The sequence below is a fragment of the Oncorhynchus masou genome, chromosome 17, assembly GCF_036934945.1.
Source record: "Oncorhynchus masou masou isolate Uvic2021 chromosome 17, UVic_Omas_1.1, whole genome shotgun sequence".
In the NCBI taxonomy this organism is placed as follows: domain Eukaryota; kingdom Metazoa; phylum Chordata; class Actinopteri; order Salmoniformes; family Salmonidae; genus Oncorhynchus; species Oncorhynchus masou.
This window is the reverse complement of record NC_088228.1, coordinates 26874740-26946828: the sequence shown is the minus strand read 5'-3', so window position 1 is coordinate 26946828 and position 72089 is coordinate 26874740. Positions and strand designations below refer to the sequence as shown.

Below are 72089 nucleotides of genomic sequence, written 5' to 3'. Positions count from 1 at the left end.
ATGAACTTGAGTGAAGACCCAAAAGCGGTTTTAACAGAAAACAGAGTTCTTTAATGAAAATACAGGAATGGCATAAATCCTCTTCCAACGTTGTCAGCGGAACAAAAAGAACGTTAGTATAGTGCAGGATGCTCCTGCCAGGCAGACTCCGACAGGACAGGACAAGGTGGAAGCAAACGAGACGACAGCTTGCTTCTGGCATCAAAAAACACAAACAAGAATCAGACACTGAAAGTAGCAGGAACAGAGAGAGAAATAGAGACCTAATCAGAGGGGGAAGAGAGAACAGGTGGGGAAGAGTGAAAGAGCTAGTTAGGGCAGATGTAGAACAGCTGAGGAATGAGAGACAGAGAAGGTAACCTAAAAAGACCAGCAGAGAGAGAGAATGAAGAGAAAGGACAGGAACAGACATAACAAGACATGACAGTACCCCCCCCACTCACCGAGCGCCTCCTGGCGCACTCGAGGAGGAAACCTGGCGGCAACGGAGGAAATCATCGATCAGCGAACGGTCCAGCACGTCCCGAGAGGGAACCCAACTCCTCTCCTCAGGACCGTACCCCTCCCAATCCACTAGGTACTGATGACCACGGCCCCGAGGGCGCATGTCCAAAATCTTACGAACCCTGTAGATGGGTGCGCCCTCGACAAGGATGGGGGGGGAGGGACGAGCGGGGGCGCGAAGAACGGGCTTAACACAGGAGACATGGAAGACCGGGTGAACGCGACGAAGATAGCGCGGGAGAAGAAGTCGCACTGCGACAGGATTAATGACCTGGGAAATACGGAACGGACCAATGAACCGCGGGGCCAACTTGCGAGAAGCTGTCTTAAGGGGAAGGTTCTGAGTGGAGAGCCATACTCTCTGACCGCAACAATATCTAGGACTCTTGGTCCTACGCTTATTAGCGGCCCTCACAGTCTGCGCCCTATTACGGCAAAGTGCCGACCTGACCCCCTTCCAGGTGCGCTCGCAACGCTGGACAAAAGCCTGAGCGGAGGGAACGCAGGACTCGGCGAGCTGAGATGAGAACAGCGGAGGCTGGTACCCGAGGCTACACTGAAAAGGGGATAGACCGGTAGCAGACGAGGGAAGCGAGTTGTGGGCGTACTCTGCCCAGGGGAGCTGTTCTGACCAAGACGCAGGGTTACGAAAAGAAAGACTGCGTAAAATGCGACCAACAGTCTGATTGGCCCGTTCGGCTTGACCGTTAGACTGGGGATGAAAGCCGGACGAGAGACTGACGGAAGCCCCAATCAAACGGCAAAACTCCCTCCAAAATTGAGACGTGAACTGCGGGCCTCTGTCGGAAACGACGTCAGACGGAAGGCCATGAATTCGGAAAACATTCTCGATAATGATCTGAGCCGTCTCCTTAGCAGAAGGGAGCTTATCGAGAGGAATGAAATGAGCCGCCTTAGAGAATCTATCGACAACCGTAAGAATAACTGTCTTCCCCGCTGATGAAGGCAGTCCGGTGATAAAATCTAAAGCGATGTGAGACCACGGTCGAGAGGGAATGGGAAGCGGTCTGAGACGGCCGGCAGGAGGAGAGTTCCCAGATTTAGTCTGCGCGCAGACCGAACAAGCGGCGACAAATCGACGCGCGTCACGTTCCCACCAGAAACGCTGGCGAATGGAAGCGAGCGTACCCCGAACGCCGGGGTGGCCGGCTAACTTGGCAGAGTGGGCCCACTGAAGAACGGCCGGACGAGTAGAAACGGGAACGAACAGAAGGTTCCTAGGACAAGCTCGCGGCGACGGAGTGTGAGCGAGTGCTTGCTTTACCTGCCTCTCAATTCCCCAGACAGTCAACCCGACAACACGCCCGTCAGGGAGAATCCCCTCGGGGTCGGTGGAGACCTCAGAAGAACTGAAGAGACGAGATAAAGCATCAGGCTTGGTGTTTTTTGAGCCCGGACGATAAGAAATAACAAACTCGAAACGAGCGAAAAACAGAGCCCAACGAGCCTGACGCGCATTAAGTCGTTTGGCTGAACGGATGTACTCAAGGTTCCTATGGTCAGTCCAAACGACAAAAGGAACGGTCGCCCCCTCCAACCACTGTCGCCATTCGCCTAGGGCTAAGCGGATGGCGAGCAGTTCGCGATTACCAACATCATAGTTACGTTCTGACGGCGATAAGCGATGAGAGAAAACGCGCAAGGATGGACCTTGCCGTCAGAGAGAGCGCTGAGAAAGAATGGCTCCCACGCCCACCTCTGACGCGTCAACCTCAACAACAAACTGGCTAGAGATGTCAGGTGTAACAAGAATAGGAGCGGATGTAAAACGATTCTTAAGAAGATCAAAAGCTCCCTGGGCGGAAACGGACCACTTAAAGCACGTCTTAACAGAAGTAAGGGCTGTGAGGGGAGCTGCCACCTGACCGAAATTACGGATGAAACGACGATAGAAATTAGCGAAGCCCAGAAAGCGCTGCAGCTCGACGCGTGACTTAGGAACGGGCCAATCAATGACAGCCTGGACCTTAGCGGGATCCATCTTAATGCCCTCAGCGGAAATAACGGAACCGAGAAAAGGGACAGAGGCGGCATGAAAAATGCACTTCTCAGCCTTCACATAAAGACAGTTCTCCAAAAGGCGCTGGAGGACGCGTCGCACGTGCTGAACATGAATCGAGAGAGACGGAGAAAAAATCAGGATATCGTCCATGTAAACGAAAACAAAAATGTTCAGCATGTCTCTCAGGACGTCGTTAACTAGTGCCTGAAAGACAGCTGGAGCGTTAACGAGGCCGAAAGGAAGAACCCGGTATTCAAAGTGCCCTAATGGAGTGTTAAACGCCGTCTTCCACTCGTCCCCCTCCCTGATGCGCACGAGATGGTAGGCGTTACGAAGGTCCAACTTGGTGAAAAACCTGGCTCCCTGCAGGATCTCGAAGGCTGAAGACATAAGAGGAAGCGGATAACGATTCTTAACTGTTATGTCATTCAGCCCTCGATAATCCACGCATGGGCGCAGGGACCCGTCCTTCTTCTGAACAAAAAAAAACCCCGCTCCGGCGGGGGAGGAGGAGGAGACTATGGTACCGGCGTTGAGCGAAACCGACAAATAATCCTCGAGAGCCTTACGTTCGGGAGCCGACAGAGAGTATAATCTACCCCGGGGGAGTAGTTCCCGGAAGGAGATCAATACTACAGTCATACGACCGGTGTGGAGGGAGAGAAGTGGCCTTGGAACGACTGAACACCGTGCGCAGATCGTGATACTCCTCCGGCACCCCTGTCAAATCGCCAGGCTCCTCCTGTGAAGAAGAGACAGAGGAAACAGGAGGGATAGCAGACATTAAACAGGTTACATGACAAGAAACATTCCAGGATAGGATAGTATTACTAGACCAATTAATAGAAGGGTTATGGCGCACTAGCCAGGGATGACCCAAAACAACAGGTGTAAAAGGTGAACGAAAAATTAAAAAATAAATGGTTTCGCTATGATTACCAGAGACAGTGAGGGTTAAAGGCAGCGTCTCACGCTGAATCTTGGGGAGAGAACTACCATCTAAAGCGAACAAGGCCCTGGGCTCCCCTAACTGTCTGAGAGGAATGTCATGTTCCCGAGCCCAGGTCTCGTCCATAAAACAGCCCTCCGCCCCAGAGTCTATCAAGGCACTGCAGGAAGCAGATGAACCGGGCCAGCGGAGATGGACCGGAAAGGTAGTGCGTGATCCAGAAGGAGAGGCCTGAGTAGTTGCGCTCACCAGTAGCCCTCCTCTTACTGATGAGCTCTGGCTTTTACTGGACATGAGGTGACAAAATGACCAGCGGAGCCGCAGTAGAGACAGAGGCGATTGGTGATTCTCCGTTCCCTCTCCTTGGCTGAGATGCGAATACCCCCCAGCTGCATAGGCTCAGCATCCGAGCCGGCGGAGGAGGGTGGCAGTGATGCGGCAGGTGGCAGTGATGTGGAGAGGGGAGCAACGGAGAACGTGAGCTCCTTTCCACGAGCTCGGTGACGAAGATCAAACCGTCGCTCTATGCGAATAGCGAGAGCTATTAAGGAGTCCAGACTGGAAGGAACCTCCCGGGAGAGGATCTCATCCTTAACCTCGACGTGGAGACCCTCCAGAAAACGAGCGAGCAAAGCCGGCTCGTTCCAGTAACTAGAGGCAGCGAGAGTGCGAAACTCAATAGAATAATCCGTTATGGATCTATTCCCCTGACATAGGGAAGACAGGGCCCTGGAAGCCTCCTCGCCAAAAACAGAACGGTCAAAAACCCGTATCATCTCCTCCTTAAAGTCCTGATACTGGTTAATACACTCAGCCCTCGCCTCCCAGACTGCCGTGCCCCACTCACGCGCCCGTCCGGTAAGGAGAGAAATGACGTAGGCGATGCGGGCTGCGCTCCTGGAGTAAGTGTTGGGCTGGAGAGAGAACACCACATCACACTGAGTGAGGAATGAGCGGCACTCAGTGGGCTCCCCAGAGTAACACGGCGGGTTGTTGATCCTGGGCTCCGGAGACTCGGAAACCCTGGAAGTGGGCGGTGGATCGAGGTGGAGTTGGTGAACCCGTCTTGTGAGGTTGGAGACTTGGACGGCCAGGGTCTCAACGGCATGTTGAGCAGCAGACAATTCCTCCTCGTGTCTGCCTAGCATCGCTCCCTGGATCTCGACGGCGGAGTGAAAAGGGTCCGGAGCCGCTGGGTCCATTCTTGGTCTGATTCTTCTGTTATGAACTTGAGTGAAGACCCAAAAGCGGTTTTAACAGAAAACAGAGTTCTTTAATGAAAATACAGGAATGGCATAAATCCTCTTCCAACGTTGTCAGCGGAACAAAAAGAACGTTAGTATAGTGCAGGATGCTCCTGCCAGGCAGACTCCGACAGGACAGGACAAGGTGGAAGCAAACGAGACGACAGCTTGCTTCTGGCATCAAAAAACACAAACAAGAATCAGACACTGAAAGTAGCAGGAACAGAGAGAGAAATAGAGACCTAATCAGAGGGGGAAGAGAGAACAGGTGGGGAAGAGTGAAAGAGCTAGTTAGGGCAGATGTAGAACAGCTGAGGAATGAGAGACAGAGAAGGTAACCTAAAAAGACCAGCAGAGAGAGAGAATGAAGAGAAAGGACAGGAACAGACATAACAAGACATGACAGATAAACCACTTCTCCAACCTTTTTGGCCCTATAACAAAGAACAAACAGCAAAAACATTTACATGATCAATTACACATCTTAAAATCAGCTATTAAAGACTACCAGAACCCACTGGATTCTCCAATTACATTGAATTAACTACAGGACAAAATGCAAACCCTCCAACCCAAACATGCCTGTGGTGTTGATGGTATTCTACATGAAATTATAAAATATACAGACCACAAATTTCAATTGGTTATACTTAAAGTCTTTAACATCATCCTCAGCTCTGGAATCTTCCCCAATATTTGGAACCAAGAACTGATCGCCCCAATTGACGCAAGTTGAGATAAATTCGGGCCCCAATAACTATATGCTTCAACAGCAACTTCTGGAAAATCCTCTCCATTATCACTAACAGCAGACTCCTGCACTTCCTCAGTGAAAACAATGTCCTGAACAAATGTCAAATGGTCTTTTTCCCAAATTACCACACTATGGACCACGTATGCACCCTGTACATCCTAAATGGCAAACTAACAAAACAAAAGCAAAGTCTTCTCATGCCTTGTTGATTTAAAAAAAAGAAGCTTTTGACTCTATTAGGCATGATCGTCTGCTTTATAAACTGATGGAAAGCAGTATTGGGGGAAAAATGCAATATTTTAAAATACATGTACACAAACAACAAGTATATGGATAATATATATCTATTTTTTAAACACACATTTCTTTCCTCAGGGTCGAGGGGTCAGACAGGGATGCAGCTTGAACCCCACCTTCTTCTACATACAGTACCAGTGAAAAGTTTGGACAGGCCTACTCATTCAAGGGTTTTTCTTTATTTTTACTATTTTCTAAATTGTTGAATAATAATGAAGCACTGAGACTGCACTTGTGAAGGTGGTAAATTACATTTTAATGGCGTCAGACCGAGGCTCTGCATCTGTCCTCGTGCTCCTAGACCTTAGTGCTGCTTTTGACACCATCAATCACCACATTCTTTTGGAGAGATTGGAAACCCAAATTGGTCTACAGGGACAAGTTCTGGCCTGGTTTAGATCTTATCTGTCGGAAAGATATCAGTTTGTCTCTGTGAATGGTTTGTCCTCTGACAAATCAACTGTAAATTTCGGTGTTCCTCAAGGTTCCGTTTTAGGACCACTATTGTTTTCACTATATATTTTACCTCTTGGGGATGTTATTCGAAAACATAATGTTAACTTTCACTGCTATGCGGATGAGACACAGCTGTACATTTCAATGAAACATGGTGAAGCGCCAAAATTGCCCTTGCTAGAAGCATGTGTTTCAGACATAAGGAAGTGGATGGCTGCAAACGTTCTACTTTTAAATTCGGACAAAACAGAGAGGCTTGTTCTAGGTCCCAAAAAACAAAGAGATCTTCTGTTGAATCTGACAATTAATCTTAATGGTTGTACAGTCGTCTCAAATAAAACTGTGAAGGAACTCGGCGTTACTCTGGACCCTGATCTCTCTTTTGAAGAACATATCAAGACCATTTCAAGGACAGCTTTTTTCCATCTACGTAACATTGCAAAAATCAGAAACCTTCTGTCCAAAAATTATGCAGAAAAATTAATCCATGCTTTTGTCACTTCTAGGTTAGACTACTGCAATGCTCTACTTTCCGGCTACCCGGATAAAGCACTAAATAAACTTCAGTTAGTGCTAAATACGGCTGCTAGAATCCTGACTAGAACCAAAAAATGTGATCATATTACTCCAGTGATAGCCTCCCTACACTGGCTTCCTGTCAAAGAAAGGGCTGATTTCAAGGTGTTACTGCTAACCTACAAAGCATTACATGGGCTTGCTCCTACCTATCTCTCTGATTTGGTCCTGCCGTACATACCTACACGTACGCTATGGTCACAAGACGCAGGCCTCCTAATTGTCCCTAGAATTTCTAAGCAAACAGCTGGAGGCAGGGCTTTCTCCTATAGAGCTCCATTTTTATGGAACGGTCTGCCTACCCATGTCAGAGACGCAAACTCGGTCTCAACCTTTAAGTCTTTACTGAAGACTCATCTCTTCAGTGGGTCATATGATTGAGTGTAGTCTGGCCCAGGAGTGGGAAGGTGAACGGAAAGGCTTTGGAGCAACGAACCGCCCTTGCTGTCTCTGCCTGGCCGGTTCCCCTCTTTCCACTGGGATTCTCTGCCTCTAACCCTATTACAGGGGCTGAGTCACTGGCTTATTGGGGCTCTCTCATGCTGTCCCTGGAAGGGGTGCGTCACCTGAGTGGGTTGATTCACTGATGTGGTCATCCTGTCTGGGTTGGCGCCCCCACTTGGGTTGTGCCATGGCGGAGATCTTTGTGGGCTATACTCAGCCTTGTCTCAGGATGGTAGGTTGGTGGTTGAAGATATCCCTCTAGTGGTGTGGGGGCTGTGCTTTGGCAAAGTGGGTTGGGTTATATCCTTCCTGTTTGGCCCTGTCCGGGGGTGTCCTTGGATGGGTCCACAGTGTCTCCTGACCCCTCCTGTCTCAGCCTCCAGTATTATGCTGCAGTAGTTTATGTGTCGGGGGGCTAGGGTCAGTTTGTTATATCTGGAGTACTTCTCCTGTCCTATTCGGTGTCCTGTGTGAATCTAAATGTGCGTTCTCCAATTCTCTCCTTCTCTCTTTCTTTCTCTCTCTCGGAGGACCTGAGCCCTAGGAACATGCCCCAGGACTACCTGACATGATGACTCCTTGCTGTCCCCAGTCCACCTGGCCATGCTGCTGCTCCAGTTTCAACTGTTCTGTCTTATTATTATTCGACCATGCTGGTCATTTATGAACATTTGAACATCTTGGCCATGTTCTGTTATAATCTCCACCCGGCACAGCCAGAAGAGGACGGGCCACCCCACATAGCCTGGTTCCTCTCTTGGTTTCTTCCTAGGTTTTGGCCTTTCTAGGGAGTTTTTCCTTGCCACCGTGCTTCTACACCTGCATTTGCTTGCTGTTTGAGGTTTTAGGCTGGGTTTCTGTACAGCACTTTGTGATATCAGCTGATGTACGAAGGGCTATATAAATACATTTGATTTGATTTGATTTGAAGACACTTTACTATGAAATAACCCCCAAAAATATCCTAAATAAAGTGGTGATCCTGACTGACTTAAGACAGGAAATTTTTACTAGGATTAAATGTCAGGAATTGTGAAAAACTGAGTTTAAATGTATTTGGCTAAGGTGTATGTGATCTTCCGACTTCAACTGTATTGAGTAACATTTTGACACCCGCTCTTTTGAAGTCGGAATGTTGTAGCCATTTCCCACATGTTCTGCCAAGCCTTATTTGTAATAAAGATGGAAATCCCATTATGTCACATGTTGGAATTGGTTGACTTCCACTGGCTCAGGGCCTGTATTCATTCGTTTCTATATGCTCTACTCAAAATGAACTTAGCATATGAGTTTGAACCGCAATGAGCAGAAAAGTGGTTTGATCTTAAAAAAGGGTTACAATAAATATTTGCAAGAACATCACATAATTTGCAAGAACAGTGAGGGTTGTCTTGCATCATTCACTTACACAAACGTAGTCTCGTGCTGCCAGACCTCACACACTGCGATTCTCGTTTCTGCAAAAACCATCTGCAAAGATCAACTAAAAACATGCTCCCACATTCAAACATCTAAAAAATAGTTTGTTTCTAGCTTCTTCATTGCTAGTTTATAGGAGCCAGATATAGTAACAGCAAACAGATGCATATAAAAAAACTCATTAAGGCCATTAGTGAAATAGTGATATGTACTTCCTGTTCCCTCAACACAATGTGGATAGGGAACTAGGCAAATTCATTAGGCACCAAATGGAAGAAAACTGACAGAAACAGGGAGGAACTACCCAAACAACACTTTGTTACGTTTTACTGCAGTGTACCTTTGTGAATACAACCCTGAATGGAGTAAGATGCATCCAATAAGGCAGATTCCTATTGGTCAGTGTCAGGGCCAAGGCAGACATAGAATCTCCCTGAGATGTGTCTCTCTCTCTCTATGCTCTCCCACACCGCTTTACCTGTGAGAGGCCCAGTGAAATCCATTACGCACTTTAGAGTCGACTCATGAATGGAATAATTAGCACAGTGTGGTCTCCGCTCAGTTGGAAGTCAGTCCCGATAATGAAGAAAGGGAAGGAAATTAGCTTTTGTCTCATAAAGTCACAACTTCAAAGATCCCCGGCATTGCATTAATACAGTCATAGCCCCCAGCAGCACGAGAGAGAATAAAGTAACCACTCTCCTCTCACTGAGACCCCATTCCACACAAGGTCTTTCTGCAGGACAAATACGAGTGCTAGCATTACACACAAACGCATGCACATACACAGGTTACACACTAACACAGCACAGGTCAATCCAACAATAACTAAATAACTACATGCATGGACAGGCCTACCATACTTTTCTCTGTGTTGTATTTTGTGCACCTCATCTTAAAGAGAGAATATGGGTTGCATTACCTGAGCCCCCTATCAAGGTATTACTCTTCCGTACATTATCCATCCATTTAGCTGCATGTGTAGCTACTCAATCATGACAGGTCGACAGGCCGCATGGCCTGGGGTCCTGAGGAGCCCCAGCTGTGGCCTACTGTACCCTACCCTGGGCTGGGCTGGTTGACCCACCAGGGCTGAGGGTCATCCATCTCCCCCCTAACTGCTGTTCCACTCTGCTGCCCTGGGAGCATGGAGCAGGGGCCTGACTGGGTGGCTCAGCCTAGTATTCCTCCTCCTCACTGGTACAAAACATCATACGGTACAAACCTAAACAAACACAAGTTTGTGGTCCATTTGATTTGATTGATTGTACACACTAAAGCGGTGTTGTAGTACGACAACATATTGAGTGTTCTCGGTAGTGTCTGGTGTCAGATGCATTTGTAGTCGGTCTGACAGTGAGGACTCACCAGCTAAGACCAGGTCAGCTTCCATTCACTCAGTGCATAACGCTGCTTCGTCAGGCCACATATATACACTCCTTTCTGGAAAAATGCATATCTTAACAGCCTGGTATATATATTATAGACATGTTTGCTCATGATTCTGAAAGGACAGCAACTGTAATACCAGCGCACTCATGTAGAAGAGTACACTTTTTGTAAAACACAAAGGTGTAACTGATGGTATGCAGGTAAGCAAAATACACATTTTTTTATCAGTGGGCATTGCTTTTATTCACTTTTAAATCCCTACTGATGCGTATTAAAGCAGTGAAGCAGTGTAATGCAGGTATACGACTTATGAATTATGTAGTACAATATAGAAATCATGCACAAAGTAGCCTACACAATCACAAAGCACGTAGCCGAATATCATCTGCAGGCAGAAAGAGTTTGCAGCTCTGAGCTGGTTCTGGCATGGAGAACCTCACAGAAGAATGACATCGTTCAAACTTATGACATCTACCAGCAAATGCTAACTAAGGCACCAATGGGTATGCAAACCAGGTATTGAAAAAGCTTTGTCCGAAGTGTTGGTTATTAGGCTCTTTGTGACACTCAAAGGGGCCCACCCACTCAGACTGATGTGGTGTAAGTATTGTTGTGGACGTAGACCATCACATAAAATCAAATAAATGTCATTAAGAAAAGGGTGATTGTGAGAGAGAACATCTGAAAAATCTATAGGAAAACACATTTTTCACACAGGGTGCCTTTCCTTCATTGGGCGGGCAGTTTGGGAACTCTTCAGCAAAATTAGTGTATGCCCACATATCCAGGCACCGCTACACTACTGCATAGGACCGATGGAAAGACAGCAGTCACACACAGCATTATGTTATAGGATAAGCAGTCCATAAACTCTGACATAATAAGCCAGTAGGTCCCAATCCTACTTGATTCCAACCTCTCTTTTAGAAGGAGGTAAAAAAAGGTAACTCAAATAACCAAATTCAAGTTAGCTAAGAAAAATGTATTTCAAATCTGATATTCCCCCACTTAACATACTGCTTGACTAGTTGGGCACAAGCTTGCTGTACAACATTAAAACCCATTCAGTCTGTCTACCAATAGGCTCTCAAAGTGCTTGATAGGAAGCCCAATAGCCATCATCACTGTTACATCCTCAGAAAGTATGAGCTCTTGAGTTGGAAAAATCTTGTGCAATACACCGACACATTTAAAAAATACAATTATTTCACCTTTATTTAACCTGGTAGGCTAGTTGAGAACAAGTTCTCATTTGCAACTGCGACCTGGCCAAGATGAAGCATAGAAATTCGACACATACAACAACACAGAGTTACACATGGAATAAACAAAACATACAGTCAATAATACAGTAGAACAAAAGAAAACAAAAAGTCTATATACAGTGAGTGCAAATGAGGTAAGATAAGGGAGTTAAGGCAATAAATAGGCCATGGTGGCGAAGTAATTACAATATAGCAATTAAATACTGGAATGGTAGATGTGCAGAAGATGAATGTGCAAGTAGAGATCCTGGGGTGCAAAGGAGCAAGATAAATAAATAAACACAATATGGGGATGAGGTAGGTAGATAGATGGGCTGTTTACAGATGGGCTATGTACAGGTGCAGTGATCTGTGAGCTGCTCTGACAGCTGGTGCTTAAAGCTAGTGAGGGAGATACGAGTCTACAGCTTCAAAGATTTTTGCAGTTCGTTCCAGTCATTGACAGCAGAGAACTGGAAGGAAAGACAACCAAAGGAGGAATTGGCTTTGGGGGTGACCAGTGAGATATACCTGCTGGAGTGCGTGCTACGAGTGGGTGCTGCTATGTTGACCAGTGAGCTGAGATAAGGCGGGGTTTTACCTAGCAGAGACTTGTAGATAACCTGTAGCCAGTGGGTTTGGCGACGAGTATGAAGCATGGGCCAGCCAACGAGAGCATACAGGTAGCAGTGGTGGGTAGTGTATGGGGCTTTGGTGACAAAACAGATGGCAGTGTGATAGACTGCATCCAATTTGTTGAGTAGAGTGTTGGAGGCTATTTTATAGATGACATCACCGAAGTTGAGGATCGGTAGGATGGTCAGTTTTACGAGGGTATGTTTGGCAGCATGAGTGAAGGATGCTTTGTTGCGATATAGAAAGCCGATTCTAGATTTAATTTTGGATTGGAGATGCTTAATGCGAGTCTGGAAGGAGAGTTGACAGTCTAACCAGACACCTAGGTATTTGCAGTTGTCCACGTATTCTATGTCAGAGCCGTCCAGAGTAGTGATGCTGGACGGGCAAGCAGGTGCGGTCAGTGATCGATTGAATAGCATGCATTTAGTTTTACTTGCGTTTAAGAGCAGTTGGAGGCCACGGAAGGAGAGTTGTATGGCCTTGAGGCTCGTCTGGAGGTTAGTTAACACAGTGTCCAAAGAGAGGCCAGAAGTATACAGGATGGTGTCGTATGCATAGAGGTGGATCAGAGAATCACCAGCAGCAAGAGCGACATCATTGATGTATACAGAGAAGAGAGTCGGCCCGAGAATTGAACCCTGTGGCACCCGCATGGAGACTGCAAGTAGTGCGGACAACAGGCCCTCCAATTTGACACACTGAACTCTGTCAGAGAAGTAGTTGGTAAACCAGGCGAGGCAATAATTTGAGAAACCAAGGCTGTCGAGTCTGCCAATAAGAATGTGGTGATTAACAGAGTCGAAAGCCTTGGCCAGGTCGATGAATACGGCTGCACAGTAATGTCTCTTATCGTTGGCAGTTATGATGTCGTTTAGGACCTGGAGCATGGCTGAGGTGCACCCATGACCAGCTCTGAAACCAGATTGCATAGCGGAGAAGGTACGGTGGGATTCAAAATGGTCAATAATCTGTTTGTTAACTTGGCTTTCGAAGACCTTAGAAAGACAGGGTAGGATAGATATAGGTCTGTAGCAGTTTGGGTCTAGAGTGTAACCCCCTTTGAAGCGGAGATGACCGCGGCATCTTTCCAATCTTTGGGAATTTCAAACGATACGAAAGAGAGGTTGAACAGACTAGTAATAAGGGTTGCAACAATTTCGGCAGAAAGAGAGGGTCCAGATTGTCTAGCCCGGCTGATTTGTAGGGGTCCAGATTTTGGAGCTCTTTCAGAACATCAGCTATCAGGATTTGGGTGAAGGAGAAATGGTGGGGGCTTTGGCAGGTTGCTGTGGAGGGTGCCGGGCAGTTGACCGCGGTAGGGGTAGCCAGGTGGAAAGCATGGCCAGCCGTAGAGAAATGCTTCTTGAAATTCTCAATTATAGTGGATTTATCGGTGGTAACAATGTTTCCTAGCCTCAGAGCAGTGGGCAGCTGAGAGGGGGTGGTCTTACTCTCCATGGACTTTACAGTGTCCCAGAACATTTTTGAGTTAGTACTACAGATTGCAAATTTCTGTTTGAAAAAGCTAGCCTTAGCTTTCCTATCTGCCTGTGTATATTTGTTCCTAACTTCCCTGAAAAGTTGCATATCATGGGGGCTATTCGATGCTAATGCAGAACGCCACAGGATGGTTTTGTTGGTTGAGGGCAGACAGGTCTGGAGTGAACCAAGGACTATATCTATTCCTAGTTCTAAATTTTTTGAATGGGGCATGCTTATTTAAGATGGTGAGGAAGGCACTTTTAAAGAATAGCCAGGCATCATCTACTGATGGGATGAGCATGAGGTCAATGTCATTCCAGGATACCCCGGCCAGGTCGATTAGAAAGGCCTGCTCGCAGAAGTGTTTTAGGGAGCGTTTGACAGTGATGAGGGTTGGCTGTTTGGTCGCAGACCCATTATGGATGCAGGCAATGAGGCTGTGATCGCTGAGATCTTGATTGAAAACAGCAGAGGTGTATTTGCAGGGTGAGTTCGTTAGGATGATATCTATGAGGGTGCCTGTGTTTACGGATTTGGGGTTGTACCTGGTAGGTTCATTGATAATTTGTGAGAGATTGAGGGCATCAAGCTTAGATTGTAGGATGGCCGGGATGTTAAGGCATATTGAGCAGGGCTAGAGGCTCTACAGTGAAATAAGACAGTAATCACTAACTAGGACAGTACTAGACGAGACATATTGATATTAGAGAGAGGCATACATAGCCAAGTGAACATATGGTTCCAGTGAGTGGCTGGGCTGACTGGGGACATGGCGATTCAGACAGTTAGCAGGCCGATGCTAACAAGCTAACAGTTAGTAGGCTGGGGCTGAACAAGCTAGCAGTTAGCAGCTAGCAGTTAGCAGACCGAGGCTAGCAAGCTAGCAGTTAGCAGACTGGGTTAGCAAGCAAGCAGTTAGCAGACCGGGACAAACAAGCTAGCAGTTAAAAGACCGGGGCAACAAGCTAGCAGTTAGCAGACCCGGGCTAGCAAGTTAGCAGAAGGGCCTTTGGAGGACGTTGCGATGGGGGTAAGTCTGCTTTTGCCTCTTCGTGCGGTGACATCGATAGACCAGTCGTGGATTAGTAGTTAGGGTTCCAAGTAGCTCTAGTAAGTTCCAAGTAGCTCTAATACATGTCTTGTATTCAAGATCCTGAATGGCATGCCTCCCCCCTCTCTGTGAGAGCGTCCAATGCCTAGAACACACTGCTATCAGACACATACAACTGCACCACCTATCACACCTTCACAAAAAACATGAACACATGAACACATGGCTAAAGGCCAATCAGACTTGTGAACATAATCCCTAGCTGTGTGGCTAGGGATGAGGCTGTGATCGCTGAGATCTTGATTGAAAACAGCAGAGGTGTATTTGCAGGGTGAGTTCGTTAGGATGATATCTATGAGGGTGCCTGTGTTTACGGATTTGGGGTTGTACCTGGTAGGTTCATTGATAATTTGTGAGAGATTGAGGGCATCAAGCTTAGATTGTAGGATGGCCGGGATGTTAAGGCATATTGAGCAGGGCTAGAGGCTCTACAGTGAAATAAGACAGTAATCACTAACTAGGACAGTACTAGACGAGACATATTGATATTAGAGAGAGGCATACATAGCCAAGTGAACATATGGTTCCAGTGAGTGGCTGGGCTGACTGGGGACATGGCGATTCAGACAGTTAGCAGGCCGATGCTAACAAGCTAACAGTTAGTAGGCTGGGGCTGAACAAGCTAGCAGTTAGCAGCTAGCAGTTAGCAGACCGAGGCTAGCAAGCTAGCAGTTAGCAGACTGGGTTAGCAAGCAAGCAGTTAGCAGACCGGGACAAACAAGCTAGCAGTTAAAAGACCGGGGCAACAAGCTAGCAGTTAGCAGACCCGGGCTAGCAAGTTAGCAGAAGGGCCTTTGGAGGACGTTGCGATGGGGGTAAGTCTGCTTTTGCCTCTTCGTGCGGTGACATCGATAGACCAGTCGTGGATTAGTAGTTAGGGTTCCAAGTAGCTCTAGTAAGTTCCAAGTAGCTCTAATACATGTCTTGTATTCAAGATCCTGAATGGCATGCCTCCCCCCTCTCTGTGAGAGCGTCCAATGCCTAGAACACACTGCTATCAGACACATACAACTGCACCACCTATCACACCTTCACAAAAAACATGAACACATGAACACATGGCTAAAGGCCAATCAGACTTGTGAACATAATCCCTAGCTGTGTGGCTAGGGATGAGGCTGTGATCGCTGAGATCTTGATTGAAAACAGCAGAGGTGTATTTGCAGGGTGAGTTCGTTAGGATGATATCTATGAGGGTGCCTGTGTTTACGGATTTGGGGTTGTACCTGGTAGGTTCATTGATAATTTGTGAGAGATTGAGGGCATCAAGCTTAGATTGTAGGATGGCCGGGATGTTAAGGCATATTGAGCAGGGCTAGAGGCTCTACAGTGAAATAAGACAGTAATCACTAACTAGGACAGTACTAGACGAGACATATTGATATTAGAGAGAGGCATACATAGCCAAGTGAACATATGGTTCCAGTGAGTGGCTGGGCTGACTGGGGACATGGCGATTCAGACAGTTAGCAGGCCGATGCTAACAAGCTAACAGTTAGTAGGCTGGGGCTGAACAAGCTAGCAGTTAGCAGCTAGCAGTTAGCAGACCGAGGCTAGCAAGCTAGCAGTTAGCAGACTGGGTTAGCAAGCAAGCAGTTAGCAGACCGGGACAAACAAGCTAGCAGTTAAAAGACCGGGGCAACAAGCTAGCAGTTAGCAGACCCGGGCTAGCAAGTTAGCAGAAGGGCCTTTGGAGGACGTTGCGATGGGGGTAAGTCTGCTTTTGCCTCTTCGTGCGGTGACATCGATAGACCAGTCGTGGATTAGTAGTTAGGGTTCCAAGTAGCTCTAGTAAGTTCCAAGTAGCTCTAATACATGTCTTGTATTCAAGATCCTGAATGGCATGCCTCCCCCCTCTCTGTGAGAGTGTCCAATGCCTAGAACACACTGCTATCAGACACATACAACTGCACCACCTATCACACCTTCACAAAAAACATGAACACATGAACACATGGCTAAAGGCCAATCAGACTTGTGAACATAATCCCTAGCTGTGTATTGCCACTTTACATGTTTTCTGTAGCTTGTGAGGTGTGGAAACACTTCATTACTTTTATGTATTTTGTTGTGTTGCTTTTTGTGCTATTGCTCTGTCTGCATGCTACATGTTGCTAGTCCTATGTTGCTCTGCATGTGCTCACTGCTCATTGTTTGTCTGTATTGTTGTTGGAATTTGTTTTTAATAACCTGCCCAGGGACTGTGGTTGAATATTAGCCGGCTGGCTAAAACCAGCACTTTTACTGAAACGTTGATTCATTTGCACTGTCCCTGTAAAAATAAAAAAATAACTCAAACTCAAATCATTAAGCATTTCCCAATCAAAATGTACAACTATTACTTCCCATTGTGTGCTAAACATCAACGGTTTCTTTTTCAAAGTAACTAGTGACCTAAAGTTTAAAGTGGAACTGACAGCATTTTAACTACTTAGCAGATATGAAACAAACAGACAATCATAATATCAGTAAAAAATATAAAATTCCCAGTTTATGCTGCAAAACCAATTTTATAATTGGTTTTAAAAAGAGTTTTTTTAACTTAAGATTCCATAACGTACACTAAGGCATTAATTCACCAATACATGTCTTGGTTGTCCAAAATATATTGCTATCAGGTTGTAAATCACAGCTGGCCTGGTACATTGTTTGCTGCCTCCATTCGGGGTGCACTGTTTCAGTTTCAATGACTCAATATTCAGGACAAAAAATGCACAAATGTAACTAAGGCTTGGAATGTCAATACAATCGAACTAGCAAGGGCAATGATCACAAGTCAGTCATAACGTGGTTAATAGGCTAGTGTAGCCATTTATGTAGCAAGCTAAAAACACAGAGCCTAACGTTAGCTAGATAGCTAGCTAGCTAGCTGCAAGGAGGATGTCATTAGAGGAGTGAGTGAGTAATGACTTTTTCCCCTCATATCGTTGGCTATACACAGCTAGAGATGCAGGTGTCATTTGGTTAGCTAGCAAGAACTTGAAAGACAGTTATACAGTTAGCATATATCTTGCATTAGCAAATTTACTCTGGCTAACTACTGATTTCAGAGCACTCTCGTCTGAGCATGCCAGAGTGCAGAACAACTGATGAATTGACAAATACGCAACGCCTACTGGTGTTGACCGGTGTCAGTAAACGTAGGCAAAAAAAAGTAATAGTAAGTAAAGAACTAGATAACAGCCTAACAACCAGCTCTGCTACGGCGAGTAAAATGGTCAGAGTGAGATGTTCTTTCTTTTGTGTCTGGAAGTAGCTAGCTAGCAATCTAGCCAACTTTAGCCAGTTAGCTTGGGTGCTTGATTGGGACAAGCATGCTCTGCAGCTTGCCTGCCAATGCGACAAGGAAGCTACAATTCCCCATTGTTTATCAGTCCTATTTGGACAGCCAACCAACTGAAAACGTTAGAGAGTTTATCTAATGTTCCTTCGTTAGATTTTAGCTCATCATGCTCTGGCTAGCATTAGTTGTTGATCTTGTTGATGTGCATAACTAAGGGAAAGCCATTCAGGTGTATTTTGTGGCTTATGGCGAATGCGTTCTAACGACCTAAAATTGAGCTGTTGCAACTGCCTATAAACACACAGTTCAGTTTAAAGTGAATGATGGTAGGCCCTTGTGGCAAATGGCTTGTTTGTATAAAGGTCTACTGTAGCTCTGATTGGCTATAGCACACCGGTCTCTGTAGACTCCGGTCCTGAATAAGACAGATGGTTTTATTCGATTTTATATATGGCCGTGTCTATTAATTGTCCAAATGCACTGCCACTTTCCCACTCTATATTGCTATAGAATTTTCACAAATGCCTCAGTATAAGTAATTCCCAAACATTCTAAGAGTTGATGAAAACGTTAAAATGACCATATCTAAATGGTCTCTTGTCATATTTTTTTTAAGTGTCATATTCTTCCTGGGTGTGTACATGAACAGATTTGAATAACACTTCATGTTGCTAAAATGCTGTCAGTTCCACTTTAAACACAACAATGTTTCACACAGCTCCAGTGTTGAGGATCAGCGTGGCAGATGTGTTGCTACCTACCCTCACCACCTGGGGGCGGCCTGTCAGGAAGTCCAGGATCCAGTTGCAGAGGGAGGTGTTTGGTCCCAGCTTCCTTAGCTTGGTGATGAGCTTTGAGGGTACCATGGTGTTGAACGCTGAGCTGTAGTCAATGAACAGTATTCTCACATACTGTAGGTGTTCCTTTTGTCCAGGTGTGAAAGGGCAGTGTGGAGTGCAATAGAGATTGCGTCATCTGTGGATCTGTTTGGGCGGTATGCAAATTGGAGTGGGTCTAGTGTTTCTGGGATAATGGTGTTGATGTGAGCCATTACCAGCCTTTCAAAGCACTTTATGGCTACGGACGTGATTGCTACGGGTCTGTAGTAATTTAGGCAGGTTGCCTTTGTGTTCTTGGGCACAGGGACTATGGTGGTCTGCTTGAAGCATGTTGGTATTACAGACTCAATCAGGGACATGTTGAAAATGTCAGTGAAGACACCTGACAGTTGGTCAGCACATGCCCGGAGCACACGTCTGGCCCCGCAGCATTGTGTATGTTGACCTGTTTAAAGGTCTTACTCACGTGATCACACAGTCGTCCGGAACAGCTGATGCTTTCGTGAATGCCTCAGTGTTGCTTGCCTCGACGCGAGCATAGAAGTGATTTAGCTCGTCTGGGTGGCTCGTGTCACTGGGCAGCTCACGGCTGTGATTCCCTTTGTAGTCTGTAATAGTTTGCAAGCCCTGCCACATCCAGACTAGTGTCGGAGCCGGTGTAGTATGATTCAATCTTAGCCCTGTATTTACGCGTTGCCTGTTTGATGGTTCGTCGCAGGGCATAGCGAGATTTCTTGTAAGCTTCCGGGTTAGAGTCCCGCACCTTGAAAGCGGCAGCTCTATCCTTTAGCTCAGTGCGAATGTTGCCTGTAATCCATGGCTTCTGGTTGGGGTATGTACGTACAGTCAATGTGGGGACGACGTCCTCAATGCACTTATTGATAAAGCCAGTGACTGATGTGGTGTATTCCTCAATGTCATCGGAAGAATCCCGGAACATGTTCCAGTCTGTGATAGCAAAGCAGTCCTGTAGTTTAGTATCTGCTTCATCTGACCATTTTTTATAGACTGAGTCACTGGTGCTTCCTGCTTTAATTTTTTGCTTGTAAGCAGGAATCAGGAGGATAGAGTTGTGGTCGGATTTACCAAATGGAGGGCGAGGGAGAGCTTTGTACGCGTCTCTGTGTGTGGAGTACAGGTGATCTCAAATTGTTTTCCCTCTGGTTGCACATTTAACATGTTGATAGAGATTTGGTAGAACTAATTTAAGTTTCCGTGCATTAAAGTCTCCGGCCACTAGGAGCGCCGCCTTTGGGTGAGTGGTTTCCTGTTTTCTTATTTCCTTATACAGCTGACTGAGTGCGGTCTTAGTGCCAGCATCTGTCTGTGGTGGTAAATAAACAGCCACGAAAAGTATAGCTTAGTAGTTTGGCTTGCAGTTTATCACAATATTCTCAACTTCAGGCGAGCAAAATCTAGAGACTTCCTTAGATTTCATGCACCAGCTGTTGTTTACAAATATGCACAGACCGCCCCCCCTCGTCTTACTGTGCTGTTCTATCCTGCCGGTGCAGCATGTATCCTGCTAGCTGAATATCCATGTCGTCATTCATCCACAATTCTGTGAAGCATAGGATATTACAGTTTTTGATGTCCCGTTGGTAGGATATTCGTGATCGTACCTCGTCTAGTTTGTTGTCCAATGATTGCACGTTGGCGAGTAGTATTGACGGTAAGGGCAGCTTTCCTAGTTGCCATCTGCGGGTCCGGACGAGGCATCCAGCTCTTCGTCCACTGCGTCGTTTCCTTTTGCGAATAATTGGGATGTCTGCCTTGTGGGGTGTTTGGAGAATATCGTGTGAGTCCTGCTTGCTGCTGCTGTTGTTGTTGTTGTTGTTGAATAAATGTTTGTCTAATCCGAGGTGAGTGATCGCTGTCCTGATATCTAGAAGCTCGTTTCTGCCGTAAGATACGGTTGCAGAAACATTATGTACAAAATAATTTACAAATATTGCGAAAAAACCCCACATAATAGCACAATTGGTTAGGAGATCGTAAAACGGCCGCCATCTCCTCCGGCGCCATCTTGACTGTGGACTGGAGGCAGTGCATGAAAGGGATAACGAATCCAGTTGTTTGTCTCATCCGTTTTGGGAAAGTACCTGCGTAATTGCACACCCAGCTCACTCAGGTGATTCGCTATATCACATTTGACATTATCCGTAAGTTTGAGTTCATTTGCACACACGAAAAATCATACAATGATGGAAAAGACGTGTGTTTTCCTTGTTAATGCAGACAGAGAAGAGCTTCAACTTCATAATCATAGCCTTTTTCCCGCATATTGAATATAGTTGCAGAGTCCCTGTAATCCTAGATTCAGATCATTCAGGCAAGAAAAAACATCACCCAGATAGGCCAGTCGTGTGATAAACTCATCACCATGCAAATCGGTCAGACAAGTGAAAATTATGGTCAGTAAAGAAAACTTTAAGGTTGTCTCTCAATTTTAAAAAACATGTCAATACTTTGCCCCTTGATAACCAGCACATTTCTGTATGTTGTAAAAGCGTTACATGGTCGCTGCCCATGTCATTGCATACTGCAGAAAATACACAAGAGTTCAGGGACCTTGCTTTAACAAAGTTAACCATTTTCACTGTAGTGTCCAAAACGTCTGTCAAGCTGTCAGGCATTACCTTGGCAGCAAGAGCCTCTCGGTGGATGCTGCAGTGTACCCAAGAGCCTCTCGGTTGATGCTGCAGTGTACCCAAAAGCCTCTCGGTGGATGCTGCAGTGTACCCAAGTGGCGTCTGGAGCAACTGCTTGCACGAGCGTTACCACTCCACTATGTCTCCCTGTCATAGCTTTTGTGCCATCAGTACAGATACCAACACATCTTGACCTCCAAAGTCCATTTGATGTCACAAAGCTGTCCAGTACTTAAAAAATATAATCTCCTGTTGTCCTGGTTTCTAGTGGTTTGCAGAAGAGGATGTCTTCCTTAATTAATCCCCTATAAACGTAACGGACTTAAACCAGGAGTTGTTGACTCATCCAGCTGAAACGCATAAAATTCATTGGCTTGTATGAGAAGCAGTAATTGTTTCAAAACATCTCCTGCCATGTCACTGATGCTTCGTAAAACAGTGTTGTTTAATGAAGACATTGTCTGTATAGTTTTTGTTGGCCTTTTCCCCCAGCATTGTCCCAGCCATATCCGTGGCAGCAGGAAGAATGAAGTCCTCCACAATAGTATGGGGCTTGCCTGTCCTAGCCACTCGGTAGCTCATCATATACGACGCTTCTAGCCCCTTCTTATTAATGGTATCTGTTGATTTTAAACATGTCTAACTAGCCAAAAGTCATCTTAATTCTCGCTCAAAAAACTCCCGTGGCTTATTTTTCAAATTAGCTTGTTTCATTTCTAAATGTCTGCGCAAGAGTGAAGGTTCCATCGAGTTCTGAGATAGTACGTTTGCACATATAACACTCTGTGGCTGAGGAAAGTCACTACTTCCAATATAAGTGAACCCCAAATCAATGTAGTTCTCATCATATTTGCGCCTCTTCGATGGTTCAACGTCCTTGTCTGTTGTTCTGTGCTTTCCCGGTTAAGGGGGCAGTAGCTCTTCGGCTGCATCAGATTCACAACTGTCAGTGTCTATGCTAGCAACAAATGTAGATTTACTGATGCGGGCATTGAATGTGCTCATGGAAGCAGAACAACTTGTGTCATCGACAGGTGCAGGTGTAGTACTGCTGGTAGTCGTACTACCAGTAGAGCTGGTATGTGTGTCTATGGACGCGGGCCTTCATTTTTAAAACAATTTATCAATTTTCAAGCAAACGGAATGAGCAGCAGCTACATTTGGCTACATACGGACCGTTAGTGGAATTCCCACGAGAGAGTAACAGTTAATGTGATTGGATGTTAATTATTTGACTAGGTTACCTGTATTTGACATTGTGTTGTTATTTCGCTGAACACTAGATGGTTTGATTTTATTTTTGGAAAGAGAAAAACACCCACATTTATAGCCCCGTTGGAAAATCTAAATGGACTGTTTGAAAATTCGAATCACATTTTTTGGGGCATAACCGCCCACGGCATTGTGTGTACCCTGGGGGTACGCGTACCCCAGTTTGGGAATAGCTGTGTTAGATGATACTTCAGAGCATATTTGAAAGACAAAGTTGCAATACTTGCTATTTACATGTGTATCATTATTATTACTAGCATCAGTAGTGTTATTACCAGGGGCAGTCATAGCACCGTTGAAGACACACAGAAGGCAGAGGAGGTTGCCTTTTAGCTGAGTCATCACTTCCTCTCCTCCTATCTCCTTCTTTATCTACCAGGATCAGTTCTTAGCCCTGCCAGTTTCTCCTCCTGCCTGCCTGTGTCTTCTGGAGAGAGGTGGCTCTCAGCTGGGGAGAGGCGCCAGGGGCTACGCACTTTTCTCCATTGTGTGGAGAGACACATGTAGGACATGGGAGACTAGATCTGTGCTGGTGGAGAGAGAGAGCGAGAGAGAGAGAGAGAGAGAGAGAGAGAGAGAGAGAGAGAGAGAGAGAGAGAGAGAGAGAGAGAGAGAGAGAGAGAGAGAGAGAGAGAGAGAGAGAGAGAGAGAGAGCATCTGGGTGTTATTCTTTCTTTTATTTACTTTTTTTGTCTGTCGGACCTTTGCTCAACATGATTACAGATTTGATCTCATTTGATAGGTGAAAGCATCACGATGAAAATCTAATTTCAACCCTATCCAAATCTGTTAGATCACTGAAATCAAGTGGAACAATACTGAATTAAAATGTAAAGTGTTGATCCCATGTTTCATGAGCTGAAATAAAAGATCCCAGAACTGTTCCATACACACAAAAATCTTATTTCTATTATTTTGTGTACAAATCTGTATACATCCCTGTTAGTGAACATTTCTCCTTTTCCAACATAATCCATCCAACTGACAGGTGTACATCTCAAGAAGCTGATTAAACAGCATGATGATTAAACCGGTGCACCTTTTGCTGGGGACAATAAAGTGCCAATCTAAAATGTGCAGTTTTGTCACACAATATAATGCCACAGATGTCTCAAGTATTGAGGGAGCGCGCATTTGGCATGCTGACTGCACGAATGTCCACCAGAGCTGTTGCCAGAGAATGTAATATTCATTTCTCTACCATAACCCACCTCCAACGTTGTTTTAGGGAATTTGGCAGTACGTCCAACCGGCCTCACAACTGCAGACCACGTGTAGCCAAGCCACCCCAGGACCTCCACATCCGGCTTCTTCACCTGCGGGATTGTCTGAGACCAGCCACCCGGACAGCTGATGAAACTGAGTTGTAATTCCTGCAATAAAGCCTTTTTATGGGGAAAAACTACTTTTGATTGTCTGGGCAGGGGCACAGCCATGGGTGGGCCTGGGAGGGCATAGGCCCACCCCCTGGGGAGCCAGGCCCACCCATGGCTGCGCCCCTGCCCAGTCATGTGTAATCCATAGATTAGGGCCTAATGAATTTTTTAAAATTCAAACTGATTTCCTTATATGAACTGTAACTCAGTAAAATCATTGAAATTGTCGCATGTTGAGTTTATATTTTTGTTCAGTATATATGTACGTGGACATGAATAAGTAGACAAAAACCGTATCAAAAAGTCTGTCTTACCTACTACTAAAAGTAGATACTGTGTACTAATCGTACGGCATAATATTTAGAAGGCACTTTTTAGTAAAATCGAATGCAGTAAGCAACAAATATCTACATACAAGGCTCGTCCATACTGACAATGTATCATCAAATGCAGAATTGCTTTTATTCCAGCCATTCATAATTTTGGAACAGTAGGTCGGTCACCTTATGTCATTATTAACTGTTGTCAAACACATGTGGGTCTCGAAAGACGATTCTCTTCCTCAACAGCGTGCAACGAATTGCACTAGACGAAAAGCCGCAATGAGTACGACATCCTGGAATTTAAAGCGTACTGTCACCTATCCTCACTCTCCGGCCTCTAGGTCATCAGGCTGCTGATTATCCCGCACACCTGTCACCATTGTCAAGTGCACCAGCACCTCCTGACACTCACCTGGACTCCATCACATCCTTGATTATCTTCCCTATATCTGTCACTCCCCTTGGTTCTCTCTTCAGGTGTTATTGACTCTGTTTTATGTCGGTGTGTGTTTTGTGTTTCTTGTTACGTTGCTTTATTGACACACACTCCCTGTACTTGATTCCCCACTCGTTATAACATTGCTAAATGTCAGATACTATAAAATGTCCATTATTTAGAACCCAAGTATGGGTATTCAGCCACGGTCAGTGTTGTTCAAAATTATTATGGACGCTGAATGAACAAGATCATACAATTAGCTATTTTTGTTTGACATTAATACGGATACTGAAGGCAATCAGATTCCTGTGACAACATTGCTGAAGACAGGAGAAATGCTCATTCTACTTGTGAGGCCATATTTGTATCTTTCTGCTTCATTGGCAGGATACATCGTCCCACACCCTCACAGGTGTGAGTTGAGGGGTTGTGACTGAGGCAAGCTAATGATCTTACCTCAGACTCTCAGGTCTCTCCTGTGAAAGTGATGCTTTCAGTGACTGTTTGTTTGAAAGCTGACAGGCTACAAGAGTCTCAGTGACACTGCCTATTCATCTCACAGAGTGTCAGAGAGAGGGAGAGAAAGGTGAGAAAGAGATGCCATAGCTGAGATTGTTCATTGAAATCCATTCTAGGGGCATTGCCACAATCTATTCAATAGTTCAAGCTTATATCTTTGGCTTTGAATCATATATAGAAGGTCCCAGTTGTAATTGAAGAATTCACTCAGTCAGATAATGAATGGATGCTGATGTTTTCATCACAGCACAGCAGTATAACCCTGATGTGAATTATACATCTCACTCAGCAGATTCTTTCCCTCCATTCGGCTAATTTAGATTGAGATCCTTCCAGGCTTCCCCCCCCCCATCTTTCATTCCCTCCCTCCTTTCCTCCCTACCCTCTCCTCTCTGCCTCCCATTAGCCCTCTCTCTTTGTGAGAAAAAAAGGAGGAAGCCGAAGAAAAAAAACAACTAATGTCTGTGACTTTCTTGCCCTCCAGCACATGAAGCCCTCTTTTATTTTGATCATCGCAGCACAATGGATTCATGCCATTCTGGCAACTTTATTCAGTATCAGCCTAAATTTACATACTGCTTAACAAGTTGCTGTGGATGCCTCTGATCAAAGTGCTTTTGGAAATCTTTCTCTCATCACATTTTCTTTTCTGATTGCATACTGAAGACAGGCATGTTTGACTTCGGGGGGCATAAAGGTAACCTCAGCGCTGCACAAGCCCAAATGTCATCCAGCAAGGAGGGTGCATGTCCAGAGGACAAATATAATGTAATCTAAGCAGTATACAGCATGTGTTGGGGGGGGGGGGGAGGGGTGTCATGTGTCATTTTTGGTGCTGAAGGGCTAAGACCTGCCTTCAGGCTTGTCCTCCCTGTCAGAGGTACTCAGCTATCTGCACACACACACACACACACACACACACACACACACACACACACACACACACACACACACACACACACACACACACACACACACACACACACACACACACACACACACACACACACACACACACACACACACACACACACACACACACACACACACACACTCTGACAAACATAATATTACACATATTACCATATGATACCGTAATGATAGACCTCCCAAAACGAACATGACAGTTTAAAACACAACATGTACTTATTTCAACTGTCCAGTTCAATTAATTGTTATTAACGGCCTCAAGTGTCCCACATCATGACTGGGAGGGAAAGAATATGTCCGACAAGTAATAGAATGATAGGCATTTTGTGTGGTGAAGACAATATGAGAGTGAGACTAAGGGAGAGCATGAACAGAAAGCAGCAGGTCCTGAATCAAGCCATCCAACAGTCAGGTCAGGGGAGCCTTTAAACCAATAGCCCTAAACATTTCCATGGGGAATGGCGACAGGCGGTAGAGGATTCTGCAGTCAATTCTCATGGAAATACACTAGCCACACATTTACCGTGTTATATTCATGAGTATGCTTGGCTACTTGAGTGCACAGTACAATTGAAAACATTAAATAATGGAGCAGAGAGAGAGAGAGATAAAATTGATTTAAAAATACAATGAAAAGAGGGTGTGTGGGTGGAAAGAGAGGATTCGTGGGAATGTGAGATTGCAACCCCCTCAGGCCATCGAATTATCCTATGGGTCGATGGTTCCTCCTTATGCGTTGGCTGACATTTTGCTGTAACCTCATTCCGTGTAATTCTATGTGATGTGTGTGACTGACTTCTGCCACGGCCTTGAGAGGCCAAGCACCCCCGGGCTACTGCTTCCTGCCCCACGGCATCATGGGAATTGTTTACTTAGCCCTGTCTGCTCCTTTTTGCCAATCTCTCCTTCCTTTATTTTTTTTACCCCCTCTCTCTAGTTTTCCCTCCCTCCCTCCCTCCCTCCCTCCCTCCCTCCCTCCCTCCCTCCCTCCCTCCCTCCCTCCCTCCCTCCCTCCCTCTAGTTCTCTCTCCCTGTGTATCTGATGATATCATCTTTCAATTAGAAGAGGATGTACTCATATTCTTCACCAGTGAGACAAAACCATTGTATGTTGACTCTTGAGGGGTAACAGTAAACCAGCCCTTTAGTCTGTTAACACTGAACTGTTAGTGTTCCAAAACCCATTCAACACACACACACAGGCCAAGGCTATCAATGCAGCTTGTTGTATCATTTACGCCACTGTGTATGTTCGCAACTGTGGTGACATTGACAGAGGGTGTGTTCAAGAGGCAAAGATAGCTACTTTGCAGACCTATGAATGAAATATGTGGAAATGACTCTAGTCAATATCCCCGGAACTATAGCAGGGGATCACACGTGTCTTAGGACTACACACTTACTTCCAATTTGTCCACCCTTTTTTTCGTGGTGTAACCATAAACCCTGTAGGGGATGAGTGAACGCTAGCGGTTCAGATCGCTAGCCTTCACGGATAATGGTGTATATATCTGTCAACAAGTGACAAGCAGAAAAGGGACCGTGTTGAGAGCGTAGCCTTTCATGACCCAACACACTATGACAGCTTGGCCATGGCTGCAGAACATTAGCTTTGTTTTTTTTTTGTTTTTTCTGACAGTTTTAAGCAAACACAACTCTCCCTCTCTCTCTTTACATATATATATATATATATATATATATATAGATATATATATATATATAGATATATCCCTCTCTCTCTCTCTCTCTCTCTCTCTCTCTCTCTTTCTCTCATTCTCTCTCTCTCTCTATGGACTCAATTGTTCTTAGAGCATTTGAGGCTCTATGTTAAAGCGCAGAACGACAAAAACATGTCAGAGGCCAGTATATTCAGCTAGCTGTTAGCTAGACTCATACTGTAAGCCTTAATGACAAAAGTGAGATGAAAGTGTAACTGATAGGAACGTGCTGCTTTTATGCAACACTGCACCCGGCTGGTGACGAGTGGTACTGGCTCCATTTGATTTCAGCGGAACTGAAGCACTCTGTAAGAGAGGAGGACTGATATAACCTTAGCTCCCAGGGGTTGTGTGTCTGTGTGTGTGTCTCTCTGTCTGTGTGTGTGTGTTTTGCCCTTGAAGCAGTTATCTTATCTGGACCTGGGGACATTCCACACTGATCATTTCAAACATCCCAAGAGGGGCCTGCTTTGAAATACAGCTAAGGGGGTAACACATTAGAATGACAAAATGTAGATCCCCAACCTGCGCTGCCTGCAATATGCACTGTATATGAATTGAAATCAACATGACAGGAAGCTACATTGATTTGGTTAATATTAGGCAAAAGTGCAGCAGACTCATACTACAGGCAGTTTCCATATATTTTGTATGCATTCAAGTAACATAAAAGTATATTAATTCAAACGCATAAATATACTGTGTTGAGAGTATGTGTGTTGAGCTCTGTGGCCTGTGTGTGTGTGTGTGTGTGTGTGTGTGTGTGTGTGTGTGTGTGTGTGTGTGTGTGTGTGTGTGTGTGTGTGTGTGTGTGTGTGTGTGTGTGTGTGTGTGTGTGTGTGTGTGTGTGTGTTGATGTACATTTCTATTTAGTTTGCAATGTTTTCTAAGTGTAGTCCGCAATATAAGAATGCTATTGGTTTGTGAGGTGTGTGTGTACATCTCATACAGTTTAGGCTACTGTGTTGTCAGTAGTCTAAAAAACACAATATGTTTGCACAATTGGTTTGTGAGGTACATTAAGAGAGTGTGTGTGTGTGTGTGTGTGTGTGTGTGTGTGTGTGTGTGTGTGTGTGTGTGTGTGTGTGTGTGTGTGTGTGTGTGTGTGTGTGTGTGTGTGTGTGTGTGTGTACAATGTAATGCACTCAGTCTACAGCCTTGGGCACTGTGCATTCTTGCTTTGAGAGCACATGTCCCCGGGCCTTGTTCCTCCGTCAATGACCTCTGGTGGAGCCATTATTTTCTGCATTAATGACGAACAGCAGTCAGCCAGTGATGGGCTTTGTCCCCAGGCAAAGTAGCTCGTTCTGATTATGGGCAACAACAACGGTAGGCAGTGAAAAACAAAGAGAAACTCTTCACACAAGAAGTTGAAACAGAACTAGGAGCAGCAGCCAGCTTTGGCATTAGAAACATAAGCTGTTCTCGGTCTATTGACAAGATGGATCTAGATAACCTCTGTGTCTGAAGGGATTACCCTTAGTGAACTTGGAGAAAGTTAAGGAAGTAGCTTATTTTGTTGCTCCTTTGTAATTTGTCTTCACTTTCAACCACTACCACAAGAATCAGAAAAGCATTATTTGTCTGTCTGTTTCTGTCAGAATAAGAATTTTGCAAGCGCTTCTGACATACTGAGAGCTGATCTTCAACATACAACCGATTGAAATACAAAATGTGTGTGGTGTTTGGATTTTTTTTTTAAATGGAAAGCTCATTCTTGATTAGCACACATCTGCACTACCATTGTCCTTAAAACATTGAAGAACTGAGTTTGATAAATAATTGAACAACCTATACATATTTCTAGTAGGGTTATAAAGTATTCTCCTGAAATTAACAGATTCATTCCCACACATCTATAACCCACACAAACAAGACAAACTGCAGACAAATAGCAGTTTCTCTTGCCATGGCAGTCATGGCACCCACTCAGGAAATCCTGTCCGTGGGAGATGACTCTAAATGAAGGACTTTACCATTCACCATTATGTCTTTGGTGAGAGTCACAGGGACCCCCCGGGGCTCCTCTGCAACGCTCGGCAGCACAACTTTTCAAAGGGCTCCAGATTAAAGTCACTGAAGTTTCCCACTGGGGTCTGAGGCCAGGATCCCATTAAGCAGGCCTACTACACCGGCGGCCATAATTGTGTCTTTGAGAATTCAGAGCAGCGGTTGCTTGATAAGCAAATTTAGGGTGAAATAAAAGAAGGGGGTGAGGCAAGAAAGGAGGGAAGAGGCATACGGACACTTCCCTTGGTCCATCACTAATTTGTTGTAAAGCCCTCATGCAGTCGTTTGTAATTTCATTTTAACATCATCACTGTATGTCTAATACACCAATGTGTGTGTTTATTTAATGAAAATAACTACAAAATAAAAACATGTATTTATTTCCCTGGGCCTCCTTTGACCCTTGAAATGCTGTCTTGATCTTGTGGGCGTTAGGAAACAAATGTGAATATATTTACATACACAGCCCTGATTTGCTGATATGATGGTCTAGAGTCCACCCCCTTGCCCAGATGAAAAGTAATCTGTCTATTATAATTAGATCACTTTGTGATGTCATGATGTGGGCTAAAAGTTCCATCCCACCTGAACAGGCTGAAATTCCAGGAATGTCTATCAAACAGCTCTTACACACAAAAAAAATCATAATTTTCACAATTTCAGAGCGTTATACTCAGAGTCTATATTTACGTCATAAAAAGGAATTCTCTTCAACCACACCCACAAATTCTTCCTTGCTGAGCGACCTTTCAGGTCATGTCGATATAGGGGGCTCGTTTCACTGTGGAAATAGATACTTTTGTACCAGTTTCCTCCAGCATCTTCACAAGGTCCTTTGCTGTTGTTGCGGGATTGATTTGCACTTTCCACACCAAAGTACGTTCATCTCTAGGAGACAGAACGCATCTCCTTCCTGAATAGTATGACGGTTGCGGGGTCCCATGGTGTTTATACTTACTTACTATTGTTTGTACAGATGAACGTGGTTGTATGAACCAGACTTGGAGGTCTACAATTTTTGAGATCTTGGTTAATTTCTTTGGATTTTCCCATGTCAAGCAAAGAAGCACTGAGTTTGAAGGTAGGCCTTGAAATACATTCATAAGGTACACCACCAATTGACTCAAATTATGTCAATTAGCCTATCAGAAGCTTCTAAAGCCATGACATAATTTTCTGGAATTTTCCAAGCTGTTTAATGGCAGAGTCAACTTAGTGTATGTAAACTTCTGACCCACTGCAATTGTGATACAGTGAATTATAAGTGAAATAATCTGTCTGTAAACAATTGTTGGAAAATGACTTGTCATTCACAAAGTAGATGTCCTAACCGACTTGCCAAAACTATAGTTTGTTAACAAGCAATTTGTGGAGTGGTTGAAAAAAAAAAAAGTTGTTATTACTCCAACCTAAGTGTATGTAAACTTCAGACTTCAACTGTAACTGCACTACCCTTTAAATGACTATGTGAGAGATGAGCGCGTCATAAAGCAGTCCGTCTGGGGCCTGGGCTACTCTGCATTCGCTGTATGAGTGACATTCCTAAAGAATGCTGGTAAATGGAAACATTGCTGTTATGGATGTTGAGTCTACTCTCTGTCGGAGTAAGGGATAACAGTGATCTTTTTGTATACTGCTGGGTAGGATACTGAAGTGAAGCTAAAATGACATTGTCATTTCTTCATATTGACCCACTGTGATGTCAAACTAAGCCTTCATTATCCCCCACGGTGAAATCAGGGAAGGGACTGTGGATCTGTCCCTGGCTGTCCATTAGTCACATGACATCTCAGACAGCAGTAGCCCAATTGACAAAACTTGGGTGAATGATGCATCCTGCCACAGAGATCCGGCATGTACAGAAATACACTGATTAGACCAAGGCATTAGCATGAGAAATTAACTTAAATATTTTAGTCACGCGCAATATCTCAATAGGTCCGGGGGGGGGGGGGGCTGATATTTACTGTTTCATTGATTCTTGACATAGTTGGTATAATGATATTCTGATTCCATTTTACTACAGCATTTTTTTAAATTATTAGCTGGGATTGGGTGCTCGACTTCACTACAGACATATTTTAGCATCAACACACACAACAAAGATAACATGAATCTAAAGAAAAAAACACTCTCCCTATAACCCGATGAATGAATAAAAACTAAGGTACATAAACAAGTTGACTTTATTAAGTATGTCGGTCTATTAACATTCACTTCAAATAAAAAATAATAACATACTGTTCTTAAAAGAGGGCAGAGGTGAGATCTCCAAGTTCTGAATCCTAACTTGAGATCCACACAGCTCAGCTTCCACATAAACCATGCATTGATGGTGGGATATTTTATGTGAAAATTCAACATACAAACCTTAAGTGTGTGTGACATGAAAGCTATATTTGGGCCTATAAACCTTGACACTTTTCTATATTTACCGACCAAATACACTGCCTTTACCCAAGGGCTAAATAAAAACTAGTGATTGAGTAACGACTTCAAGTAGATTTCTTCTGTTTTTTCTTCTCTGCCTCATCTTCTTTCTCTTTCTCGATCTCAGCCACCAGGGTCTCAATTTCTTTGGACTCCAATAACTACATGGAGCAACAACAAAAGAACGAAGCAATTAACTCAGACAAGAACATGTGTAAAGCGGCAAATACTGGGATCAGACCACCAAACTCTTTGGTGAGGTTACCTTCAGTGGCTGGTTTCTTCTGATCACAGCGAGATCAATGTTCTTCCCACCAGACTGAACCACCTGTAAACATAGTTCAAAAGGTCAAATGTACACAATGGATTTAATATGCTAACAGCCGAATTTTTGACCATATTAAATACCCAAATATAACTGTCTCAGACCTACAGAAGTGCCTAGGGGAGTAGGAAGTAGTCGTCGGTTTGGAGTTTAGCATAAAAATGACAGTGGTTGACCTTACCTCAAGCAAGGCTTTGATTGCCAGCTTAATCGCCTCGTTGTCAGTGGCGATGGCTTCATCTGTGTAGTTCTTCTCCAGGAATTCCCTCACTGTCTTAGCACTGCGACCAATTGCATTTGCCTGAACAAAGAGATGGGTAACAAATCAGTAACTGAGTATTTTTAAAACATTAAAATACCAATAGTGTGGTTTAAATCCAGCTCAATACCTAATGTTTATTTTCAAAAACAGACCGCACAATTAAGACAAGAAAATCTAACTTTTGCAATGATACACTTCAGATAATCATTATGGCTATGAAAAACATTAAAACATATTTATCTGTTGAGAAAGGTGAGATATTTTTGTGGATTGGCTGACCTTCCATGCATGGTATGTTCCTGAGGGGTCAGTCTGATAAAGCCTGGGGGTCCCATCGTAGTCAAAACCCACGATCAACGCCGAGATGCCAAACGGTCTTCGTCCATTACTCTGAGTGTAACGCTAAAGAAAAAGATAAAAAGCTGGCTTCAAATGAAAATAAACAAACAGTCAAGTATCATATGGACTTTAGTTTACTCTACCAAAATGGGTACACGGTAGCCTTGCATGCAGGCTTGGGGAGTAACAGATTACAAAACAACTAACTGTAATCCATGACCAGCAAAAATGTTGTAATCAGATTAGATATACTTTTGAAAAACTAGTAACTTCTAGGGTTACTTTTAAAAAAAAAAAACGTTTTTTTTGGTACATTTATTTTCCTAATGACATTCAAAATCAGCATTGAAAAAAGGCGCAAGTTTAAGTTTGTCATGTCTGAAAGTCCACAAATCAGAGACTAATATGATGACACACCAAATGTGTCTGATGGATCGTTGGGCTCCTGAGTGGCGCAGCGGTCTAAGGCACTGCATCTCAGTGCTAGAGGCATCACAACAGACCCTGGTTAAATTCCAGGCTGTATCACAACCGGCTGTGATTGGGAGTCCCATAGGGCGGCGCACAATTGGCCCAGCATTGTCCGGGTTTGGCCGGGGTAGACTGTCATTGTAAATAAGAATTTGTTCTTAACTGACTAGCCTAGTTAAATAACAAAAAATGGAATGTAATCAGAAAGTTACATTTGTGATTACAATTGGACAGGTAACTACACTGAAGAGAAATATAATAATATGCCATGTTTCATGAGCTGAAATTAAATATCCCACACATTTTACACACGCACAAAAAGCTTCCCTTAAATGTTGTGCACAAATTTGTTTACATCCCTGTTTGTGAGCATTTCTCCTTTGCCAAGATAATCCATCCACCTGACAGGTGTGGCATATCAAGAAGCTGATGAAACAGCATGATCTTTACACAGGTGCAACTCGTGCTGGGAACAAAAAGCCACTAAAATGTGCAGTTTTGTCACAACACCACAGATGTCTCCAGTTGAGGGAGGGTGCAATTAGCATGCTGACTGTAGGGATGTCCACCAGAGTTGTTGCTATGGAATTTAATGATAATTCCACTACCCACCTCCAACGTCGTTTTAGAGAATTTGGCAGTACGTCCAACCGGCCTCACAACCGCAAACCACGAGTATGGTGTTGTGTGGACGAGCAGTGTGCAACTTTGTGAACAGAGTGCCCCATGGTATTAGTGGGGTTATGGTTCTGTCAGGCATTAGCTACGGACAACAAACACATTTTATCGGTGGCAATTTGAATGCACAGAGATACCATGACGAGGTCCTGAGGCCCATTGTCATGCCATTAATCCGCTGCCATCACCTCGTGTTTCAGCATGGTAATGCACAGCCCCATGTCACAAAGATCTGTATACAATTCCTGAATGCTGAAAATGTCCCAGTTCTTCCATGGCCTCCATGCTAACCAGACATGTCACCCATTAAGCATGTTTGGGATGCTCTGGAACGATGTGTATGACAGAGTGTTCCAGATCCCTCCAATATCAAGCAACTTCGCACAGCCATTGAAGAGGAGTGGGACAACATTCTACAGGCCACAATCAACAGGCTGATCAACTACATGTGAAGGAGATGTGTCACTATGCATAAGGCAAATGTTCACACCAGAGACTGATTTTCTGATCCACGCCACCACATTTTTTTTAAAGGTATCTGTGACCAACATATGGTTCTGTATTCCCAGTCATGTGATATCCATAGATTAGGGCCTAATGAATTTATTTCGATTGACCGATTTCCTTACATTAACTGTGACTCAGTGAAATATATGAAATTGTTACATTTATATTTTTGTTCAGTATAGTGGTTAGATTCTGGGTTAAAATCAGAACAGTATTATACTAGAGACAAGATACATTAGAAGTACTACTATAGTATCTGAGGAGTGAGACTGATTATTACACCATAAGTTAATGGTTATCTGTAGGAGTCAGATTAAACTATAAAATGAAAGAAACGCTGTGTCTATTCTATTTTACCATTGCTTAATGAGATACTATTATTTTCTTACGGAGTTATCAAGAGTTGTAATTCTAAGTTGATTGGTTATTCGCATTCTTGATTTAACATGTTTTTGAATCACAATGTGAATCATGTGTTCGAAGGGAAAATACAGGAGTATGAACTAATTTTGAAAATGGTTTCATCAGTAACAGTATGTTATTATGCTCTTTCCTCTCGAGGTTACCATGGAACGTGACATCGGATCGTGTCTTAAGACATGGTAGGAATAATTTGACCACAAACAGTGTGTGAACCACAAAACCCTCCCTCACCGGCTGAAGAAAGAGCGACAAAGGGACAGCGACTTTTAACACTCCTGAGTCCGAGCCAAACCTGGGTACGGGCGGAAGGAGTGCCGAGACCGCGCGGGCGGAAGGAGTGCCGAGACCGCGCGGGCGGAAGGAGTGCCGAGACCGCGGGCGGAAGGAGTGCCGAGACCGCGCGGGGCGGAAGGAGTGCCGAGACCGCGCGGGCGGAAGGAGTGCCGAGACCGCGCGGGCGGAAGGAGTGCCGAGACCGCGCGGGCGGAAGGAGTGCCGAGACCGCGCGGGCGGAAGGAGTGCCGAGACCGCGCGGGCGGAAGGAGTGCCGAGACCGCGCGGGCGGAAGGAGTGCTGAGACCGCGCGGGCGGAAGGAGTGCTGAGAACGCGCGCGTGGAGAGAGATAACGGCTCAGGTGAGAGACTCGTGTTCGTGGGAGAAACGGATGTATCCATTTGGATATTGAAAATCGGCACATGATCAAGGGCCATCAAATGTGACAGGCACGAGTTACATGTGCCACTGGGAAGATGAACTGTAACGCTATTTGAAGAAGACACGCTAGAATGATAAGTGCCGGGAGGGGGGGGGTCTACACAATTTCGACTAAGTATGCATTGAGATATCGCTCTTTCATTACCAGGCGACAGGAAAACAGGGACAAATGGGGGCTGTAATGAGAAGAGCTTTTACCGGCAATAAAAAGGTTCAGTTAATAAACATACATTCTAACAGGGATGATGTGTGCTAGGTTGAGACTTGAATTCGAGTCGTACACTCAAAGTAAGCACTAAGGACTGTCATTCTGAATTTGGGTTGGATAATTTAAACGTTTTAGTTATGATTCAGAGAGAGAGGGGGGGGGGGGCTCTAAAACAGTGAGGGCACTGCAAAAATGTATTAGGCCTAGGGAGGCTCTAGAAACCTTATCTCTAAGTATCCTCCGACAGGGAGGTTGTTAGAGAACTCACTGGATGATAGCTTGGGCCAACCATGAAGGCTTTTTTTTGTTTTACCATGTCATCAGAATTTGAATGTTAAATCACAATACATATAGATGGCTGGAAGATACGGCACAATTAATTGCATAAAAGGCTCAGTCTGTTTTGCAATAACACCCAAGGATGAAAATGAAGGAGATGGCATGGAGACCAGCATCATACGGGTATAGAACGTTACGGATGGACGGTTCTTTCCACGGTTTTATTCGCATCAAGGGTGGTGTGAAGTTACTAAACATGTACTTTTCTTCCCTTTCCTTAGAAGTGCATTAGGAGTAGTGACTAGTGTTTTATGGGTTAGATGGAATGATATTTGCAAATGTATCTGCAGCAGGAGGTGAAGTACACGAGGCCTGTGTTTGAGACAGAATGTTTATATAGGGCTGTTAAGTGGGATGGAATGTGACTGCGGGGTAGATCTGTGGGGGCTCATAAATTAAGGTTGTGGTGATAGAGGGGTATCATTCCCAGAGACTATGTATATTGTTACAGGAGATAGCTCGTAGGAAAAGGGAGGACCGCTAACTGTGCACAATATAGGGACTATTATGAAGTTAAATTGAACATTACACAAACCCAGATCATGGTGTTAGGTTGGATATTCTTCCAACTCATTAATCTCGTTCCCAATTTCTAACCGCCGGAAAACACTTGACAGATTACATGCAGTAGTTATTCTCACAGCAGTCGCCTGTACCCCTGCACACTGACTCGGCACCAGTGCCCCCTGTATATAGCCCAGTTATTGCTTTTCTTATTGTGTTACTTTTTAATATAGCCTACTTGGTAAATACTTTCTTCTTCTTAAACTGCACTGTTGGTTAAGGGCTTGTAAGTAAGCATTTCACAGTAAAGCCTACACTTGTTGTATTCGGCATATGTCGCAAATAAAGTCTGATTTGATTTGTAGGGACAGTAATTGAAGGAGGCTATAGTCATGGGCCATGTTAGGAGTAGCAGGGGTTACTTTAGTAGCATTGTTGGGTTATCAGTTTGAGGACTCATGCCAAATGGCTGGGTAGCTGGGAGACTGATGGGAGTGCCGGGGGCTGTTATTCAAATGCCACCAATTAGTGATCTGCCCATAAGGGGGGAGTGTATGTTGTCAGGAAATGACCCATGCGTTGCAGTGTGTATATCCTCAGGTGAAAGCAGCACATGAGGAGCAGGAGATAACCTAGGCACGGGCTGAATTCTGGAGATTGAGTGTACATCAAGATACACCAGGCAGGGATGTTGGGACAGCAATGTTCTTGTCTACACACAGTACTCCTTACAGCACCTGCAGCAGTGAAGATCGTCATGTCTCTCCTCGGTGGGCGCATAGTTCTCACAGGAAGTGAGGTCCAGCTGCATAATGTGTGACCTTGAAGACACCATGACAAAGGAAGTGGAGCTAAAGAGAGACTAGATTCCACCGTAGACATGCAAATTGGTTGGGTCTGGGAGCTACTTTAAACATAGTTGGGTTAGCTGCTTTATTGGTTAACTTCACTAGGGTAGGGGGCAGCATACGTAATTTTGGTTGAAAAGCGTGCCCAAATTAAACTGCCTGCTACTCAGGCCCATAAGCTAGTATATGCATATAATTAGTAGATTTGGATAGAAAACTCAAAAGTTTCCAAAACTGTTAAAATAATGTCTGAGTATAACAGAACTGATATGGCAGGTGAAAACCCGAGGAAAGTCCAACCAGGAAGTACTATTATTTTGAAAGGCTGTTTTTCCATTGAAAGCCTATCCACCATACAAAGACTTAGGACCCAGTTCACAATCTCTATGGCTTCCTCAACATGTGATCAGTCTTTAGGCATTGTTTCAGGCTTTTACTCTGACAAATGAGGGAGATACACCGCTTTCAATGAGAGGACAGTGGAAATTTCCAGACATGAACCAAGCACGTGATCGGGAGCACGCATTTCTTGTTTACCTTTTCCATTGACAAAGCTTTTGTCCGGTTTAAATAATATTGATTATTTATGACAAAAACAATCTGAGGATTGATTTAAACATAGTAGAAACATGTCAAACTATCTTTATTTATACTTTTTGTCTTCGTGTTGAGAGCATGCATGGTTCCTTTGGATTTCTGAACTAAACTCACCAACAAAATGTAGGTATTTGGACATAAAGATGAACTTTATTGAACAAAACAAACATTTGTTGTCTAACATGGAGACCTGGGAGTGCCACCAGATGAAGAGCAAAGGTAAGTGATTAATTCTAATGCTATTTCTGACTTTTGTGACACTCTCCTTGGTTGGAAAATGGCTGTATGGGTTTCTGTGTATAGGCGCTGACCTATAACATAATCGCAAAGTGGGCTTTCGCCATAAAGCCTTTTTGAAATCTGACACAGCAGTTGCATTAAGGAGAACTTTATCTATATTCGTATGTTTAATACTTGTATCTTTTATCAATGTTTATGATGAGTATTACTGTTATTTGATGTGTCTGCACTTTCACTGGATGTTTGTTTGAGACAATGCATTTCTGAACATAACACACCAATTTCAAATTAGGTTTTTGGACATAAAGATGAACTTTATCGAACAAAACACACATTGTGTAACATGAAGTCCTGTGAGTACCATCTGATGAAGAGCAAAGGTTAGTGATTAATTTAATCGCCATTTCTGACTTTTGTGAGCCCTCTCCGTGGCTGGAAAAAGGCTGTAAGGTCAGCACCTAGTCACAGAAAACCAAACATAATTGTTTGGTGTGCTTTTGCCGTAAGGCCTATTTGAAATAGGACACTGTGGCTGGATTTACAAGAATCAGAGTCAGGTGAAGAGAGAGTGGGTAGTGTCATGTCTCAGACTTTGGTTTTCATGCATATATAATTATGCATAGCTTACCATATTAATACTGTTATGTTTAGTGTTTCTTGTTGCTTTGCAAGTTTTGCGCTATCACTCTTGGGAACCGGAAGGAGAACGTTGAACTGGGAGAAGTCAACAGACCCAGGGGACACGTTATAATCAGTGTTCTATGAGGAATGGAAATAAGATTGTGTATGGTGTGATCATAGAACAGAGGCCATAAGTCCCCGAGTTTGTAACCCTCACTGTGAATGTTAATTATGTTTCTTTTTTGTTCATGTTTTACTAATGATTGTTTGTCCATTGAAAAGTAATTTCCAAGTGTATATAATGTTGAACAGTATGGAGTTAAATGTTCAAAACAGGAGACTGTTAGATTCTGGGTTAAAGTTGGAACATTATTATACTAAAGACAAGACACATCAGAAGTAATAGTATAGTATCGGAGGAGTGATAGAGACTGGTTTTTACATCAGAGGTTAATGGTTATCTGTAGGAGCCAGATGGCTTTGGAATGTGCTGGGTAGAGGGGAGGCAGTCACATGATTGCTATAGGTGATACGGGTGGAGAGCTTTGGATTGGGAATCAAGGGGGTTAACGTCAGGTCGACCTTAAGGGAGAAGGAAAGGTTTATTACACCATCACTTCGTCTTCCTGTAGAACCATAAAAGATGTAAGGGTTGGAGAGAAGGAGGAGTGCATCTAAATTGGAGTATATATATACACTTGTGGTGGTAGAAACATGTTTTGTCCAATGCAGCTGTATTGATCCTCTGGGAAGAATTAAACTTGGTTCAGCTTTCATAGTGTCCTCAGAGAGTTTTTTTACTCTGAGAATTAGAACCTAACAATAGTAACTGTAAAGGATTACATTCTGAATGTAACCTACCCAAACCTGGTAGCATGCGCCGATGCTGTCACTCTTGGACAACATCACCACGTTGACCCAACACAAAAAGTCCCCTCTGTGTCACTAATGTTGAATAAACTTGAACTTCCACTGACAGTTGTCCAGGTGGTTGGTCTTTATGACGTTGACAAAATAAACACAGGGAAGTCTTATTAGACAGACTTTTTAAACGTGGGTTTGCTACAGGTTCCTGACAAATTGCTTCCCCTCACATTAAAATAAAAGTCTTACACAAGCCATCTCTTGCTTGTGCACATATGAGAGAGACTATTGGAGGGCTGTGACTTCCTGTTTTAGTGAAATCTAATTGCTGAGTGGTGTCTGTCACGGATGGCAATAGCAAGTCGTTAGGGGCTGTTAGTTGGAGGTGGTGTGTATTGTACCTGTTTCAGGGTGGCAATGTGCCGTGTGATGTACTCAACGGTGACTGGGTCCTCCACTGTGAGCCTGTGACTCTGGCACTCCACCCGAGCTCTGTTGATCACAATGCGGGCATCTGCTGTCAGACCTGACAGAGGCAGACAACTGGTTAAATAAGAGACAATAAGAGCGAAACGTTCAGCTGGTTTTGTTATGAGCCACAGCAAACCAAACAATATTGAAACCAGACAAATGGCGGAAAAAAACTCCCTAGACAAAGTTTTACCTCTGGAAACAGCCATTACACAAATTGTTCTTGCTAGGCAATGTTGGCTACAGTTGAAGTGGGAAGTTTACATACACTTAGGTTGGAGTCATAACTCGTTTTTTCAACCACTCCACACATTTCTTGTTAACAAACTGTCGTTTTGGCAAGTCGGTTAGGACATCTACTTTGTGCATGATAAGTACTTTTTTCAACAATTGTTTACAGACAGATTACTTCACTTATAATTCATTGTATCACAATTCCAGTGGGTCAGAAGTTTACATACACTAAGTTGACTGTGCCTTTAAACAGCTAGGAAAATTCCAGAAAATTATGTCATGGCTTTCGAAGCTTCTGATAGGCTAATTGACATCATTTGAGTCAATTGGAGGTGTACCTGTGGATGTATTGCAAGGCCTACCTTCAAACTCAGTGAGAAAATCAAAAGAAATAAGCCAAAACATCAGAAAGCAAATTGTAGACCTCCACAAGTCTGGTTCATCCTTGGGAGAAATGTCTAAATGCCTGACGGTAGCACGTTCATCTGTACAAACGACAGTACGCAAGTATAAACACCATGAGACCATGCAGCCGTCATACCGCTCAGGAAGGAGGTGCATTCTGTCTCCTAGAGATGAACATACTTTTGTGCAAAAGTGCAAATCAATCCCAGAACAAAAGCAAAGGTCCTTGTGAAGATGCTTCAGGAAACAGGTACAAAAGTATCTATCCACAGTAAAACGACTCCTATATCGACATAACCCGTAAGGCCGCTCAGCAAGGAAGAAGCCACTGCTCCAAAATCGCCATAAAAAAGCCAGACTACGCTTTGCAACTGCACATGGGGACAACAATTGTACTTTTTGGAAAAATGTCCTCTGGTCTAATGAAACAAAAATAGAACGTTTTTGGCCATAATGACCATCGTTATGTTTGGAGGAAAAAGGGGGTTTGTAAGCCGAAGAACACCATCCCAACCTTGAAGCACGGGGGTGGTAGCATCATGTGTGATGCTTTGCTTCAGGAGGGACTGGTGCACTTCACAAAAGATGGCATCATGAGGAGGGGAAAGTTATGTGGATATATTGAAGCAAGACATCAGTCAGGAAGTTAAAGCTTGGTCGTCACATTTGTCTTCCAAATGGACAATGACACCAAGCATACTTCCAAAGTTGTGGCAAACTGACTTAAGGACAACAAAGTCAAGTTATTGGAGTGGCCATCACAAAGCCCTGACCTCAATCCTATAGAAAATTGGTGGGCAGAACTAAAAAAGCATGTTCGAGCAAGAAGGCCTACAAACCTGACTCAGTTACACCAGCTCTGCCAGGAGGAATGGGCCAAAATTCACCCAATTTATTGTGGGAAGCTTGTGGAAGGTTATCCGAAGGCAATGCTACCAAATACTAATTGAGTATGTAAACTTCTTACCCACTAGGAATGTGAAGAAAGAAAAAAGCTGAAATAACTCTTTACTATTATTCTGACATTTCACATTCCTAAAGTAAAGTGGTGATCCTAACTGACCTAAAACAGGGATTTTTTACGAGGATTAAATGTCAGGAATTGTGAAAAACTGAGTTTATATACACCTTGGCCAAATACATTTAAACTTCCGACTTCAACGGTACTTACTTCGGCATGTCGTCTGATGATCAAGATAACATACAAATTAATGAATATGTTGTTAGCTAGTTAGATACCTGCGAATGCCATGCAAACATGTTCGTCTAGGGCGCAGATCTTGCGGACTGTTCTTTCCTCCTGTAGTTTGGCGACAGACTTCTTCTCAACTCCAAGGACAACAATGTCTTTGCCCCTGATGCCCACCTAAATTAGGAATGGGGAAATGAAACAGTTAAGTAGTTCGACACTAGCTAAGTAATTTTACCGAAATTCAAGTAAATATTGCGTTCAACAACAGAACATGATAGCTAGCTAAATTGAGTTAGCTAGCAATTTTCTCAAACAGCATCACAATGTTACGTTAGCTAGCTATCTTTTCATACATTTATGGCTACATAGTAGCTAAATGACACAGCTTACGTTAGCTTAGCTTCATAAACTTACAGCAGTGGAGCCTTTCTTCACAGCCTCTTGTGCATATTCCACCTGAAAAAGGTGACCGTCGGGAGAAAACACAGTGATCGCCCTGTCATATCTTGCTGCCATTGTGTTTCTCGAAACAGATGTACTGAAATGTTTAAAACGTGTAGCTAGCTACTCCGCTAGCGAATGTTTGCTAGCTAGTTTTTGAGTGAGTGTAATGACAGGGCGCATGCGCTTGAACTCTTTCAATTTTGAGCATTTCACCAAGAAATTTTTCATAAATTCACAGACGCCTCTGCAACATTTTATTTTACTCTTTCTAAACTCAACAGCATTTCATTGTTATCATAAGTGGTTCCGGGACTATAATAAGGGTTTAATACAGACGTTTTCAGCGTTATTTGGACCCTTTCCGGGGGATACTATTTTCCATTCCCCTGTGGCCTTTGGGTTGAGTTTGGATTATTCCACCATTCGACAGGGGTTGAAAACATTGTTTTGATTTTATAAAAGTCTTAATTGTACCCCACAAAACAACAATACAATGCATTGACATGTTTTTATAATTTCGATATATATATATCATGAAGATATATTACATTTCAAGGGCATTATCGTTCAGCCCTATAGTTGGCCGTGTTCGAGAGCATCAGAACGACTGCAGGCCACTGCCGACTTACTGATCTACAAATCAAGGTGGATCATAAATAATGACTCATTGTTATTTGTAGATCAGTCAATCAGTCACAATTTACCCATGATACATTGCGGATTTGATCCTCTCGAACACGGCCATGGACTACATCACAGAATAACATCAGATGTTGCTAATCTAAACTGTCTGCTTTGAGTTCTACATATTTGTTAGTTGTATGTTTTAGTTTATTTAGCTTTATATGAAAACACCATGTCGGTGGCGTTTGCACCTCACAGACAACGTGGAAAGGGTGATATAACACCCGCTGGAATTCAAAAGGTATAGCTAATTCATTTTTTATCACGCACCGCAACAGAATGGAGGCGGATACAGCACCAGCTGCTGTTGCTAGCTAACTAGCCTAGCCAGCGGCCAGGTCGAGCTGTAAGGAGGGAAATAGATGGTAACAATGTTGCTAGGGTAAAGCGCGGTCAATATGAACTTCGCGGTAGTGGGCAAATAATCTAAAAAAATAACATGTTTAGTCGATTCGATGGACTAACATTGAATTAGTTTCTGATATAAATGGAAGCATAGGCTAAGGTTTTCTTAGCTAGTTGGATTGTTAGCGTCTTTTGTTAGCCAGGCACGCACAGAACAGGACTACTAGTATATATGACATTGATTATAGCTAGCTAACGTTTGGAGAAAAAGGCCGGTTGACCAGCTAACTACGATGTTGCCATCAACGTCATGTACTACTGTACTACCAAAGAACATATGATTTCATGAGTAGTCTGCATTGGAATGGGACAGCCGTTTGTCCTGCTGAAGTTCAACCACTCAATACAAGCAACATTGTTTTCATGCATGTTTCCAATCCCCTTAAAATTTTATTTAGGCTACTGTATTCTCATATGTAACAGGTCCGAATGCGAACATTACTGGATAGGAAGATGCAGTTGTCTTCTACAGGCCTATCCACATTTTTTTCAGTTTTCTTTCCTTTTTGCTCTGTCATGTTTCAGTTACTGGATGAGAACAATCAGCTGATTCAATGTATAATGGATTTCCAGAGTAAAGGAAAGACCGCAGAATGTTCACAGTAAGTTATCATTTATGTACCATACAAAAGTTCCATGCCTGATGTGCTTTCAGGTTCCACACTGTCATGCATGTACGTTTTTGCAGTGTATTGACAGCCCATCTCCCTGTCTTTTAAATGTTAAAATGTGTTTTATGTTCATTCTGTCAAAAGGTACCAACAAATGCTCCACAGAAATTTGGTTTACCTGGCCACGATAGCAGACTCCAATCAGAACATGCAGTCTCTGCTCCCTGCTGTGAGTATGGGTCCAGGGCGAAGGGCAGTGACGTAGGTGCTGATTCACTCTTACACATTTCTGCCAGAGAGAGAACATGAAGCGTACTAGAATTCATGAAGTTGTACAGATATTGTACAAATTCAAATAAGGTGTTGTTCAAACATGGCAATAAAAAAGATATACTCTCCATAATATTCCCTTCACCAACTGATATAATATATAGGCCTAGATCACAACTTGACTTTTTTTTTATTCAACTAGGCAAGTCAGTTAAGAACAAATTCTTATTTGCAATGACGACCTAGGAACAGTGGGTTAACTGCCTTGTTCAGGGGTAGAAAGACAGATTTTTACCTTGTCAGCTCGGGATTTGATTTAGCAACCTTTCGGTTACTGGCCAAACACTCCAACCACTCGACTTCCTTGCCGCTCCAAATATAAGAGCATAGACAGGCAACCACAGAGCTATTGTGCAATTAAAGATTACCCTCTACATATACAGTACCAGTCAAAGTATGGGATTTTCTTTATTTTTACTATTTTTCTAGAATAATAGTGAAGACGTTAAAACTATGAAATAACACATATGGAATCATGTAGTAAGACAAGTGTTAAGCAAATCAAAATATATTTTATATTTAAGAATTCAAAGTAGCAGTGGCAGCTTTGTACACTCTTGGCATTCTCTCAACCAGCTGCATGAGGTAGTCACCTGTAATGTATTTAAATGAAAAGGTGTTCCTTAAGTTAATTTGTGGAATTTCATCCCTTAATGGGTTTGTGTCTATCAGTTGTGTTGTGACAAGGTAGGGGTGGTATACAGAATATAGCCCTATTTGGTAAAAGGCCAAGTTCATATTATGGCAAGAACAGCTCAAAAAAGAAAATAGAAACGACAGTCCGTCATTACTTTAAGACATGAAGGTCAGTCAATCTGGGAAATTTCAAGGACTTCAAGTTCAGTCGCAAAAACCATCCTGCTCTGTGATGAAACTGTCTCATGAGGACCACCACAGGAAAGGAAGACCCGGAGATACCGCTGCTGCAGAGAATAAGTTCATTAGAGTTACCAGCCTCAGAAATTGCAGCCAAAAAAATAAGTAAAGTAACAGACACATCTCAACTGTTCAGAGGAGCCTGCGTGAATCAGGCCTTCATGGTCGACTTGCTGCAAAGAAACCACTACTCAAGGACACCAATGAGAAGAAGAGACATGTTGGGCCAAGAAACATGAGCAATGGACTTTAGACCGGTGAAAATCTGTCCTTTGGTCTGATGAGTCCCAATTTCTGATTTAAAAAAACATTTTTTTTGTCTAACCGCTGTGTCTTTGAGACACAGAGAAGGTGAACGGACGATCTCTGCATGTGTGTTTCCCACTGTGAAGCATGGAGGAGGTGGTGTGGGGATGCTTTGCTGGTGATAATGTTGTTAACTTATTTAGGATTCAAGGCACACTTCACCACCATGGCTACCACAGCATTCTGCAGCGATATGCCATCCCATCTGGTTTGCGCTTAGTGGGACTATCGTTTGTTTTTCAACAGGACAATGACCCAACATACCAACAGGCTGTGTAAGGACTATTTGACCAAGAAGGAGAGTGATGTAGTGCTGCATCAGATGACCTGGCCTCCACAATCACCTGACCTCAACCCAATTGAGATGGTTTGAGATGATTTGGACCGCAGAGTGAAGGAATAGCAGCAAATGTGGGGACTCCTTCAAGACTGTTGGAATAGCATTCCAGGTGAAGCGATTGAGAGAATGCCAGGAGTGTGTAAAGCTGTCAAGGCAAGGGTGGCTACTTTGAAGAATCTTTTTTTTGGTTACGACATGATTCCATATGGGTTATTATCACTATTATTCTACAATGTAGAAAATAGTCAAACGGAAGAAAAACCCTTGAATGAGTAGGTGTGTCCAAACGTTTGACTGGTACTGTACATTACACTGCTGGTCAGAAATTCCACTGGATTCGTCAAGTACAGGAAATGAGGTCATAATACATGTTACCCCTTCCTTTTTGCTTGTATATCTACCGCTGTCAAGCTCTGACGATAGATTTTGTGGTGCATGTGAGATTGAAAGCAATCATTTGATATGCCTCATATGCCACCCAAATGCAAGCTTGCTCGGTCTCCCCTGTTGTTGGACAAAGGGGAGGTGTATAATGTTCACCTAGATGCTCTGTACTTGATTTCAGAAGTGTGACTCCCCTACTCCTCCAGAGGTAAAGCTTGAAGTGAGTATGGATGGAGAAGTGGTGTTTGAATTATGATAGGGTGTCTAAGGTGTCTTGGTTCACACAATATTCATACTGTGTATTGCAGGCTTTTTCCCATAGATATTCAAACAGGGTATTTTATTGTGACACTGTCACACCTCGTGAGACACACTGCTGGGTGATAGGCCAGTTGATGGCTTTTACAATAGTATGAGATAATGTAATGGTATACTCTGTTGATAGGCCATCCTTTTATTATATAAGCTTGCTTGTTGCTTCAATCTGGCGCTGTGAAATAGAGGATAGAATAACATATATCCAGTGATTATACAGTGCATTCGGAAAGTATTCAGACCCCTTCAATTTTCCAAATTCTGTTAAGTTACAGCCTTATTCTGAATTTGATTGAATTGCTATTTTTCATCATGATTGTACACACAATACTCCACAATGACAAAGCAAAAACTGGTTTTTAGAAATGTTTGCAAATGTATAAATAAAAAAAACTGAAATATAACATTTTACATAAGTATTCAGACCCTTTTCTTAATAGTTTTTTGAAGCACCTTTCACAGCGATTACATCCTTGAGTCGTCTTGGGTATTACGCTACAAGCTTTGCACGCCTGTATTTGGGGAGTTTCTCTCATTCTTCTAGGAAGCGTCTTGGTGGTTCCAAACTTAAGAATGATGGAGGCCACTGTGTTCTTGGGGACTTTCAATGCTGCAAACATTTTTTTGGTACCCTTTCCCCGATTTGTGCCTTGACACAATCCTGTCTCGGAGCTCTATGGACAATTCCTTCGACATCATGGCTTGGTTTTTGCTCTGACATGCACTGTCAACTGTGGGACCTTTTATATATGTTCCAATGTTCCAATCAATTGAATTTACCACAGGTGGACTCCAAGTTGTAGGAACATCTCAAGGTTGGTCAATGGAAATAGGATGCACCTGAGCTCAATTTCGAGTGTCATAGCAAGGTGTCTGAATACTTGTGTAAATATGTTTTTTTTGTTTTTAATATATTTGCAAACATTTCTAAAAAATAAAGAACTGGATCTTGCTTTGTCATTATGGGGTATTGTGTGTAGATTGACAAGGGGGAAAAAACAACATAATCAATTTTAGAATAAGACTGTAACTTAACAAAATGTTGAAAGGGTGAAGGGGTCTGAATACTTTAGTAATGCACTGTATAGCCAGAGATTGTGTCCACAGTTAGATGAAGCCTTTTTAATTCTGTACCTTCATCATTTGCTTTCTTTCTCATACGTGGCTCAGATATGTACCTTAACACAGATGGTGTTTCTCTCCCTGTGTCTCTGTTGTCTGTCTAGCCACCCACTCAGAACATGCCCATGGGCCCTGGTGGGATGAACCCGAGTGGAGCGCCTGGCCCCCAGCCCCCCCACGGACACAACATGCCCCCGGAGGGCATGGTCAGCGGCGGCCCCACTGCCCCACACATGCAGAACCAGATGAACGGACAGATGCCTGGTAAGTGACCTCTCCGTCACCACCACCTCCCTCTGTCCCTTTCTCACTCACGAGTGTTGCCTAGCAACACCACAGATCTGGGATGGGAGGGGATGGTGCTCTGCTAAATGATGATGTCACTCGTCGGTCTGTGAGCTCTGGTGGTCTTCTAAGAGAAGGAACAGTCAGATGTGTCATGGTGCCACCGGAACTAGCCACACTGGGACCCAAATTTGAAACGCAATTACCAAAACAATGGAGCTGGGTGAAAAATGACCTTATTAAAACACGATTTAAATGTATTTTTGGGAGGCCTGTGGTCACCATTCATGTAATACATAAAATATTAACATCAAACAGTATTGGGGAGCTATTTCATATATTTTTTTCTCCCCCGGTCATATTATTTTCCCGGTTCAATCATATAGCAACCCTATATGCTTCGCAGCCTTGGTGTGACTGAGAGGAAGGGCAGAGCAGACCGTCATATGCCCCTAAATATTTTGTTCAGTGCTTCTAGAGTGACATAAATCTCACATCTCTGCTGTTTGCAAGCGAGGTTGTTCGGCTACATTGTATCGTTATTTACTCTTCAGAGCATACTGGTGTAAAATTGATACATTGTATAATATCGCTTGACCATGAGAACGACAAGTTTGGCACTGTGTTTTCTGAAGGTTTGTATAAAAATGAAGTGTTGGGGTAGCCTATAGGCCTATTATAGGGATTGGGTCCCCCTCTCTAAAACTCTCCCTTCTGAACTAACGCGCTATCCAGCACATAACCTGCCACCTGATCTACAGCCCATTTGGGCTACAAACTAATGTGACCCCACAAGTGTCATAGAACTCGTCTGAAGGTAACCCGTACCGTTTAAAAAAAAATTCTTATGAAAGGACGAATGTAGTTTTGTGCCTACCCTAAAAAGGGTTAAATATGTGTAAAAAATATATATGTGTATATATATATATATAACACAAACCAGTCAAAAGTTTGGACACCTACTCGTTCCAGGGTTTTACATTGTAGATTAATAGTGAAGACATCAAAACTATGAAATAACACATATGGAACTATGAAATAACACACTTGGAATTATATAGTAACCAAAAAACAAATGTAAATATATTTGAGATTCTTCAAAGTAGCCACCCTTTGCTTTGATGACAGCTTTGCACACTCTCAACCAGCTTCATGAGGAATGCTTTTCCAACAGTCTTGAAGTAGTTCCCACATATGCTGAGAACTTGTTGGCTGCTTTTCTTTCACCCTACGGTCCAACTCATCCCAAACCCTCTCAATTGGGTTGAGGTCTGGCGATTGTGGAGGCCAGGTCATCTGAGTTTGCAAAACAAATGGCCACTGGATTGATGCAAATAATCATATCATTCTGCCAGGTAGGCATAGGCTAACTTTGTAGTTAATGTTTAACCCCTTACAGTCGACATAAAAAAAATCCTCATCAAGATCTGTCTTAAGCTATAGATATGTTTTGCTGTGTCTGAATTCACCGCATCTGCCAATGGCGGCTTTCCACATCTGAGGTGGAAGGGGGCCAAGTTACAACATTGTTTTGTCAGACCACGAGACATCCCGAAAATCGGTCTTTCCACATCTGAGGTGGAAGGTGGCCAAGTTACAACATTGTTTTGTCAGACCACGAGACATCCCGAAAATCAGTCTTTTTACAAACGTCTGTAGCGTCCGAATGATTTGGCTTTCAACGTGACAACATGTTTTTAGACAATTTTGCCAATTTATTGACAACACCCCTGAGTCAATACATTTAATAGCTAAATGATCATGGTGTGACCATCTTAAAATGATTAAGGGTGAATTGAGAAGGTTTTTGGGAAATAGTTTCCATCTCTACAAGAAGCTGGATATCGTTTAGTATCATTGCTAATGGCTACACAAAGTGTACGCGCGCACGGCACACACACACACAGGCATTTGTTCATGTCTTATGATTAACTTTGGAAAATTAGAAAATGATTTAAGTTAATTCTCTACTAAGTACACCTTTTTGGGGGAATGTTGTTGAATTCTGTTTTAATGTCTGGATTCGGTGATTCTGTCTGTGTTCTCCACAACGCATATTTTATAGGGCCTTACTATTCTGAACAACTCCCCATATGGGCAGGTGTGGGACAGAAAGGTTGGTAAGATATTTGTCTGACTTTTTCTGTTTGTTTCCTGCTGTCTTCTATATGTTTTGTGAGCTGTGCTAAGATTCCCTCTTCGGTCAATAAACGTGAATCGGAATTGTATTTCGCTTTTCCTTCATATCACCGTCATGATTCAAATGCACTGCTATAGTTTCATTCAATCAATGAATCAAAGTTTAAAGGGCAACTGAAGGCAAACATCTTCTCTGGTAGAAAACATCCTATGTGGCGTTGACGTTAGTCAAACATTTATTCGAGTGTTAAAATTGACTACGAAGTGTAAATATGATACCCATGGTCATAAAGTCAGTCTCATCCAAATCTGAGATTTGCGAGTTAATTAGGAAAAAATAGTATGTCACGGGATGAAAGATACCAAAACAGTTTTCCTTGGGTTTAATTCAATCATGCCCACAGCTGGCAGCAATTTGGAGCGCAGCTGCACGCCACCGGATCGTAATGTCCATGGTCAATTTGGTTTGACATTCGATATCCCCACGGGAATAGTGACGGACCATCGGTAAATTACACAATGTACATGGGGCAATATTTCCAAATGTTAATGGCTCCAAATTTCGACGACTTAACCTCAAACCAAATATAAACTGTAGAAATTCATAAACGGATATTGAAACCATTTTAATGAGACAACTAAAATTGCAATTGTTATTGGGTTTACAACATGAAAATATTGTCCCATTTACATTTGTGTAATTATCATTCGCATGTTTTACACTTTTTATCAAGCTGTTGCTGATTGCTTCTATTTATGCCAAATCATTTGACAGCTGTAGGTTGAGATTACTGTTTCCTAACGTTACTCCTTTGCAATTTTCTGTAGCGAATAGAGAAGACTATATACCCATCACATCCCACATTATGAAAATGAATTCCTTGTGTGTGTGTTATATACCCATCACATCCAACATTATGAAAATTAATTTCTTGTGTGTGTGTGTTATATACCCATCACATCCAACATGATGAAAATTAATTCCTCGTGTGTGTGTTATATACCCATCACATCCCACATTATGAAAATTAATTCCTCGTGTATGTTATATACCCATCACATCCCACATTATGAAAATTCATTCCTTGTGTGTGTGTTATATACCCATCACATCCCACATGATGAAAATGAATTCCTCGTGTGTGTGTTATATACCCATCACATCCCACATTATGAAAATTAATTCCTCGTGTGTGTGTTATATACCCATCACATCCCACATTATGAAAATTAATTCCTTGTGTGTGTTATATACCCATCACATCCCACATTATGAAAATGAATTCCTCTTGTGTGTTACATACCCATCACATCCCACATGATGAAAATTAATTCCTCTTGTGTGTTTGTAACTCGTGTGTGTTTGTAACTCGTGTGTGCTTGTAACTCGTGTGTGCTTGTAACTCGTGTGTGCTTGTAACTCGTGTGTGCTTGGTTCTGGATTGGAAAGGTGTGAAACATATCGATGAGTGAAAGAAGCCAATTCAATGTTATCGTAGAAGCTCTCTCTAGTTTATGAGCTTTCACACTCTGCATGCCATGAAGGAGAAAATAATAGCATCATTAAACGGGGCCTGAACTCGATTTAGCCTCGGTTTTAATTCTCCTTATTAGGAAATTCAACAGAACGAAATTTGGGTCTTGGAGGCGTGCTTTGATGTGGGGTGTGTGTGTTCGAACGTGGGAAGCGCTTGTACTTTCACTCAGCCAAAACAATACACAGGTAGTCACTCACCCTTCTAGATGACTTGAATAATGATAGTAAAAAGCTTTGGTGCACTTTCAATTAAATGTTGGAGAAAAAAAGGCAAACTCAGCTCCATTCATTCCAAAACAACTGAAATTGGCAACAACTTTAATTACTTTTTCTTTGGCAAGATTAGCAAACTTAGGCATGACATGCCAGCAACAAACACTGACACTACACATCCAAGTATATCTGACCAAATTGTGAATGGCAAGAATTATAAAGTAAGTGTGGAAGAGGTGAAAAGTAATTGTCTATCAACAATGACAAGCCACCAAGGTCTGACAACTTGAATGGAAAATGACTGAGGATAATAGTGGACGATATTCCCGCTCCTATTTGCCACATCTTCAATTCAAGCTTACAAGAAAGTGTGTGCCCTCAGGGCTGGAGGGAAGCAAAAGTCATTCTGCTACCTAAGAATAGTAAAGCCCCCTTTACTGGCTCAAATAGCCCACCTATATACAATGCTATTTTACATTTAAATAAATTGACAACAGACTAACGGCATGCTTATAGGGAAGGACATTCAACAAGCACAGCACTTACGCAAATGACAGAGAAATTGATGATTAAAAGATTGAGGGGGGAGGTGGTTCAGTGCAGCTTTTGACATCGATCATAGTCTGCTGCTGGAAAAACTTGTTATGGCTTTACATCCTCTGCTATATTGTGGATAGATAGTTACTTGTCTAACAGAACATAGGGCAGCTGTTTAGGCCCCTTACTTTTAAAAATCTTTACTAACGACATGCCACTGGCTTTGAGTGTCTATGTATGCGGATGACTCAACACATGTCAGCTACCAAGCATTTGAAATGCAGTTGGTTTCAGAATAGGTGGCATGGAATAAGTTGGTCCTAAGTATTTCAGGGGGGGAAAGCATTGTATTTGGGACAAATCATTCACTAAACCTTGCAATTAATAATGTGGAAATTGAGCAAGTTGAGGTGACTAAACTGCTTGCAGTAACCCTGGATTGTAAACTGTCATGGTCAAAACATATTGATACAACAGTAGCTAAGATGGGGAGAAGTTTGTCCATAATAAAGTACTGCTCAACCTTAACAGTTGCCACAAAGAGGGAAAATTGCAATTGGCTCAGAACAGGGCACCACGGCTTGCCCTTGGATGTACACAGAGCGCAAACATTAATAATATGCATGTCAATCTCTCCTGGCTCAAAGTGGAGGAGAGATTAACTTCATCATGACTTGTATTTGTAAGAGGTATTGACATGTTGAAACTAAGCACTGAGCTATATGTTTAAATGACTAGTACACAGCTCGGACCCCCAGTCCCCAAGTCCAGAACAGACTATGGGAGGCACACAGTACTACATAGAGCCATGACTACATTGAACTCTATTCCACATCAGGTAACTGATGCAAGAAGTAGAATCAGATTTTAAAAAACAAGATTAAAAAAAATATAAAAATACACCTTATGGAACGGTGGGGCCTGTGAAGCAACCCAGGCACAAACACATAACATATGAACTATACACCCGTAGACAAGGATTTTGTGTTGTAGATATATTTGCACTGATGCCCACTCACTAACATAATCTCCCTCGCTTCTAAACCGGCATTGGCCTGTTTCTGGACTGTCGTGGTCCTGATGCTGTGATTTGTGTATGTAGTTGTTCCCGCTACCCTGCAGATCTTGGGTAGAAGTGCTCCCAGATAGTTCACGCCCCTCGGCTCTGATGTGTACCAGATCGAGTCCCCGATACACACTCCTCTCCTTGGGCGGAGATACAATTGAAGGGCTTTCTCTGGGCATTTCGATAGATATTTTTCCAGTGATGCCACCGGGCATAGTTGGTTCCCTGGCTGCTCGAACATGAATCCCGTCTTGGACTCCCTGCCCCTCTCCCTTGGGTCCAGTGGATTCTTTGTTGCCTCGTCATATGTGAGAGTGGCGTATCTGAGAGAGAATGCGTTGTTATAATATTGTTTTCCAATAGCCTAATTACGAGTGTAACTTAGAAATAACACAAACAGGCTATGCATAACATACCTTAGACTGTTTTTACGAGGAATGAGTTGGGCTTTAGTTGTCTGTTCCTCTCTTTTCCTCTTCGACCCAGATGTAACTGGAGGTAGAACCACACTTTCTGCACCAGACCCCTTGGTGTCCCGGGATTCAGAGCCTGGGAGTTTTGGAGCTGGACCATGTCCTTATCGGTGATGGGAGGGTGTCTTTTTGTGAAAAATTTACCTTGCTGGCTTAGCTGTTTAATGTTTCCCAGAAATACATGATTCTGGGTGGTAAATCTGGTGTCCTTCATAAGGCACCAGCTGCGACCGATGGGTGGGTTATTTAGAAACCGGTTGAGCCCACCCTGGAGTGCCAGGTATCTACTTATGCTGTTGTGCTCCCCCTTCCCATTTTGTACATCTCCATAAAACTATAGGTGAAGGATGTTAAACTCTTAGTGACAGTTTTGAAGTTAACAACCTTTTCTTCTTCTCTGCTAGCCAGCCCCCAAAGCAACACATAGCCCAGTTTGTATTCTTAACTGTGTTTTTTTTTTCATTGCTGCTTTTCTCTAGGTCATTCAATGCAGTATCCTCCAAATCTGCATGCCTGGGTATTATTGCCATCTCTTTTTCCCATTCATCCATAGTCATGCTGCCGAAACAATCTAAAGAAATATTCCACTCATCCGTCTTAGTTTCGGGCAACAAAGTATCGATTTAGCCAGTCAACTTGATGTTGCTATGACAACCAGCTCAATTTGCTGTAAGGCTCATTCGGACACGGTCACTTTATATGGGACGATGGAGATCGCAATTCCATATTGAAACACAATTGAAAAGGTCGGAGAGACAGACAGCAAGGTCTCTGCAGTTAAACTACATGTTAGTCTAAAAGAAATATGAGGTAATGTCTATCTGCTTTTTATAGTAGAGATCAAGTTTATAATTGCCTGGCTGGGCTGATGAGACTGGATTGCACAGTCAGATGGAACAAAGAAAATGGGCATTTCAACGTGTGCCGCTGGTAACTTGTGGAATAGACACTGGCTGGAATACGGTTTTAACCAATCAGCATTCAGGACTAGACTCGCCGGTTGTATAATGTACATTTAATCACCCCCTTCACCACAAACATCATCATTCAAAAATGTGTGGATGCTAAACCTGAAGATCTCGTGGTTCTCTCTGCGAGGTAAAAGTATGTTGTTTCTCACTAGAGCGCTCTGAAGAAGAAGCAATGATACAATGTAGCCTAACAACATCGCTCGCAAACGGCACAGATGTGAGATTTATTTCACTATAGAAGCACTGGTCCTCTTACATTTTCATTCCAGGTTGCACTTCAAAATATTTAATGGCTTATCATATGGTCTGCCCTGCCCATAAGTCATGAAAAGCTGTAAGTTTGAGTTGCTGTAAGATTCAAATGGTGGAAACAATGTACTTGTGATGACTATGAAATGGTTCCCCAATGATGTATATATTTAATGGCTTACATGAATGGTGACCACATACATTTTTGTCGTGTTTTCTTTGTAATTCCGTTTCAAATGTGGCTCCCAGTGCAGCTAGTTCAGGGGTATAATTTTGCATCTGACTGTTTCTTCGCTTTATGTTCCTAGGTGGTCTTGGACTCCACTTCACTGTGGTTGTGTTTTATATGCGTGTTCGTTTGAGTGAGGGAGACTGTGAGCATTTAGTCTACTTTGTTATGTCAATTATTACCAGTTGTCAAGGCTCTATACAGCACACATGGTTGTAAATATTAGTATAGGGAGAAAATACTTTCTCGAGAGAGAATCTTTTAATTTAACAGTTCCATCTTAATCTCTGTACTGTATGGTAATATACAGTGGCTTGCGAACATATTCACCCCCCTTGGCATTTTTCTTATTTTGTTGCTTTACAACCTGGAATTAAAATTGATTTTGGGGGGTTTGGATCATCTGATTTACACAACATGCCTACCACTTTGAAGATGCAAAATATGTTTTATTGTGAAACGAGAAATAAGACACACAAAAAACAACCTGAGTGTGCATAACTAAATCAAACCAAACATTGTCACATGTGCCGAATACAACAAGTGTAGACTTTACCGTGAAATGCTTACTTACAAGCCCTTAACCAACAGTGCAGTTCAAGACTATTCACCCCCCTAAGTCAATACTTTGTAGAGGCACCTTTTGCAGCATTTACAGCTGCAAGTCTCTTGGGGTATGTGTCTATAAGCTTGGGCACATCTAGCCACTGGGACTTTTGCCCATTCAAGGCAAAACTGCTCCAGCTCCTTCAAGTTGGATGGGTTCTGCTGGTGTACAGCAATCTTTAAGTCATAACACAGATTCTCAATTGGATTGAGGTCTGGGCTTTGACTAGGCCATTCCAAGTCATTTAAATATTTCACCTTAAACCAATCAAGTGTTGCTTTCGCAGTATGCTTAGGGTCATTGTCCTGCTGGAAGGTGAACCTCCGTCCCAGTCTCAAATCTCTGGAAGACTGCATCATCCTTCAATTCTGACCAGTTTCCCAGTCCCTGAAGATGAAAAACATCCCACAGAATGATGCTGCCACCACCATGCTTCACTGTGGGGATGGTATTCTCGGGGTGATGAGAGGTGTTGGGTTTGCGCCAGACGTAGCGTTTTCCTTGATGGCCAAAAAATATCAATTTTAGTCTCATCTGACCAGAGTACCTTCCATATGTTTGGGGTGTCTCCCACATGCCGTTTGGCGAACACCAAATGTGTTCGCATATTTTTTTCTTTTAGCAATGGCTTTTTTCTGGCCACTCTTCCGTAAAGCCCAGCTCTGTGGAGTGTACGGCTTAAGGTGGTCCTATGGACAGATACTTTGGAGCTTTGCAGCTCCTTCCGGGTTATCTTTGGTCTCTTTGTTGCCTCTGATTTAATGGTGCTCTGAGGGATGTTCAAAGTTTCAGATTTTTTTATAACCCAACCCTGATTTTTATTTTTATTTGAACTTTTATTTAACTAGGCAAGTCAGTTAAGAACAAATTCTTATTTTCAATGATGACCTAGGAACAGTGGGTTATTTATATATTGCACACAAGTGGACTTTATTTAACTAATTATGTGACTTCTGAAGGTAATTGGTCGCACCAGATCTTATTTTGGGGCTTCATAGCAAAGGGAATGAATACATATGCACACATCACTTTTCCATGTTTTTATTTTTTAGAATTTATTGAAACAAGTAATTGTTTTTCATTTCACTATTTTGTGTATGTCCATTACATGAAATCCATTACATGAAAACGACGCTGGGCCAATTGTGCGCTGCCCCATGTGCCACTAGAGATTCTGGGTTTTAGCCCAAGCTCTGTCAGTCAGCCACGACTGGGAGGCCCATGGGGCAGCGCACAATTGGCCCAGCGTCGTTCGGGTTAGGGAGGGTTTGGCCGGCAGAGATATCCTTGTCTCACCGCACACTAGCGACTCCTGTGGCGGGCCGGGCGCAATGCATGCTGACACGGTCGCCAGGTGTACGGTGTTTCCTGCGACACATTGGTGCGGCTGGCTTCCGGGTTGGATGGGCATTGTTTCAAGAAGCAGTGCGGCTTGGTTGGGTTGTGTTCCGGAGTGAGGGAGACTGGCTCTCGACCTTCGCCTCTCCCGAGTCCGTACGGGAGTTGCAGTTGTGTTCCGGAGTGAGGGAGACTGGCTCTCGACCTTCGCCTCTCCCGAGTCCGTATGGGAGTTGCAGTTGTGTTTCGGAGTGAGGGAGACTGGCTCTCGACCTTCGCCTCTCCCGACTCCGTACGGGAGTTGCAGTTGTGTTCCGGAGTGAGGGAGACTGGCTCTCGACCTTCGCCTCTCCCGAGTCCGTACGGGAGTTGCAGTTGTGTTCCGGAGTGAGGGAGACTGGCTCTCGACCTTCGCCTCTCCCGAGTCCGTACGGGAGTTGCAGTTGTGTTCCGGAGTGAGGGAGACTGGCTCTCGACCTTCGCCTCTCCCGAGTCCGTACGGGAGTTGCAGCGACGAGACAAGACTGTAACTACTACCAATTAGATACCATGAAATTGGGGAGAAAAATACAAACAAAAAAATGTACAGGTTGTCATGCAACAAAATAGTAAAAACGTCAGGGTGGTGAATACTTTTGCAAGGCACTGTATCATCCTGAAGGTTAAATGGTCTGTCCTTTTTTCCCAGGGCCCAATCACATGCCCATGCAGGGCCCCGGGCCTGGCCCCAACCAGCCTCCCAACATGCCCGGAAGTGGCGCCATGAACATGCCCCCCAGCAGCCACGGTTCCATGGGCGGCTACAACCACGCTGTGCCCTCGTCTCAGGGCATGCCTGCCCAGGGCCAGATGAACATGACCCAGGGACAGGGACCCATGGGCAACTACGGCCCCCGGCCCAACATGAACATGCAGCCTAACCAAGGTACAGGAAAGGTGGGGGGGGGGGGTATAATTGATAGACCTTATCACCTCTCACACTGGACCTTCAGTTGTCCCTCTATCGATGATGACATCCACCCATAGAGCATTTTATTATTATTATTTTTCTAATTGGGTTCTGTAATGAAATATTGTGTGTATTTGTGTTGTTCCCACCCCAGGCCCCATGATGCACCAGCAGCCTCCCTCCCAGCAGTACAACATGCCCCCTGGGGGTGGCGGGCAGCACTACCAGGGCCAGCAGAATCCCATGGGCATGATGGGTCAGGTCAACCCAGGCAACCATGTCATGGGGCAGAGGCCCATGCCCCCTTACAGACCCCCACAGCAAGGTATGCTCCGCTCCACAGAGTGGACCACTGGGCCAAGAGAAAGGCGCTTGGTTTGACTTTACACAGGGCTGCCACCTCCTCTTCGTCTTTAAGTGGAGCTATCTTTCACTTCCACTGTCGTGGCTCACAGACGCAGGTAGTCCCATAACCATAGAAGGAACACTCACCCAGGCGCCCTGAAGGTTGTCAGTCCCAGCACTACTAAACTGTAGTTTGGTGACCAACGAGACTCACACAGGAGCTCTCTAGCAAATAAGCGACCAAAATTACAACTTCCTCGCCGAAATGACCCCCCAACAACACCTTGAATCTACCTGTGTGTGTGTTGTTTGCCGTGTGTGTATGTGTGTGTAGGACCCCCTCAGCAGTACCCAGGGCAGGAAGACTACTATGGGGACCAGTACAGTCACGCAGGACAGGGCGCTTCAGAAGGTAGGAGATCCAACCAACCGCTTGCTCGCTCGTAGAACCAACCAAACCTCTGCCTGTCTAAGGTTCACTTAGAGGAGCTGTGTTGAGGCATGGAGAAGGACAGAGGATGGAGAGCGTAAAAAAGCAAAACAACATTGTGTGACAGATGGTGACCCTGTCCATCAAGGGAGTGGATCGTTCAGCACCACCTCACACCCAAGCCTTATACTGAGCGTCGACGGTGTATTTCGGTTCCTACGCGGTTATCTAGAACATTTGTGGAAGTACAGAATGAAAGTCATCTAACTTCAGTTGGACATTAGTCACTGTGCTCTGTAAGTCTGGCCTGAAGGAAGCTCTGATGTTCGGTTTTCCCACCCACCGTCCCATTTAGGACTGTGCGTCGTCGATAAACAAATAGCTAGTCAGCTAGTTATTCTGTCGAACTCTGATCTTGTCATGGTGGGACTCCAAATGCATACAGCGATTCAATCCTGGAAGTTGATCTCCGGTCGTGCTTTTAGCGGAAGCAGGGGTCCTACTTTAGCAGAAGCCCCACACACACACACACACACACACACACACACGAGTTAGCAGACTTGACAGATGTTGTGGCGGAAAATGAGATTAGTTGGACTGGGATGATTTCCCCAATGATTTCCAACCCCTTCATAGTGATTTTGTGTCATAGCATCAACATAAACAAGTATTCTCAAATGAATAATTTTCTCTTGCATGTGTCAATCACATTTTTACAACCTTTTTCTACATTCTACTCCCTTTGAAACGTTGACACAGCAGTCTCCAATAGCTAGGTTGTACTCTGATGGGAATTACAGGATTTTAAATATTGTTTTGGAAAAATATGTATATTCTCAAAAGAAAGTAGTTTATTTTCTCCCATGATTACTTTAAACTTTTGCAAAACTATATTTCTGAACATTTCAACGCACAGAGACACTGTGTGAAGCACAATAAATGTTTATGCGTATATAACAATATCTTCATCCCCCGAATTTTCCCCCCATTGACTTCTACCTCCTCCAAAATGGACATGAAATAACATGTCTCCTAGCACCCTGTGGAGTAATGCTATAGGTGATGGTGAGTACGGTTTGCTTTAGCCACCGTTTCCTGATCAACGCTTTGATTTCTCAGAACAATACTACCATAGAGGTATCGTTGTAGTTTCACAGAAATGTACGTAGGGAAAAAGGAAGCTACGCTAAAGCCATATAACTAATGCAACTTTTTTTGTTGCTAAGGCTATTTTGTTCAAAAACTGCAGTAGCCTAAATGCTCGTTTTTTACAATTAACATGCCTAAAATACACTTTCTACGCCGGTATTATTTCTCCCAATTAGCCTTCCCTGTCCAGCTCAGTTCAGGTTGAGGGAGGTTGAGTTGAGCGGCTGAAGCTTCCCGAGTCTGCTCTGTTTTCTGCCTTCCTAAACTTTTGTATCATTCTTGATTTCTCACTCACAAATATTTAATTTCTCATAAATGTTGTCGTTCAAGCTTTTATTTTATTTTACGGCTCATAGCAGGTGTCAGGTAAGGATGCTGAAAAGGTGTCACTATAACAATTCTGTATATTAAAAACAAAACTTAATGTTTCAATGGGCGTGCTCACAGTGTTGGTTCTTTTTCTCCTGTGGTTCTTGTCTTGTCTGCCAGAGCGAGACCCAGCAGCCAACCAACAGTCCCCCTATGAAAAAGATCATGGTTTGTTAACTTTGTTTGTTAACAGCCTAAATCACTGTTTTCAAAACATTTGGATCAAGGTTGGGGTCAATTTCCTGTTCAGTTTAGTCAACTCAGGAAGTAAACTGAAATTCCAAACAACGTTTTGAATTGGAATTTCTGTTTACCTCCGGAGTTGACTGAATCGAAATGGAATGGACCCCAACCCTGATTCTGGCCACACTAAGCACTGCTGTGCTGTCTGCTGTTATGTCGTCGAGCCTGGTTCAGATACTGTAATGTCACAGGTACTGTAATGTCTCTGTTGTCCCCCCTATAGGAAACGCCCAGTATGGCCAGCAGCAGGAGGCCTACCAGCAAGGTCCTCAACAGCAGGGCTACCCCCCACAGCAGCAGTACCCCGGACAGCAGGGCTATCCTGGACAGCAACAGGGTTATGGTGGGTGGAAATACTCAGTCTACTTTGGACTTCCTCTTTCTCTGTCAGTCCACACTCATCCTGTAGGAGGCACCATTTGCTTTTGATTTAGTTGTCTTGAAACATCAGTCCTTGATTCCAAATGGCACCAACCCAGCACCTCCTGTATGTTTACTGTACCACGCCACTGTTTTCCTAATTGACATTGTGCACTTTCAATGTCGCAGCAGCACAGTCAAGGCTACAGACACTGGCACGTTGATCAGAAGAGGGAGTTGGCAGACAATGTGCTGTGTTAGGTGTCCCTCTAGTACTATGGTGGGTCACTGTACAGGCCTAGTCACTGTGTTACAGAAAGTGAGAGAGTGAGTGAAAGAGAAAGGAAAGGTCAGGCTTATGGGTAATCGCCCATGGCATTGTGTGCGAGTGGGCCTTCTCCCCTTCGTTTTTAAAATCGTGTCAGCTCTTCTTCTCCTGCTTTCGCTCGCTCTCTCTGAGCCAGAGGCATTTCTCTCATGTCAGTAATGAGCTGGTGGAGAGAGGCAGAATCTGTGAGGTAGGCTCCATCTGCCACACGCTCGTTCACTCTCGCAGGCGGGCCCCCTCTAAGTTAAGCTTTGCGGCGTTGGCATTACGAGCGCCCTAACGATGTTGCGTGGCTCTCTTCTGACTCTCTTTCGGCCCCAGTCAGTCAGGCATCCTATCACTGATCAGCCGTTGGAATGCCTGATAGCACGGCGCTATGCGGCGGTACGGTAACACCAGTGCAACGGTAGTATTCAGAGGCTGTCCGATGAAATGGGTTTTAATGAGGCTCTGCTTCTCTAATGAAGGCCCACGGAATCTCCTTGATGTCTCCTTGCATTAGATGACTTAACGCCCAGCCCCGTCCCTGGTGCTGGCTACAGCTCTGGCTGCAGTTAGTCAGACTCTCTGACTCTCATTACAGAGAAGAGTAGGCCAGTGTTGGTGTGGAGCCAAACTTCAACGAATGGCCCAGGGTCCAACTAATACGACCCACTAGTCTCTCTCTCTCTGCCATGCCTCTGTCGGTCTGCCTGTCAGTGGACCTGTGTTCATGGGTAGATAGTCAATCCACCTCTAAGTGAGTTCCCCTGAAGCGCTCAATTGTGCAAGAATACGACGTGTCATAATGATTGACATCGAACAGCAAAATCTGGGAATCTAGCATGCTGTTTACGCTCCCAGACACTGTACGTTTGATGATTTGAACAGACAATGTCTATAATAATGTCGTTGTGAAGAACAGTATCTTCATGTAATATTTCAGTCAGACGTCCATAACCTTTGATCTCTGTGTCCACCAGGTCCATCCCAGGGAGCTCCAGGCCAGTACCCTCAGGGTTACCCCCAGGGCCAGGGGCAGCAGTACGGGGCCTACCGGGGCCCCCAGCCCGGCCCCCCTCAGGCCCAGCAACAACGCCCATACCCAGGCTACGACCAGGTGAGCATGAGCCCATGAGTAGGCAGGTCTTACTATGTCCTTGTATGTTGGCTAAAGATGGATAGAAGTTAAAGATGAGATATAACATTTAGTTTATCCAGGGTTCAGGGGGTGTCCATAAGCAAGAGACCAGGGAGGAGTGGGTGTCTTGTGCATGCTGACGTTGTATGGGGAGCTTAATATATAATTCCTTAAACGGTTTGATGTGTTTAGCCAGCTTACAGCTTAGTATGGTTCTCCTCTGTTAAGAGAAACCTGCCTTCACAGTTGAGTTGTGAGTGGAAAAGAGTTATTGATATATTGCCTTGAATAATACAGCAAGTCAGAGCAGAGCAGGGTAATGTAGAATCTCTCCTCCCCAAATGTAACATAGACCTTTGGTAGTGTTGACAGGGAGGGGAGAGCTACGTGTTGCCCTGTATTTTCTGTGGTCCTTTGCGGAGGCCACAGCTACACTTTGATTCTTTATCTTTGAATATTCAGGGACACATGAGGAAATAAAGACCCGGGGATTTGAACCCCTGACTAGCTCTGTAAGAAGCAAAGGTAATGGTTGCTGTGAAGACGTCACCTCAACGTCAAATCTGGACGTTTGACCTGTTCGCCTAGCCTTGATCTGCATTTGTTATGTTTCTCCTCCTGTCTTCTGTTTAAACATCTGATTTCTTTACGTCTTTTTGTAACCAGGGGTCGAACTTTATGCTTGAGGTCTTCAAATATAACAAGCGCAATCTGTTGGGGAACTTGAGAAAATGTAGATGTTTTTGGAATTGACAAAATCAAAAATACAACTCGCCATACTTTGGTTAATATTCATATTTTTTTCATGCAATTAACTGCATTTAAATGTTTTATGTGTCATTTATTAATAATTATGCACTGTGTAGAAATAGTATCTGATCAAAGTAATAGTCAAATTGAAACTGAAAATCTTAAATATGTAACTAATGACAATTGTTCCTAAAGAGCAGCCACTTTCGACCCCTGTTTAGAAATTAACCTTTAAAATACCAACAAACAAAAAACATCCCTCCTATCATATTAAATGCACAAGTCACAGAGCAGCATTTTGCTTAATGCTGCAGAATACTAATAAGAAGTTGCGTCCCTCCTTTCATGAGCTTTTCTGAGGCCATGCTGCCACCTGCTGGTTAAATCCAGCCAATGCAGCCAGACAGGAATAGTCTGCATCTGTGACATAAGGTTGATAGCTACCACAGATGTGCTTGTTTGCATCCTATTTAGATATATATGAGCTTTTCTCAAGTAAATGCCTGTTTGTTCAGAATGAGAAGTCATTAAGATGTGTCCATTTACAGTACTTTCTTCCTTCCTCCACAGGGTCAATATGGAAATTACCAGCAATGAGAGATGGTCATGGCAGACAACAAGAGCCCTGCTCTGACCTCTAACCTCTAAACTCGGCTGCAGCTCACTGAGACACCCTCTCTCTCACACACGCACACACACGCACACACTTTGTGGTCCTTATGTGAAAAGTGTACTTTTTGTTAATGTGGATAATGAGAATTTTGTCCACATCCATCATCACTTCGCTTCTGGTCTGTGTTAGTCTCAAAGCAGCGATGCCTTAAAAGGAAACAGAGCTGCCTTATACAGAGCCCCGCAGATGGTGAAATGGGCAAAAATAACAAGTTACATTCATTTTGGGGATATAACAGGACAGAATTGTACAGAACTGAACTTCACACTCATGTAGTGCAATGTTTCTCCATCCAATAGCCCCCCGTTCATAAGAAGCAATAAGGCCAATGAGGGGGTGGGACAGAGGCGGCGTGAGGAGATCTTGCATCTGAAACAAAATTCTGTTAGGCCATGGTACATGTCAAGGTTAACATGTGTGATGTAAAAAATCTATTTTATGCTTTTTAGATTAAGCTAACTTTGTATAAGAGTTTGGAGACTATCGTTGAATATTGTTTTTGTTTTCTCTTGAACTATGTCTATTGATGTCATTTTTTTGTTGTGGTGATGACATTGTATTCATCCCCCATTTTGTTTGTTCTTTTATTTGTTCCCCCTGAATTCTCTTTGCTTCTTCAGTGACTTGTACAAAGACTATGTTCTTGGGGTGAACAAATTGGATGCCTTGGTTTTATGAATGGATTGTACATAGAAAGCCCTCAAAAACAAACAGAGAACACCCATCTGCATTGAAGCATCAGTGCTGAAACATGTCTTTGGGCAGCAGAAGCAGAACATGAGTGGGGCTGAATTTTGACTTGAGATATACAGTGCATTCAGGGAAGTTATCAGAACCCTTGACTTTTCCCACATCTTGTTACATTATAGCCTTATTCAAAAACATAAATTGTTTTTTCCCCCTCATCAATCTACACAATGGAGATATCACATTACCATAAGTATTAAGACCCTTTACTCAGTACTTTGTTGAAGCATCTTTGGCAGCGATTACAGCCTCGAGTCTTCTTGGGTATGTACAGTGGGGCAAAAAAGTATTTAGTCAGCCACCAATTGTGCAAGTTCTCCCACTTAAAAAGATGAGGCCTTTAATTTTCATCATATATACACTTCAACTATGACAGACAAAATGAGGGGGGGGAAAATCCAACAATCACATTGTAGGATTTTTAATGAATTTATTTGCAAATGATGGTGGAAAATAAGTATTTGGTCACCTACAAACAAGCAAGATTTCTGGCTCTCACAGACCTGTAACTTCTTCTTTAAGAGGCTCCTCTGTCCTCCACTCGTTACCTGTATTAATGGCACCTGTTTGAACTTGTTATCAGTATAAAAGACACCTGTCCACAACCTCAAACAGTCACACTCCAAACTCCACTATGGCCAAGACCAAAGAGCTGTCAAAGGACACTAGGAACAAAATTGTATACCTGCACCAGGCTGGGAAGACTGAATCTGCAATAGGTAAGCAGCTTGGTTTGAAGAAATCAACTGTGGGAGCAATTATTAGGAAATGGAAGACATACAAGATCACTGATAATCTCCCTTGATCTGGGGCTCCACGCAAGATCTCACCCCGTGGGGTCAAAATGATCTCAAGAATGGTGAGCAAAAATCCCAGAACCACACAGGGGGACCTAGTGAATGACCTGCAGAGAGCTGGGACCAAAGTAACAAAGCCTGCCATCAGTAACACTACGCCGCCAGGGACTCAAATCCTGCAGTGCCAGACGTGTCTCCCTGCTTACGCCAGTACATGTCCAGGCCCGTCTGAAGTTTGCTAGAGAGCATTTGGATGATCCAGAAGAAGATTGGGAGAATGTCATATGGTCAGATGAAACCAAAATAAAACTTTTTGGTAAAAACTCAACTCGTCGTGTTTGGAGGACAAAGAATGCTGAGTTGCATCCAAAGAACACCATACCTACTGTGAAGCATGGGGGTGGAAAAGTCATGCTTTGGGGCTGTTTTTCTGCAAAGGGACCAGGACGACTGATCCGTGTAAAGGAAGGAAAGAATGAATGGGGCCATGTATTGTGAGATTTTGAGTGAAAACCTTCCATCAGCAAGGGCATTGAAGATGAAACGTGGCTGGTTCTTTCAGCATGACAATGATCCCAAACACACCACCCGGGCAACAAAGGAGTGGCAACGTAAGAAGCATTTCAAGGTCCTGGAGTGGCCTAGCCAGTCTCCAGATCTCAACCCCATAGAAAATCTTTGGAGGGAGTTGAAAGTCCGTGTTGCCCAGCAACAGCCCCAAAACATCACTGCTCTAGAGGAGATCTGCATGGAGGAATGGGCCAAAATACCAGCAACAGTGTGTGAAAACCTTGTGAAGACTTACAGAAAACGTTTGACCTCTTGTCATTGCCAACAAAGGGTATATAACAAAGTGTTGAGATAAACTTTTGTTATTGACCAAATACTTATTTTCCACCGTAATTTGCAAATATATTACAATGTGATTTTCTGGAGAGAAAAAATTCTAATTTTGTCATAGTTGAAGTGTACAGGCCTCATCTTTTTAAGTAGGAGAACTTGCACAATTGGTGGCTGACTAAATACTTTTTTGCCCCACTGTATTTGGGGAGTTTATCCGGTTCTTTGCAGATCCTCTCATACGGGGAGCGTCGCTGCACAGCTATTTTCAGGTCTCTCCAGAGATGTTCGATCGGGTTCAACTCCAGGCTCTGGCTGAGCCACTCAATGACTTTGAGACCTGTCCAGAATCCACTCCTGTCTTGTCCTTGTGCTTAGGGTCGTTGTCCTATTGGAAGGTGAACCTTCGCCCCAGTATTAAGGTCCTGAGCGCTCTGGAGCACGTTTTCATCAAGGATCTCTGTACTTTGCTCCATTCATCTTTCCCTCGATCCTGATTAGTCTACCAGTCCCTGCTGCTGAAAAATATCCCGACATGATGCTACCAGGTTTCCTCCAGACGTGACGCCAGGCAAACTCCAAACGGGCTGCCGTGCCTTTTACTGAGGAGTGGCTTCCTTCTGACCACTACCATAAAGGCCTGCTCGGTGGAGAGCTACAGAGATGGTTGTCCTCCTGGAACATTCTCCCATCTCCACAGAGGAACTCTGGAGCTCTGTCAGAATGACCATTGGGTTCTTCTCCCTGACCAAGGTCCTTCTCTCCCGATTGCTCAGCTCTATGAAGAGTCTTGGTGGTTCCAAACTTCCATTTAAGAATGGAGGCCACTGTGGTCTTGGGGACCTTCAATGATGCAGAAATGTCTCAGAGCTCTACGGACAATTGCTTCTATCTTATGGCTTGGTTTTTGCTCTGACATGCACTTTCAACTGTGGGACCTCATTTAGACAGGTGTGTGCCTTTCCAAATCATGTCCAATCAATTGAATATTCCACAGGTGGACTCCAATCAAGTTGCAGAAACATCTCAATGATGATCAATGGAAACAGGTTGCACCTGAGCTCAATTTTGTGTCAGGTCGCAAAGGGTCTGAGTAGTTATGTAAATAGGGTATTTCTGTAAAAAAAAAAAAAATGTTTTTATTAAAAACCTGTTTTTTCTTTTTAATTATGGGGTATTGTGTGTAGATTGAGTTTTTATTTTATTAAATCCATTTTAGAATAAGGCTGTAACGTTACAAAATGTGGAAAAGGTGAAGGTGTGTAAATACTTTCCGGATGCACTGTGTGTGTGTAAAACCGCGCTGAGCCCATACTCCTAAAGTGTCTGATTAGGATAGCTGATTTGCGATCAGTTTTTCCTTTGCGATCACACTGTGAAGGACTACATGGACCCAAGATCAGCACTCCTACTCTGAGACGCTTTATGAATAGGGCACCTGAATGCTTGCAATGCCCCCTGCTGCTCCTAAAGGTTAACATTAGTAGCATCTACACTATCTGTTGTCAGAATATGGCCTTGGTGCTTCAGTGTGCTCTGTTATTGGACAGCTGGTTAAGAGCTTTATTCAGTTGGGCGAAATTCCAAACATATGTCTTAATGTACATCCGACACAGATCTCTGTTCCATGTGATGGAGAATAGTGTCTGCTCGATACATAACATTTTTATTTGCAACTTTATGAACATTATGTCCATACTGAATATTCCCATTATGGGTCTGGGGGAGTGCTTTGACCACAGACTGTCCAATCAGACTCACTCGTACATTCAGTATAATCAGTCCCACATAAGCTTCTTTCAGTCTGATGGAGTCTTTACAATGACGTAAGCCATTTCCCCCCCCCCCAGAATAAACATGTAATTCAAAGTGTCATGTTGTACGTTACCACCAACCGAATGTGAGTTAGGTACAATATTACATAAAACACTCAAGAGGGTGTGTGTTGTGAGGCTTTGAGATACATTTCCATTAATGTCATGCAGCATCTTACGCTTGTACAGACTAGTTGTGTTATTCTATTAAACCTTGGGCTTGATACACTATTACTACATGGACACACCATTCACATGTTACAGAGAAGAGAAGTATATCATTGATTTCCAGTCAGCCTCAAAGATACTAACCTTGGTATACGGTAGTACATATCTTGTAATTAATGTTTTGTTTTTCATTCAGCTCCCTGTAGCCAATATGATGGGGTCGCTACTGTAAGTGTCACTGTGATGTTAAATGGTACAGTATGTCACTGGAAAAACTGCAACAATAAATTGCTAGAATTTTTATACAGTGTCTTTCTTTCAAATGTCTCTTCTCCAAATGTATGGATATAGCCAGATAATATTGTAAGATTGCTTTGTGAGTTCCTTGTTCTGAATATCTGTGTATTTACTGTATTGGCAGTATAGGTTCAATACGCTCCCACCACACCCTGCATACCCAGTCTGTCTGGTCCAGATGTGTCTGGAAAGGTCCAGGGCATATTTACACCCAAAATGACCTCCCCTCCCCCTTCTTCTCCCTCTCAGCTCACGTAGGGGGGAGAGATACAGATGGTGCACCAGATGTGTGGCCAGAACACGTGACCAGAGTGTGGAGATGATGGCCCTGCCTTGCCCTGCTGCTGATGATGATAATGTGTTTGTGTGTTAGATAACCTAGCGGTTAAAAGCGTTGGGCCAGTAACTGAAAGGTCGCTGGTTCGAATCACTGACTGACTCGATGAAAAATCCACCTATGTGTCCTTGAGCAATGCACTTAACCCTATGTGCTCCTGTGAGTTGTTTTAGATGAGTGTCTACTAAAATGTAAATGTTTTTTGATGTTTCAAAAACTAAAAGAAAATAGAGAAATCCTGTTTGTGTTAGTTTGCACTCCTTTATAACGATCTGCATGTAACCTATGTGTCTTTATGAATGTGCAGTGCTCAGGGTCTGGTGGCATCTCCCAGTCACCCCAGCACCATCCTGCTGCTCCACAGCTGGCTGCCCCACCCTTCCCAGCTGCCACTGGGGCTCCCCCTGGCCCCTTGGCTTGGCAGACACACCGTTTTGGGCGCTCCCCCACCAGCCCTCCCTGGCAGCTGCCACCCTCGCAGACGGGAATGGGGTCGGACAAAGTCACTCCTCCTGTGACTGTCTGGTGCCACGGGGTGCACAGGGATGAGGGGGTGAAGGGATGGGAGGAGGAGGGTTATGTGGTTGGAGGAAGACTCTTCCTTTATACTCCTGTACTGTGGGATCTCTTTTGGGCACTCATCAATTCAGCAAGATGGAGACGTCACTGTGCTAATTGTTGAGCGTAATAGGATAGTGGGAGAAAGCAACCCCTCACTAGTCCACATTTGATTTACATAGTGTTTTTGATGAGTATGACCCCGTGACTCTTTATGTAATAGGGTGGGATTTTTGGATGTTTTGAATGCAGCCTCTTTTTCAGCACCAGGTGTGGGGGATTGGAATTGAGGGTAATGTTATCAATGGAGCTGTCTATAAAAGTCCTTGTGTTTTAGTCATTCTGCAGATTTCACAACCATGAGAAGGCTACCGTGTGCAGGGCGGACAGGAGCGAGTGGTGATAGTGGTTCTAGTCCAAATTTGAAAGAAACAGACTCAAACTACCGATGGGTCATTTTGACCCCAGGGGCATATTTTTGATCATAGTCCAAAGGTGGTTCACACAATTCTTCCAATTTCTCATGACTTTGTCACTCAACTTGTTATTAATACATCTAAATCATTATTGAGTGTTTTTGTATCAATATGATCATTTTGACCCCAGCCAAAAATCCCTAATTCCGACTATAGTAATTTGATAAGGCCTTTATTTGAATCGTGTTTTTTTTTGGAGACATACACTAAGTGTACAAAACATTAAGAACACTTGCTCTTTCCATGATATATACTGACCAGGTGAATCCAGGTGAAAGCTATGATCCCTTATTGATGTCTCTTTATAAATCCACTTCAATCAGTGTAGATGGAGGGGAGGAGAAGGGTTAAAGAAGGACTTTTAAGCTTTGAGACAATTGAGACATGGATTGTGTATGTGTGCCATTCAGAGGGTGAATGGGCAAGACAAAAGATTTAAGTGCCTTTGAATTGGGTATGGTGGTAGGTGCCAGGTGCACTGATTTGAGTGTGTCAAGAACTGCAACGCTGCAGGGTTTTTCACCACCAACAGTTTCCAGTGTGTATCAAAAATGGTCCACCACCCAAAGGGTATCCAGCCAACTTGACACAACTTTGACGCATTGTAGTCAACATGGGCCAGCATCCTTGCGAAACGCTTTTGACAACTTGTCCATTCCCCGACAAATTGAAGCTGTTCTGAAGGCAAAAGGGGGTGCAACTCAAAATTAGGAAGTTACACCAAGTGTCTGAACATTAGGACTATAAACTATCATACCACCAGAGGGTGTATGGGGATCTGTATCAGTAGTTTTGAACAGATAGATCATGTGCAGAGATAAAGCTCCCAGTGATTGTACTTTTCTATACCCCATATCGTAGGACTGTGCACAAAACAAAAAATACCTTATTTTTGTGCATATAAAAATTTGCCAATGGTGGACATACTTGATAGAACTGCAATACAAAACTCAAATATGATCTGAATACACAGAGAGGTGTATTGGTTATTCTAGGGCAAATCTAAAGTATTTATTTGAGTCAAAGTTTCTCAGGAGACAAAATATTTATTTAAACAATCTGAGGGTGGATTTTTGGTCAATGTCTCTCAGGATTCATTGATTGTATTTTGGCAATACAATTAAGTACAGTTGAAGTCAGAGTCATTAGATCATTTATTTTGGTATTTTCCATATGTAGCTCGTTTTTGGTCACAGGTCACAGGTCCAGGAATGGCTGAAGAATTGCAACATTTGCCTAGAACTAACGCTACAGATAGCAATACTGGGTGATTTGAAAAGCCATAGTCAATCAATCAATAATATAATAATT

At 43.5% G+C, this 72089-nt stretch overlaps 2 protein-coding genes across 11 annotated transcripts; one reads left to right on the top strand and one right to left on the bottom strand.

Annotated features, from left to right (window-relative positions):
- Window positions 1–32062: 32062 nt before the first annotated feature.
- Window positions 32063–43295, bottom strand: LOC135558779 (proteasome subunit alpha type-7). Its single transcript, XM_064992913.1, has 7 exons — window positions 42982–43295; window positions 42615–42741; window positions 40667–40791; window positions 33191–33313; window positions 32831–32950; window positions 32590–32652; window positions 32063–32485 (listed from the first exon to the last, which is right to left on the bottom strand). Exons 1-7 carry the CDS (start codon window positions 43081–43083, stop codon window positions 32390–32392), a joined length of 756 nt encoding a protein of 251 aa, XP_064848985.1. The 5' UTR covers window positions 43084–43295; the 3' UTR covers window positions 32063–32389.
- LOC135558778 (protein SSXT-like) lies at window positions 42683–69411 on the top strand. 10 transcript variants are annotated; one of them, XM_064992904.1, is made up of 13 exons: window positions 43724–43936; window positions 44626–44702; window positions 44856–44940; window positions 47129–47167; window positions 48489–48648; window positions 58717–58953; window positions 59132–59302; window positions 59657–59734; window positions 61391–61438; window positions 61737–61856; window positions 63164–63300; window positions 63784–63846; window positions 64642–69411. In XM_064992904.1, the coding sequence occupies exons 1-12, from the start codon at window positions 43868–43870 to the stop codon at window positions 63799–63801; spliced, it is 1239 nt and encodes a 412-aa protein (XP_064848976.1). In that variant the 5' UTR covers window positions 43724–43867; the 3' UTR covers window positions 63802–63846; window positions 64642–69411. The 10 variants fall into 10 exon arrangements, with proteins under 10 accessions (XP_064848982.1, XP_064848978.1, XP_064848975.1 ...); XM_064992910.1 differs by lacking the exons at window positions 43724–43936; window positions 63784–63846 and adding an exon at window positions 42683–42768; XM_064992903.1 differs by lacking the exon at window positions 63784–63846 and having other exon boundaries at window positions 43723–43936; window positions 47132–47167.
- The last annotated feature ends 2678 nt before the right edge of the window (window positions 69412–72089 follow it).

Coding starts and splice junctions, on each gene's coding strand:
- LOC135558779 (XM_064992913.1), bottom strand. CDS start 43,083: ATGGCAGCAAGATATGACAGGGCGATCACTGTGTTTTCTCCCGACGGT. Junction 40,792..42,614: donor TGTTTGCATGGCATTCGCAG/GTATCTAACTAG, acceptor TGCCTCTGTCAG/GTCTGACAGCAGATGCCCGC. Junction 32,653..32,830: donor CAATCAAAGCCTTGCTTGAG/GTAAGGTCAACC, acceptor CTATGTTTACAG/GTGGTTCAGTCTGGTGGGAA.
- LOC135558778 (XM_064992902.1), top strand. CDS start 43,868: ATGTCGGTGGCGTTTGCACCTCACAGACAACGTGGAAAGGGTGATATA. Junction 44,703..44,855: donor AAGACCGCAGAATGTTCACA/GTAAGTTATCAT, acceptor TTCTGTCAAAAG/GTACCAACAAATGCTCCACA. Junction 47,168..48,488: donor CTCCAGAGGTAAAGCTTGAA/GTGAGTATGGAT, acceptor TTGTCTGTCTAG/CCACCCACTCAGAACATGCC.